Source organism: Schistocerca serialis, chromosome 7 (assembly GCF_023864345.2).
Source record: "Schistocerca serialis cubense isolate TAMUIC-IGC-003099 chromosome 7, iqSchSeri2.2, whole genome shotgun sequence".
NCBI lineage: Eukaryota > Metazoa > Arthropoda > Insecta > Orthoptera > Acrididae > Schistocerca > Schistocerca serialis.
In genome coordinates, this window is record NC_064644.1 from 317,678,991 (window position 1) to 317,751,079 (window position 72,089).

The window sequence follows — 72,089 nt, forward strand, 5'->3', positions numbered from 1 at the left end:
TTCAAATAAAAGGTTTTATGTTCGAGTGTAACTGACAGTCGCTCATTTTGGCCAATTTCCACAACCTAAACTACCTGTCCTGTCCTGCGGGTTTATCAGGGTGTCTCAAAATCTTTCGGCATTTCCGCTGCTGCTACGAAGATACTGAAGACCAAGTCCAGTTTTCCATAAAAACATTTCTTGATTTGCTCATTCAAATTTTAATCAGCAAAATTCACACGTCTTTGAAGTAATGAGACTGACTTCCATTCTTTTACTTTTTTTGTGTTGACACATTCGCATGAGCATTCCACAATTTCTCTACCGGTTTAGGCCAGCCGGTGGTCATCATGAGACCAGCAATAGAAGAACCGACAGCATAGATAATAACTTTATAATCTATAAAATCTGTCAGGTAATGAAAGAGGAAGCGAAGATGTATATTTGTAAAAGGCACGCACTTCATATACTGCTGAATATACAGAGTGAGTAGTAGATCCATGCACGACCAACTCATCGTCTGAATTCCCCTCCGCCTCCTTTCTTACAACTCGATACGCACGGTGCCTGCCTTAAGGCTTCATCGACTGCTACCTACACCCTCAGGCTTCTCACTTTTAGTACTAAGCTTCTACAGGCCTGGGGTTCTTACATAATGCACAGCGATATACATAAACCTACGTCGTGAATGAGTCTGTCGCTTAATAAATGAGTATCAAAATCCCTTTAGTAATTGCCAAGATTAGTCATAACAACAGACACATAAACATGATGGAATACTTTAATTTTTAATACGTGTAGATACAATGATTGATTATACCTATATACTGACAAAGCCCACTGTCTACCCGAATCCTGTAACGGTGCTTTTAAACACTCATGGTTGTGTGGAGAAATACGAAAATAAAATAATAAATTAAGCAATTGCAGGCCAAATTCTCTTACGGAGGCTCCGTTTAACTTTTCTTTCTTAGGGGAAAGCTGTACAAGTTAAAATGTTGAAAGAAATTGCACATGAAAAACCGGTAAAATATCAGTTATGTAGGGTGGTGCAAATAAAAGTGGTCCGGACGAGTGGTTACCATTTGTGGCAGCATTAACAACGAGGAAAAGACCTACTGTTACTTCTAGCAGGATGGAGCAACTGCATATACAGTGGGTCGAACCTTGGAGTGCATTTACACAGTCTTTATGCACGACATAGTTATTAGCAGAGGTCAGTCTGGTCGCGGGCCCAAATGGCCACCCAGGTCACCTGATCTGCCAGACTACTTTTTATGGGTGTACCGCAACAAAACTCACAGTCTTCAAGAGTTGCAGCAGATAATTTCGGAGAAGACTGCATCAGTCCCAACAGTCCAAATTAGATCCGCCTTCAGAAACTTGTTGATTAGGGTCCAAAAGTTTCAAGAGATAAATAGTGCTCACTCTCTACAGCTCCTATAGTCAGGTTAATACTGTATTTTCTTTATCCCGCTGTGTTACTTTGTACCCTGAAACTTTCCTCACGGAACCACTTTAATTTGCCCCACGCTGTAGTTTTTGTAGCACTTGATATTTTCGGCAGTGACCAGCCGAATAACATTCTTCTGTGTGAACGTTGCATATTGTACCTCAGGGAGCTATTATTCAGGCCAACTATGTTTCATTGCTGCTCCCTAGAAACTCGGTCCGACCGCAATTTTTGTGTAACAGTTGATCGTAAAACGTTTACTGCAATCGGTAATTCCAGGAACCCTCCACAAAATCGCCCCCTGTATGGAAAACGTGGAAGTTCCAACGAACTCCTTCTTAACGCTTCAATTAGCCCTGAAGTATTAAAAAAATGGAGGAAATAATTTGAAGAAATAATTGTTTTGTGACTACCGAATATCTTTTTAGAACACAAGAAGTTAGCTTGAAGTTTGACAGAAGATGTGATTGTTGTAGTTTTGTCAGCGGTTAAAAGATTTCTTAAATTTATGAAGACGTGCAATTGAGAAAACATTATTTTTTATATTCCGTTTCTGAACCTTAAGGACATCCCTACGGCGAGCCTTTCACTGAATCAGAAACGTCTAAGCATACTTGACAGACAACACAGTGATTTCCTGGTTGCCAACGGCACGTTTCAGGTCATCGCTTGCGTAAATTTTAAAGATTTACAAGTCTATTTTGGATGTGTAGACCGAGTATAACATGAGCGTCAGTTCGTCGGTTTTGGTTGATGTTATGAAAGGACAGACTGCTTTTCGAGGTGGTCGTTTTGATTTTACGTTTACTGTTACTGATAATCCAGTCTGTTAATGCTGGTTGACTGTTGCAATAATTCGTTTTGATACTACTACTAAGTCTACTGCAACGCCCTGGGAGCAGATACATCCTCGTGATGTTCTCGGTTATCGGACGTTCATGGTCACTATGTCTCAAGTTCGTAGTGTTGGAGAAACATCGACAAATTCCTTTATTGATAAACCATTGTGTGTTACGACTTGTAGGTCTTGTAGACTTTCGTATGATGATAATATTTGTGTCTTTGTGCGTGGTAGAGGTGTTAATATGTGATGTAAAATAGTTGGCGATATGACTGGCGAACAGACAAGCTTTGGAGAAACATCAACAAATTCCTTTATTGATAAACCATTGTGTGTTACGACTCGTAGTTTTGTAAACTTTCGTATGATGATAATATTTGTGTCTTTGTGCTTGGTAGAGGTGTTAATATGTAATGTAAAATAGTTGGCGATATGACTGGCGAGCAGCCAAGCTATTAATAGCCACTGAGTCGCCCAGAGGTGCCTCACACAGAGAGCATCCCAGAGTGGCCCTGAGAGCCACAACACTAAGAAGAATCGCTTCTCGGCTTTTGTCAAGATCGATGCGTAGATGTTTATTATTTTTTATTTTTTTTTGAAAAAGGATGCGGTTCTATGCCTAGCGTTCAGAGGATGTACCACCACTTTGTTACATACTATTGTGTACAATCATATCGCCAACTATTTTATTTTTCATATCAACACCTACCTCTACCACGCACAAAGACACAAATATTATCATCATGAGAAAGTTTACAAAACCTACGAGTCGTAACACACAATGGTTTATCAATGAAGAAATTTGGCGATGTTTCTCCAACACCACGAACTTGAGACATAGTGCCCACGAACGTCCGATAACCGTGAACATCACGAGTAGGTATGGGCTCCTAAGACGTTGCAGTAGACTTAGTACTAGTATCAACAGTACCAATACGAATTATTGCAACAGTAAACCAACATTGACCGACTGGATTATCAGTAACAGAAAATGTAAAATAAACCCGACCTCCTCGAAAAAGAGTCTTTCCTTTCAAAACATCAACCAAAACGGACGAACTGGCGTTCATGCTATACTGGGTCTCCACATCCAAAATAGACTTGTAAATCGTAGGCCTCCATCGGAAGACACGATGTACCCTGCAACGGGGCATGCTGCCGACTGTGCGTCAGCTACCGGAATTTGACACATAGTGACCATGAACGTCCGATAACCGAGAACAACACGAGGAGGTATGTGCTCCAAACATGTTGCAGTAGACTTAGTAGTAGTATCAATACGAATTATTGCAACAGTCAACCAACATTGACCGACTTGATTATCAGTTATAGAAAATGTAAAATCAAAACAACCTCCTCGAAAACAGTCTGTCCTTTCAAAACATCCGTAGCTGACGCACAGTCGGCAGCATGCCACGTCGCAGGGTACATCGTGTCTTCCGATGGAGGCCTACGATTTACAAGTCATTTTGGATGTGGAGACCCAGTATAACATGAACGGCAGTTCGTCCGTTTTGGTTGATGTTTTGAAAGGAAAGACTCTTTTTCGAGGAGGTCGTGTTTATTTTACATTTTCTGTTACTGATAATCCAGTCGGTCAATGTTGGTTTACTGTTGCAATAATTTGTATTGATACTACTACTAAGTCTACCGCAACGTCTTAGGAACAGATACCTGCTTGTGATGTTCTGGGTTATCGGACGTTCATGGTCACTGTGTCTCAAGTTCGTGGTGTTGGAGAAACATCGACAAATTTCTCTATTGATAAACCATTGTGTGTCACGACTCGTAGGTCTTGCAAACTTTCTCATGATGATAATATTTGCATAAATGTAAAATAGTTGGCGATGTGACTGTATATAATAGTATGCAATAAAGTGGTGCTGCATCCTCTGAAGGCTAGGCATAGAGCCGTATCCTTTCCTTTACCAAATGTGGAGTCATATTTTTTACGTGGATTTTCATTCTTAGTAACAGTTTTGACTAGGCATCATTTCGAGTGTGTGGGATTTATTCCATACTCAGGCGAAAAATAAAATTTCTCTGTTAACAATGGTGCTAACTTATCCGCAACATTTTTGATGACGGAATGTTGCGATTGCCTGTTATTTCAGAATTGATTCTCATGAGTTCTGGGTATTGCAAGTTTTATTTCGTGCTACTATTTTTACATGGCTTAACAGAATGGGTTCCAGAGATCATTTGTAAATGCCAGTAACCGATCTTAGTTTCGTCGTGAAGAGCCATTTTTAGAAGTAGTAGGGCACAGCATCCAAGTGCAACCATACGATTTCGGCGAAGAACTAAGAGGCGGAAACATATATACTTAAAATATCGTCCCGGCAGTTGTGGCCGAGCAGATCTAGGCGCTTCAGTCCGGAACCGCGATGCTGCTACGGTCGCAGATTCGAATCCTGCGCCTGATCCCGGCGGAGGTTCGAGTTCTCTCTCGGGCGTGGGTGTGTGTGTTTGTCCTTAGGTTTATTTAGGTTCAGTAGTGTGTAAGCTTAAGGACTGATGACCTTAGCATCTACATCTGCACCCATACTCCGCAAGCCAACGGGCGGTGTGTGGCGGAGGATACTTTGAGTACCTCTATCGGTTCTCCCTACTATTCCAGTCTCGTATTGTTCCTGGAAAGAAAGATTGTCGGTATGCCTCCGTGTGGGCTCTAATCTCTCTGATTTTATCCTCATGGTCTTTTCGCGAGAAATACGTAGGAGGGAGCAATATACTACTTGACTACTCGGTGAAGGTATGTTCTCCAAACTTCAACAAAAGCCCGTACCGAGATACTGAGCGTCTCTCTTGCAGAGTCTTCCACTGGAGTTTATCTATCATCTCCGTAACACTTTCGCGATAACTGAATGATCCTGTAACGAAGCGCACTGCTCTCCGTTGGATCTTCTCTCTGTCTTCTATCGACCCTATCTGGTACGGATCCCATACTGGTGAGCAGTATTCAAGTAGTGGGCGAACAAGTGTACCGTAACCTGCTTCCTTAGTTTTCTGACTGCATTTTCTTAGGATTCTTCCAATGAATCTCAGCCTGGCATCTGCTTCACCGACGATCAACTGTATATGATCATTCTGTTTTAAATCGCTCCTAATGCCTACTCCCAGATAATTTATGGCATTAATTGCATTCAGTTCCTGACCTGCTATATTGTAGCTAAATGATAAAGGATCTTTCTTTCTATGTATTCGCAGCACATTACACTTGTCTACATTGAGATTCATTTGCAATTCCCTGCACCATGCGTCATTTCCTTGCATATCCTCCTGCATTTCACTACAATTTTCTATTGAAACTTCCTGGCAGCTTAAAAACTGTGGGCAGGAGCGAGACTCGAACTCAGGACCTTTGCCTTTGGCGGGCAAGTGCTCTACCAACTGAGCTACCCAAGCACGACTCACGCCCCGTCCTCACAGCTTTACTTCTGCCAATACCTCGTCTCCTACCTTCCAAACTTTACAGAAGCTCTCCTGCGAACCTTGGAGAACTAGCACTCCTGAAAGAAAGGATATTGCGGAGACATGGCTTAGCCACAGCCTGGGGGATGTTTAATCTGCCAGGAAGTTTCATATCAGCGCACACTCCGCTGCAGAGTGAAAGATCTCATTCTGGAAACAATTTTCCATTATTACATCCTCTCGGTTGTTCGGAAGACTTCTCTCCATTGAGAATGTTTCTTATCTGTTAAGTCCCATAAGATTTCACACACATTTGAACATGTTTTTTCGAATCCTGCCTCGGGCATGGATGTGTGTGCTGTCCTTAGGTTTGTTAGGTTTAAATAGTTCTAAGTCTAGGGGATTGATGACCCGAGATGTTAAGTCCCATAGTGCTCAGAGCCATTTGAATAATTTCTTTTTTTTAATTTCATATCGTGTTCTGAAATTGGATTAATGCATCCTTTGTGACACAGCTATACCATAATAGGGTTTCATTTAAAAATAATACGTTATATACTAAATGGGTTGTAGCTTCGTAAAAACGACATATACAGTAATCTAGTTTGGAACGGCAGTGGATACATACTTATAACACCGCTGAAAAGCTGTCTGATGAGGATGACTACGTTAGTCAGCGAAATATTGTGAGCAAAAGTATCGTCGGCTTGGCTGCACACATGAAAAATATGCTGTAACCCGTAACATATATAACGTTTGATACTAAATATATCGAATTTTATTCTGATTACGCACATAATTTCAAGAAAGTGTTTCAGATATACTTGTATTACGTGTGCGAGAATTTGTAAGGAATGGACTTTATCCGGAAATTTTTTTCTTTCGTTGTTTCTTTTGCCTAACATCTATAATAAAAGAGAATCGCGCTCCAGTATTAGAGCTGCTAGCGGTAACACTGCATCCGCATGAAGAATGCACGAGGGTAGCGTTGGTCTACGTGACTCGCTATGCACGCGCTTGCGAAGGGACGCGGCTGCAGTTCCCTCAGTCGGTATCACGCAGCTTCGGCGAGTTAGATACATCAGCTGCGTGGTCACGGCCGCGAGGTTAAGGAAACATTGGCTATGCACAGCTTCATCACAACGTAGCGGCGCTAATAGACCTGCCAAGCTTTCGAATGTTTTTAGTACTAGAATTTGCTTGTAGCTACCAACTTTCTATGATTTCTGTGGTGAAAGTGTGTACTGTATACCTGAGATTTACCAAGTGTTACCATAGCGACATGGTACGATCATCTGTAACGAAAATTAAAGTGATAACCGAATACTGAACGTTAATGGAGGACATTGCTCTACCAGTGGAACCGTAAATTTGCCTGAAATAACACTTGATGAAGTAATGCTTACTTTCAGTCTACTGCTAAAATCGCACTGACATTGAACTATATATTTTGAACAGAAAATTAAGAAGATTTTAGTTGAGCAGCGCGGCAACAGACTGTGTTTGTCAATTTTGTTTTGAATTAAAGGCAACTTAATCCATTTACACTGTAGGCTGTGATGAGTGAATCAAGCAAATGAACTAACAAGGCTCGTTACAGCCAATTATGTGACCTGCAATGAAAACGAATGGAAAGAGAAAGAAAACGTAAAACGTAGTGGTTGAGAGATGTGTATTATTCCAATAAATTTATATCTGTATAATTATACTAATAAGAATATCATTTAAGGAAATTTATATGCCAAAAAGTGATTACTAACATAAATAAGGAATAACATATGATTACAAGATACTCTCTTTGTGTACTTCTTGTATTGAATGCTGTAAGAGTACTTGCTCCCTTGGCTCAGTGCATTTTCTGTTTGGTAAATAACTTACTAACGGCTTGTCCAGAAACGTGTGTCGGTGACTTAAGTTCCAGACTAGATAACTTAAGGTTTGAAACTTCCTGGCAGATTAAAACTGTGTGCCCGACCAAGACTCGAACTCGGGACCTTTGCCTTTCGCGGGCAAATGCTCTACCAACTGAGCTACCGAAGCACGGCTCACGCCCGGTACTCACAGCTTTACTTCTACCAGTACCTCGTCTCCTACCTTCCAAACTTTACAGAAGCTCTGATTACAGTTTTAATCTGCCAGGAAGTTTCATATCAGCGCACACTCCGCTGCAGAGTGAAAATCTCATTCTGGAAACTAAATGTTTGGTTATCGTTCCATTGTCTGTCCTAAGACTCTCTCTGTTACTTATGGCTTCTTTGACCTATAACAATGGCGAGAATGCAAAGCCAACCGCACTTCAGAGTGCAGGCGCGGGGCTTTTGATTCGGCCGACACATGCTGCAGGCCACGCTATCGGGCGATGACAGGAGCCGTTTCGTCACGAAGACACAGCAGCCAGGTGCCGTAGCAGCAGCTTCCAGTGCGGGAATTTAAGCTGACAGTCACACACACGCTACGCCGCCGTCGTCTGGATCAGCAGATGCAACTGTATCCATCGACGAAAGTAAGTCAATTCCAAACTTGCCTGTGCACCAATGCATGCCCCAGTGTGATTCACTCCTCTGTCCCAAACCATAACTGTCATTCATCCTGGCGCATTGTGACCCCTGAGGTCATGGCGTCGTAACAGCGTGTCTCCTTGATATAACTGCACGGTACATTCGTGATTATAGTGCTTTAAGATGAGTTAATCAAGCAACAATCCCTCGGCTTCTAACGATAACACCCACAGACTATTAATCTGAAGTCTCCTAAAACGTTTTTTAATACTGGTGTACGTCCGAAGTCATCCGAAAATGCTTTAAGATCAAATTTGAGTGAGCTTATAAATATTGAATAGTTTTTGCATCTCCCATGCGTTTATACAGTTAACTAGAGCTACGAGAGATTAAAAGACAAAAAATATTTAATAGTATTACAGCACACTGGCAACATTTGTATCGGATGGGTGTCAAGAGAAGATTCAAAGATAATTTGCCTTTCTACGGCAAGTGCAATTGTTGTAGTAGTGTTTCACCAAAATTTAAAAAAAAAATTCTTCACCTATATTGCTGTCCATGACCCAGTGAGTCTTACATCAAATTACTGACACGTGGTAACTGAAGGAGTGATGGAGCATTGGATCACGAGTTTCGAATAATATTACGATGTAAAAAGAAAATTTTATTAGAAATGTGATTGTAGAAGCGAAGCCTACATGGAATCACAACAAATTGTTTGACAATGTAACGTTCTTTCAATTAATAAAGAGAAAACTTTACGATTACATTGAACGAAGGTATGAACTGTGGAATCGATACTGAACTGGAATAATCGCGTAGCGTGTTGTAACTGCAAGTGGTGTACTTACTCTGTGTTATTGTTAGCAAAACTTAATACGGATCGATTGGGCAATGCAATTCTCAACACAAATAAAGAAATACAGTCATTGCTAAATACATTCACCCCTTAAGCACTGAACCATAAGGTCCTGTTCAAAGCTAATGGACCCTGTGCACATAGCAAATAAATTAAATTGTCTAACCTCTAGAGCAGCAGCGGTGGAACGCGATATATTCTGGTGTCTCACGAAGAATATAAATATGCTAGCTACAGGCTCAGCGATGTGCAATGCTGGCTCTAATACTTTGAAATGCACGTGAAATGGTTTTTGTTGATAAATGAAAACATTTAAGAAAAGCCTACTTCTTCGATAAATGTATGACCTGGACAGGGAGGCGGTAATGGTTGTGGTGAATGACTAACACAGATTTTTTTTTTTTTTTTGGCAAAATTGTATTGCAAGTTAAGGTTGTCTTTCCCAAAACGTCTGTCAACTGAAGTTACACTATACGATCAAAGTATGCGGACACCTGGTTGAAAATGACTTACAAGTTCGAGGCACCCTCCATCGGTAATGCTAGAATTCTATATGGTGTTGCCCCACCCTTAGCCTTCATGACAGCTTCCACTCTCGCAGGCGTGGGTTTAATGAGGTGCTGGAGGGTTTCTTGGGGAATGGCGGCACATTCTTCACCGAGTACTGCACTGGGGAGAGGTATCAATCGGTGAGGCCTGGCACAAAGTCGGCCTTAGAAAACATCCCAAAGGTGTTCTATAGGATTCGGAATAGGACGCTGTGCAGACCAGTCTATCACCGGGATATTATTGTCGTATAACCACTCCACCACATGTCGTGCATTATGAACAGGTGCCTGAAAGTAATGAAAGACACAATTGCCATCCCGGAATTGCTCTTCAACAGTGGGATGTAAGAAGGTGCTTAAAACATCAATGTAACCTTGTGCTTTGATAGTGCCACGCAAAACAACAAGGGGTGGAAGTCCCCTCCATGAAAAATACGACCGCACAATAACAACACCGCCTCCGAATTTTACTGTTGGCACTACACACGCTGCCAGGTGACGTTCAAATGGTTCAAATGGCTCTGAGCACTATGGGACTTAACAGCTATGGTCATCAGTCCCCTAGAACTTAGAACTACTTAAACCTAACTAACCTAAGGACATCACACAACACCCAGTCATCACGAGGCAGAGAGGTGACATTCACCGGGCATTCCCCATACCTACACCCTTCATCCGATCGCCACATTGTGTACCGTGATTCGTCACTCCACACAACGTTTTTACACTGTTCAGTGGTCCCATGTTTACGCACCTTACACCAAGCGAGTCGTGATGTGTGGCTTATGAGCACCCGCTTGACCATGAAATCCAAGTTTTCTCACCTCCCACCTAACTGTCATAGTACTTCCAGTGGATCCTGATGCAGCCTGGAATTTCTGTGTGATGGTGTGGTTAGGTGTCAGTCTATTAGATATTACGATGCTCTTCAATTGTCGGCGGTCTCTGTTAGTTAACGGACGAAGTCGGCCTGTACGCTTTTGTACTGTACGTGAACCTTCATATTTCCACTTCACTATCACATCGGAAACAGTGGACCTACGGATGTTTAGGAGCGTAGAAATCTCGCGTACAGACGTATGACCCAAGTGACATCCGATCACCTGACCACGTCCGAAGTCCATGAGTCCCGTGGAGATCTCCATTCTGCTCTCTCACGATGTCTAATGATTACTGAGGTAGCTGATATGGAGTACCTGGCAGTAGGTGGCACCACAATGCACCTAATATGAAATCGTATGGTTTTGGATGTGTCCGGATACTTCTGATCACATAGTGTACACTACTCTCAACAGGGTCACAAACAATGAGACTTAAACATCAAGTGTTATCTAACTTCTTTAATCCTACATAAATGCAAATCATAATTTTAAATATAGCTCTGTTAACAAATCTTCGTAACACTATAATGTCAAATGTCTAACTAGCGCCTTTATCAAAACGGTTTACGTACATTGTTGTAGATTTTGAGGAGTTTCGGCGGCGTAAAAAATTGTTTGTGTGACGACTGGTTTACATTCACGCGCTCTTTGTAGTCTGCTCATATTATTGTGAGTTTGAGAAGTAGGTGTCTGTTGCTGTTGCATGTTAGGAATGTTAGTTTGAAACTGATTACAAGCAGAAAAATTTCTGATATTGGTTACTTCCTGATATAAACTGTTATCTTTCCTTTTTAGTCAACAGTTACGTGCACCAAGCTGATTTAATATTTGCTGCACGGACGGTATTCCTGAGACTGAGTAAACGGAATGGGAGCTGTGTAGTCTGATTTTTTTTCAGTTTGCTTTTCAAATGTTTCTAATCGTGCTGATAGCTCATCACTACTTTCCGTAATGGTAAGAGTGTGTGTGGAATTGTTCGAATCTAAAGCGTCAACTTGCTTCTGAAGTTTGCGTGTAGTTTTGTTCATCTTTTTCAAATCTGCGTTAATTTTGTCAGGGTCCTGCACCAGCTCTATTTGTTCAAGACGGGTGCTTAACGACTCAGTGTCATCTGTACGCTTTTTTTCAACTTTTTGGGTTCGTGTAACACCAGTGCATTCCAAATCAGCATCTGTCTGTATTTTGTTCTGTGAATCTTTTGCTCTGTTAACCTCGTCTGTAACGGAAATTATACAAGCGTCAACATGGGTTGTAAAACTAGTGAGCAACTACTTTTCCACTTCCTGTCTTTGTATTGCTAAAGGCTGTAAAAACTGATTGTTTTCCTCTGTGTGTTTACCGAGAAATGCCTTGTATCGATTTTCTGAAGTATCTGTGTCAACTTTAAGACGTGCATTTATCGAGTGTCTTATTGGTCTATTATTTCACGAAGTGATTGTATTTCATCTGTGAGCTTTTTATGTGTTTCACTACATTGGTGTCTTGAAGCATTCTCTCAAAGGTTTGGTACTGTCTGCGCATTGCTTGGCTGTGGCTTCAATTTTATCGCAGAGACGTTTCTCACTGACCTTAATGTCTGTATCTACCTGTTTGAAACTGTTATCAGTCGTTTCTGTGCACGATTTAAGCTCGTCACGGACGGTGAAAAGTTGTTCCCTCAACGGAATGCTGGTGTCAACTGGTATTTCTCATCTCCTGTCGTATGATGGAAAAGTGTTCATCATTTTTATTAAACTATTCATTGAACTGAATGGTGGTATCAACTTGTATTTCTCGTGTGATTGAAAATTGTTCATTGAACATAGCTTCCATATTATCTTGAACTGACGTAGCGGGTGTCAACTGTGTTGTACTTTGTAGTATGGAGACATCATCTATAAAGCGTTTATCATAAGAGTAAATCCGATGTAAACATTGCACTATGTATTCTTCCGCGTTTGCTGGAACCTCATTGGATTTCCGTTTCACGTGGGACTGCAGCCAAGCTTTCACGAGTACTGTCAAGTGCGACAGTAAGGGTACGTTTTGTGCCCTGCGTTTCGGGCACATCGACTTAGCGATAACACGGGACAACAGCTTCACCGGCGCATCTCACTTGGATAGCACTGGCAGGTCTGCCGGCACAGCTAGCCTGCACTGACGTGGCCAGCTGCAATTCACATGTAAAAAGAGACGAGCAGAGGAGCAGTACAGCTGCGCATGTCATTTTATTTTTAATCAGAATGAAATAATACCCTGCAAATCTCTCACAATAAGCTCTTTAGACGACTAGACGAAAACCGCAACACCTTATCGTTTCCATCTAACGTACTATTTTAACTAAAAACAAGAATGATGAAAATTACTGACTTAACCACAGGGTAATTTTTCTGCATAAGCCGTGTGTAGTTCGCCGTCTAGTTAAATATTGAAGCCACTAAATGTATTGCTTACAGTCAGTCGTCTGGTAATCTCTTAGCTCCTTCCTTATCCGAATCCGGAAAATACATTTCAGTTCGGGAAGTGTCGTCTGCTGCGTGTATAACGAGCTTATCAACAACAGAACACACGAAGCCAAGCAGGTGCAGCATTTTCTCATCTTCTTTTATGACGCGCCGGTCTATATCCCGACGGCGTTCGGCAGTGACGTGTGAACAAGCTGCTTGTGTTAGTCCCAGTACGTCTAGCAGCTTAACGGTCTTGTTACTTCTCGGGCCAAATCCCGCAACTTGGCTCCAGATCAGTTCTGGTGGGTTGATATTGTAATGGTACAGTAGCAAATGTAAAAATGCAGTATTTGTGGCCGGCAGGTGTGGCCGTGCCGTTCTAAGCGCGTCAGTTTGGATCCGCGTGACCGCTACGGTCGCAGGTTCGAATCCTGCCTCGGGCATGGATGTGTGTGATGTCCTTAGGTTAGTTAGGTTTAAGTAGTTCTAAGTTCTAGGGGACTGATGACCTCAGTAGTTAAGTCCCATAGTGCTCAGAGCCATTTGAACCATTTTTTGCAGTATTTGTATGATGGGTTCAATTGTGTGAAAATGAATGTTTTTCATGTTTCTACGATACGTATCTACCTCTGTGGTATAAAACGATGGACATAGTTAAAGAGGATTTGGTTTTTCATTTTTGCCTTAAGAAATTAAATTGTTATCATTTCTTACTTTAAACAACTTGTGTGTTCATAAAAAATCGATAATTAAGAATTTGTATTTGAAATGGAAACAGGAATTTCGCGTCCAATATCTAATTAGAAACAAGAAGACGTGCATTATTCATAAAAACGAAGATGAGTTTTATAATTACGAGATGTAGGTATTTCAAATTGAACGAGAAAAAAATAGTTACGGAAAGACTAGAACCAACCTACGAATAAACGCGTTTGGTTCTTTTTCCATTAGTTACCAACTGCGCTACAAATTCAATGTGTATACATTCATCAAGTGCATTGTATAAAAGAGTGGAAGCCGATTATTTCCGTAAATTTGTGGAAGACTTTAAGAACAGCCTATTTCTCGGCACTTTTCAACCGTGTTCCAAGTGCGTGATTCACTACGGAACAGAAAGCAGCCTCAGCGATTTTCATACTGCGCATGAACAGCTCCACAATGAGAGCAGAACGCTGCAAAGGCTGTGACTGTACACGATTTTTGAAGTAAAAATTACGTAGTTACAGCGTGATTAGGAAAAAGCTGATTGCTATTAGTACATTTGAATATCCTTGAGCTTGATTTAAGGTAACTTACTAATAAGATATCTAATACATAAGTAGGACCTAATTCCAAGAGCGTAGCAACACCAGTGTACGTGTTCTACGGCTTCTGACCAATCATCGCGTTTGCGTTTGTTTACATCAACGGATTATACAACAATGGACGTCTCGTTTGTTGCGTTATCTGCATTATTATGGTTTACGGAATCTGACGGATATTTAAAAACATGTTGAGTACTTTGCACTACTGTGTCAAAAAAATGGTTCAAATGGCTCTGAGCACTATGCGACTTAACTTCGGAGGTCATCAGTCGCCTAGAACTTAGAACTAATTAACCCTGCTGTTCTGTTCGGGTCTATATGACCCGAAACGAATATGAACGTTATTTTACATTATGTAAATACCAATATATATTTATGAAACTTTGTGACTTTGTCTGAAAATGGATGAGCAGCATGTGTTTTAAAAGGTTTTAAAAAAGTTTAAGAAGTTTGGGCTTCAACTGTAATAGTTGCATATGTAATGTTCGGGTCATAATGACCCGACACAAATATGTTTAGTGTAACTCGTATTTATTTCTAAAATCTGGAAATGGCGAAAATTATTTTTGTTGTGTTGTGTGGGAATAGTGACTGCATCATTCCAACTTACTCTCAACAATCACCTAAAGCTCCATGCGTTCACAACAATGGGCTTGTTTGTTGCTTTCCCCAGGAAATAATAATTGGCAGTTCTCAATAATTGGAATGCTTTGTTTCTGCCCAGTTTGACTTGTGACACCATGGCGATGAGACCATTGAATGATCGTGAGTTGGAAGAAATAGTAAATGCCTCACCAGATGAAGGATCACTTTCTGAGTTTGAAGATCACATCAGCAATGCATCTGAAAGCGAGTGTTCCGATGACAGTTACGACAGTCCACAGCCCATACAAAATAGTGTAGAGACTTTTCTTTCTAAAAATGGGAATATAGAATGGCAGTTGCATCCACCAGCACAACATGGTCGCCTACCAGCTTCGAACATCATCAAGAGTACCCCAGGAGTTACCAGGTATGCAGTCAGCAGAATATCTGATGTAAAATGTTCATTTGAAGCAGTATTTCACACAGCGCTTCAAAATGAAATAATAGAGATGACAAATATTGAAGGGCAGCGAGTTTATGGTGAACAGTGGACAGATATTGATGGTTCTGTTTTCCATGCATACTTAGGACTCTTACTCCTAGCGGGTGTATATCGATCTCATGGGGAGTCTACAAAAAGTTTGTGGGATAAAGATACTGGGCGAAACATATTTCGAGCAACCATGTCTCATGAAACATTCTGTAAGATATCACGTGTCCTGCGATTTGACAAGAAATCTACTAGAGAGGAAAGACGACGTACTGACAAACTTGCCGCAATTCGTAGTATTTGGGAGAAGTGGGTAGAGGTCCTTCCTAAACTGTATAATCCAGGAGAAAATGTTACTGTTGACGAGCAGTTAGTAGCATTTAGAGGTCGCTGTCCATTCAAGCAGTATATCCCAAGTAAACCGGCAAAATATGGGATCAAAATATGGACCATGTGTGACAGCAAAACTTCATACGTACTGAAAGCCCAAATTTATACAGGAAAGGTGAGTGGAGCGGCACCAGAAAGAAATCAGGGAATGAGGGTGGTATCTGATCTCACTTCTGAGTTACGTGGTCAGAATATCACGTGTGACAACTTTTTTACGTCGTACAATTTGGGGCAGCTGCTTCTGAAAAGGAAATTGACTATGTTGGGAACTATACGGAAAAATAAGCCGGAGCTTCCACACAAAATGACCAACAAGGAGGTACACAGCTCTTCATTTTACTTCACAAATGACACTACTGTGGTTAATTATATTCCTAAGAGACACAAGAATGTTGTACTTATGAGCACTCTCCACCATGATGCGGAAATCAGTGACAGGGCTGATAAGAAGCCAAAAATGATTTTGGACTATAATTCAACCAAAGGTGCTGTAGACACGCTTGATCAGTTATTAGGTACATATACATGCAAACGAAAAAGTAATAGGTGGCCAATGATAGTTTTCTACAATATTCTTGATGTTTCTGCTTATAATGCATACGTTTTGTGGATTTCGGTTGACCCTAATTGGAATGCAAGCAAATTGACTAGAAGGAGAATATTCTTGGAGGAACTTGGAAAGTCACTGATAAAAGAACATATTGCATCAAGAACGCATTTCCCAAGAACAGAAGATTCTTTGAGAATGGTCACAAGCATCCAAAACCCGAATGATGTGGGTGGTGTGTCAGAATCGGTAACAACAAGAAAATCTACAAAACGTGCACGCTGTAAGTTCTGTCCATCAAGTAATGACAATAAAACAAACATGGTGTGTGGAAAATGTAGTAAACATATTTGCAAGAAACATGTAACCTACTTGTGTCCACAGTGCAAGCAGTAAGAAAAGAACTGTAGTATTTTATAAGATGATTGTATTGAAAATTCTGTTGTTTCAAATTTATGTGAATACTTGTGCCTAAACTACAATCAGTAAGAAGAGAGGATTCTAAAGTTGTAGTGCTTTCTATGTTGGAATGTAATAAAAAAACTGTAGTGTGTTCTGTACTGTAGTGTGCTCTAAGATGAATATCTGTAATGACAACTGTCTGTTGTTAGAAAATGTCAATACTTACGTCTAAACTGTCAACAATAAGAATAGAAGTATGGAAAAACTGTAGTGCTTTCTAAGTTGAATGCCTGTAATGGAAACTGTCTGTTGTTTCAAATTTATGTGCATATTTAAATGAAAAATATCCCTCAATAAAGTTGTATGCATTGTTATTATTATTATTATTACCATTATTATTATTATTATTATTATTATTATTATTACTAACAAGGTACTGGAATAGAACAACAATGTCGATAGCTAAAACTGTACCAAAATTTATGTTTCTAAAGCATTTTGATATGTCGGGTCATATTGACCCGAACAGTATATATGTCAAGTAAAAGTGAACAGAACAGCAGGGTTAAACCTAACTAACCTAAGGACATCACACACATCCATGCCCGAGGCAGGATTCGAACCTGCAACCGTAGCAGTCCCGCGGATCCGGACTGAGCGCCTAGAACCGCTAGACCACCGCGGCCGGCACTACTGTGTCCTCTGACATAATGTTGACATTCTGATTGACTGTACAAGAATTGGGAAGTTCATTGACAAATTTTGGTAAAGAATCGTGTTGTGACTTTGCTCGTTAGCAATATCTACATCAGTGTCTTCCGCTATGCCGGAATCTACAGTCTGAGCAGATGGTAAATTAGGTGAAATCATACTGTCAGGGAACCGTACCTTACTCTGGGAGACGGAACTCACGTTTTCTGTGATGCTTTGAAACTGTTGCACCGCAGAGTGGTCACTGTCATCCTCAACAGTGTTATCAAAAATTGGAAAATTGTCTATTTCGCTATCTCTTATTCTCAGATTACGCGCCGCAGCCTTGACACTTTCGAGCGGCATCGTATCAAATACAGAGTGCAAATCCAAAGGAAAAAAATTAAAATCTTAACTCAATTAAAAAAAAGCAAGGCGGAGCATAAGAATGCCGATGGAGTGTGGAATTTTTTTTTACGACTTAAGAAACTGCGTGGCGCCAAAAAATCTAACTGCTATTATTGACACAGAGTGGTTGAGAGAACAGAATATATATACATGACTATTTTAATATCAAAAGATTTCACAAAGCGAACGACTGGCAGAACTGTCGCCAAGTGTGACGGTCTTTAAAAAACGTGAAATAATAAAATAAAACTTACGATTACGTTCAATCAGAGTCTGAACCATGGAATGGATACTGAACTCGAATCATCGTGCAGAGAGTTGGAACTACAAGTGTTGTACTTACTCTGTGTTCTTGTTAGCAAAACTTAATACGAATCGATTGGGCAATGCAACTCCCAATACCAATAAAGACATACAGTCACTGCAAAATACATTCAGCCCTTTATGCACTGAATGCTAAGGCACTGTTCAAAACTAATTACTGTGATCCCTTTGCGCATAACAAATAAATTAAATTGTCTAACCTCTAGAGCAGCAACGTTGGAGCTCCTTTCAAACTATGATGTTTCCCCATTTCTTTCTGAAGAATATTGTGAGTTGAAAGTGATACATCGTTCAGGAGATACAACACCCTGATATGCTCTTTGGATATGTAGAATGTATTTTCTTTAGAGTCATAATAACGAATCTTCGACGATCACATAAAACTTCTGGTAAGAAGTTTGGAAAGATAAGAGTTGTGAGCAGGTATGGAAAAACTTTGTATCCCCAAGAGTGCGTAGGAATTTCATTTGCAACAACTAGATTTGACAGACTTTGCTGTCATTTTCAGGCGTTAAAAATTTTCTGTTACAATAAAATGTGTTCATTTTGAGCTGGAACCGCACGACATATTGTTATGTTGGTGAATAAAATTTTGCACATTACACAAATGTTTGTCATTAAAAATCAAAAACCACCTTGGCCATATCCATATCTGTACTGTTCACACATGATTATTATATCGTAAAGATGAGAGGATAACAAAATTATTTATGACAAATGTTTGTATAAAGTGCTACATTTTATCCTGTGCCAAGACAACTTGATATGTGGATCCTACTAAAAACGAATGAGTCTTATAAAAAAAGTAAAGTTTGCTGTAAATAATGATTGTGTGTTCCTGGCCTCAGAAATTTTTTACCAAGTAATACAGGTCGCTCCTTTCGATTTCTCACCATGAGGAAACTCAAATTGTTCTGAAACCTAATTTAAAAGAAACAAAAAGTACACCGATTTTAATAAATGAGAAATAATACAGCAATAAATAGTCTGAATTTCCAATTTACGTATTATTATGGTCACTTTTAATTCACCGAGGATCAATAAGTGTTTTTACATGTGTAAGTGATATTGTTTCGAATAATACTTGACGTTAATTAATAACGAATAATAATTTATATCTCTATTTGTTATTCGTCATTTGCACAAATTTCACCTAACTCTGGTGGTAATAATTTTTGTTATTCATGAATAACGAATAAGAATTTATATACGTATATCGCCCAACTTTGGTTGTAAGCAAAGCGCATCGGGCATGCGTGCACTGCAGATTCGCAGCCTATGCGCTAGTGACTGCAGGCAGGTGAAATCCGCGTGGCTGCCAGAAAGCGCTCACGCAGCCGTGTCAGATTCTTGGCCTGTGTAAATGCGATCACGCGGCTGTCAGTAGCATCTGTAATCTCCAACAACTGCCACCAACGTTCACGTAGCGTGTTCGCGCTCTCATTGGCATATCGCACGCACGTGCAGGCCAACTGGCTAAAGCCGTCGGCACACGGACCGTGCTGTCGAACGTCAACGTTGAGCGTGCTAAGTTCAACGAGCTGCTGAACGCTCAGGAACGATTCGACTTGTGCATACGGTGCGTGGGCCCCAACGTGGTACACGCGATCGCAACGCTCTCCGGCGGCAGTTGCGGGAAGTTTCTAGTTCGTGAATCACACTGTTTACTAATCAGGTGCGCATAAAATTCCCAAGTTAGCTGTATTAAAACGCACATTTCCTCCATTGTCCTCTAAAAGGAAAGTACCATGTCCAATAATAAAGGACACAGGCTTATAAAAGTTCCATTCCAAACAGTGCGATACAAATTTGCAATACTTCTTCACATAAGATAAACATTATTTCATCATTCCCACATTTTAGTAAAACTCTAAGGTCAGTCTTACTTGATTACTGTTCCTATACAGTAGCAGAAGCTTTGCAACACGTGAATTACGAAGCGTAAAAGAAAAATGTGCAAAATAGCTTTACACAAGTAGCGCAAGGTGTCCTGTGGATCAAGGAAGTCGTACACCCAAAGAAAGGTGAACTTATATTTACATAACATCAAAAATTATAGTATATACTCACATTAAACTAATAATAAAGCAACAGAAACTAATAAAAACGCAAATGTTAGGAAAAAAATTTTTACGTACTGGCGAGTCGCGAACACCGCCCAAACATAAACATTTCACGCATTGGTAACGCAACTTTTTTTTACATGCCTCTGAACATTTTATTAGAAAAATAAAAGGAGAAAGCAAAGGGTATAATACTTTATTATATTTTATTTGTTGCTCATTTTGTTCTTATTGTGTATTTATTTGGATACGAACGCAGGTCTCCTGCTCACTTTTTTTATATTTTTATTTTTTATTTTTTTAAATTTATATAGATATCATTGTGCGAACAGTCATAGTTAATCAAGCCTGGAAAACTAAAACAGAATGAAGACACCATCGAAGATAGTAAACATAAATAACATGAAAATAAAGCTACCACTTCGTAGTTAGGCTTCCCAGCGACTGCGCCCACTGATAAAGATTGTTCAATATATGATCGTTTGCAGTTCGTTCTGACCTCATCTGCCACTGCCTGGAACATTACAGCTACACGGCGGGCTGTGAAAGGCACTCAATAGGTAGCTTGCGAAGCATTGTCGATATCTGGTATGCCCGGAAACAGCATGATGTCTTTCTTGCAAATAGAGCCAGAAGTCAAGGAAATTCTTGTGTCCGTCACGACAGAGGTAATGGACCGCATGTCCACGTATCCAGGTGACGGAGTTTTTTTTCTTTTTTTTCCTTTTTTTAATGGGCCTCCTTCCTCCCCTATAGCCCTACCTTTTCCTCTCCCAAAATGCCGCCATCCTCTAGTGTCGACGCAGCACATAAAGCAGGGTGCTGTTAGTAGCAAGACTTATTGCCATAAACCGAAAATAAAAGCGGAGGCATACTCTGCTATGCCTCAGGGGGCGACGACACACTACTCAGAAATACACCTCTCTCTGCAGGTGTGAAGCAAGTGATGAGTTTAGAAACAAAAAAGGAAGAAAGAAATAAAGACAGAAATGAAGGCAAATTAAAAACAGGGATGGCAGCACACGCAAATGAAAACGAAACTGGCGAGATAATCCCATCGCCCATAGAATTAACGAAGTTATAATCCTCTAAGATGGATTACGTGTTTTCTAATTTTCCAATATTTTTTCATACAAGGTTCACACAATTCCCATGTTACCAATTGTCATATTATCAGTATCATAGAACAGTCTACTCTAGTGATGCCCAGAAGGACAATGTCAAATCTTGGGTATAGGCAAGTCAAGGGTAGTTTGAAAGTCTGAGTGACAAAGATCCAGGGGTAAGCTCAGGCAATTCCAGGACGAGGTGCCTTAGTCAACCCGGAACACCTTTTGATAACCAGGAACCATTGCAACTTTCAGAAATCTTGCAAAATTAGTGGTATATTTCCGGTCAGATTCCGCAAGGCGATGCTGGCTTCACAGGTAGTCCATGAAAGAGACAGCATCGGTGAGGGAAAGGTCATAGATCGTGAAAATGGAGTGGCCCAAGAGCCACACCATTGCGTTACGTCGTGTTCGGGGGTTGGTCTGAATATCAGGGGTAAGGAACCAGTCGATTGACACATTGTCTGGTGTCGTCCCACCGATCAGCGCTAGTAACACACGTGCAAGGTCCCACACTTCTGTGACGTGACGGCATAAGAGACGATGCTCTCTGGTGTCTGCGTCACCACATCGGCCGCAAGCAGCCGAGTGCCGTAGGCGGATGGCCGCCAGGCGATGATTAGTGGGTATTAAATTGTTTACGACACGATACCATAGCGCTGAAACTTCCGTGGGAAGGGCTGGGTTGTTGATATTAGCCCAAGCTTGGTGCCAGATGACCGACGGTCGTCTGTCCTCTAATTTATGTGGTGTGGGCTGGCCTCGAAGTGCCTGGTAAAGGCGCTTCGACGTGCGTGCCTTGTCAGTGGCCACTGTTAGGACGTAACTTTGAGTCAGGTAATAGTCCTTGACTGTCGTCATCCGGAACGGAATATGTGTCAAACGTACTGGTGCACGCGCCGATTGTGGGCGATAACGGTCGAAAAGAACCGCTGTTGTCCCACCTGGGTCAGTTTCACGCAAAGTGGCGATACGCTGAATCAGGAGGGCCGCACATTTGCGGGGAAAGTCAATGAGTCCAAGGCCACCATCGACCTTTGGTAGTGTACAAGTCTGTGCATCAACTTTGAACAGTGCATGCCGCCACAAGAGCCAATATGCTCTTTGTGAGATGGCTCTGCCGGTTTGTTTCGGTAGCGTAAGGAGTTGTGCTACATACCATGCCCGTGATAGGATGTAAGCATTAATCAGTTGGATTCGTTGATGGAGGTCGAGTCGTCGATCAGCGTGACTCACGCAAAGTCCTCTGATGCGCGTGAGAAGCCTCCTCCACGTGAGTGTTAACATGCGCTGCGGACAGGCAGTCACCTCAAGGCCCAAGATAAGTTGTTCCCCCACAACTCGGTCCATGGGCGTTCGCTGGTCAATGATCGTGGTCCTAGCGGGATGAGCACCGTTTTGTTGGAATTTAACGTGGCACCGGATGCTCGTTCATAAACGTTGAGGACTCGGCGAACTGAATCGATGTCCCCAGCGTTTGCGACGAACACACCGACATCATCCGCGTACGCCGCACTGCGGAAGGTGACGCCTGGGAGAGCGACACCATCGACCATCCGTCCGATGTCACGCAGCTTGGGGTCCAGCGCTAAAGCGAACAAATACATTGACAAGGGACCCCTTGTCGAACTGATCGTCTGATGGGAATTGGTCGTGATCGGCAGCCGTTCACAACCATTGTGGAATTTGCTCCATCCAAGAAGTGCCGGATGATTCTTATGAAGCGCTCCCCAAAACCCATCCGCGACATAACGGCCAGCAGGTAAGGGTGGGAGACCCTGTCAAAGGTACCGGCGAATTCTAGGTAAAGAATTGCAGCCGGGGTTCGAGTGTCGGCGGTGAGTAAGACAGCATCACGGTATACAGAAGCGGCGGTGAAGATGGTTCGATTCGAAACGTCACATGACTGTGCGGGGCAAAGTACCTTATTCATTACCTGTTTAAGACGAGAGGCCACGCTTCGTGCCACCAACTTATAATCAGTGTTAAGAACGGTGATAGGACGCAGGTCTTTAGCTCGACAGTGACCTGTGACCTTTGGAATAAGGGCAATACGTCCAGCTAGAAATTCGGCAGGTAGTTCGCAACCAGCAAAAATCTCCTCGCACATTTTGCAGAAGCGGTCTCCTAACAGGTCCCAAAATTGTTGGTAGAATTCATAAGGGAGACCGTCGGGGCCAGGTGATTTTTGTCCCGGACAGGCACGGAGGACAGCTGTGAGGTCAGCGAGTGTGAGTGGCTCGGTTAAACCGTCGCGGTCTCGATGATCGAATGAAGTTGAGACCCCATCGATAAGTGATCGTTGGGCGGCGACGTCTACCGCAACATCCTGGAAGAGGTGCGTGTAATGGTCTGTTAGGTCTTTGAGAAATTCACGATGGTCTGTGAGGCGCGTACCATCGTCTGTTTTAAGGCGTAGGATGGTGTTCTTCTTTGCATGATTTCTTTCAGAGGGAAGGTGATAGATGGATGGCCTCTCACCCTCAATCAGGGATGCGGAGCGGCACTTCACCACCATCCCCTCGGCCTTCTCCCGAGAGAAGCGAAGGATTGTCGCTTTAATTTTGTTGAGGCGCATGCGTAGCTGGTCATACCTGTCAGCAGGAAGGGTTAGTGCATCGTTTAGACATTGTTGATAGAAGTCTAATGTGCTACGCTTCCAGTGTGCGACTTCGCGACTATGTTGCTGGATAACATGTCGCAGCCGCGGCTTCGCACCGCGGAGCCACCAAACTACAGTGGTAGGGTACTTCGGTGCAGCAGCGATGCAATCCCGCCATGTTTTCGTGACAAGAGTGCGTAGCTTGGGCGTTGGGTGATGAAGTGTATTCATCTTCCAATAGGTGCCCCGAGGAACCGGGGTTGGGCCCGTGATATGCAAGGAGCAAGAGTATGCACAGTGGTCACTAAAGGCCACAGGAATGACTTGGACGGCAGAAAGGGCAGGAAGCAAATCAGCAGAGACATAAACACGGTCAATACGGCTTGCTCCAGTGGCGTAGATGTGAGTAAATTGTGTGTAGGCGGGATGAAAGTGGCGCCACGTATCATTAAGGCTAGCCGCCTGGAGGAGTGAAGCGAGTGCTTCACACCTCATGGGCGTTGGGACCTGATCAGCGTCGGCTACCACACAGTTAAAATCTCCGCCAAACACGATAAGACGACGAGCTGTCAAGAAAGGGGTGATATCTGACGTAAAAAGTGTTGTCCTGTCATGCCTGTGATTAGCTCCTGAAGGAGCATAGATGTTAATAAAAAGTACATCCCGAATGATACACGGAAGAACGCGACCATTGGGTAGTTTTGTAACATCGGATGGAGTTAACTCTGATCTGTATAGCAAAGCAGTGCCCCGCCTGGCGTCAGGGTCGCTGTTATATAGTGCCTCATAACCAACCAGGTCAGAGAGAAAGGGGGCACAAACCTCCTGGAGAAAAAACCACGTCAAATGCACCAAGGCGCAGAAAGCCCTTCAGAGAGCGTAGTTTTACTGGGTTGGAGATGGAGTTGATATTTACTGTTAAAAGGGAGAGGGCTCCCGGCTGACGGTCAATTGCAGGCATGAGAAAGCAACACAGAGAAAGTAACGTCAGATGAGGTCATGGTGGTATGTTATCAGGTGCGTAAATATCGAAACTGTAACCCTGCTGCTTCACCCCGGATGTTAAACACAAATACCAGACAGCTCATGTGGGAACGAGCCCACTCAATCACGCATTTCGTCGTCTTCGTCGTCAGCCCAGTTCAGTCTTCCCCCATCGGCGGGATAGTCCGAACCAGGCGGCGCAGACGGCTCAGTCGCAGCGGTATGTGAGAGGGCGCGAGTGCGCTGCAGCGGCTGTTCGCTACCCTGTTCATTTTTACGTTTTCCGCATACCGTCCGAGCGGTCAGCGGAAAAAGAGCGGGTAACTGATAAGGCCTGAGATTCAGCCTCACTGCTGCTCTCAGGAGGGGGACGTATCACGCCCTCCTCCCCCACCTGCTGTTCTTGGCTCGCCTTCTTGCGCCTGTGACGACGCCGGGGGGACTTAGCGTCCACATGGTCATCTGCCGGTGGGGGTGGGGCAGGAAGAATAACCTCCATCTGTTCAACAGTGGCAACATCACTGACCACAGCAGGCGCACTAGGCGCCACCGGCGGTACTGCCACTACGAGCGTCTGGTCCGAGACAATCTCAATAGAACTGTCAACAGATGCAGTAGGTACCGATTTCACCTCTCCTGACGTACCCGGGGTCGTAAGTTCTCTCAGCGGTTCGGTGGGCAGCACCCGTCACTATCTCGCTCAGAAGAGGCACAAGGTTGTCACCTTCAGTGCGTTCCCGCGGCAGTTGCACAGGGCGCCTGCGCGGGCTTTCCACGCGTAGATGCTCCGTAGATTGACAGAGGGAGCATGTCTGTGGTTGCCCTATATAGGTAACCTGTGCCCTTGTACTGGCAATATTTAAGTATGACGGTATGTGCTGGCGGAGGTCCATACGAACACTACGGACTCCGCTGTTGCCCTGGAAACGGTAGGCACTGCCCTATTTTTCATTCGTGATGCTAAGCACCTTGCCATACCGCGACAGGACACGGCCGATTACTTCATTGGGACACTCAGGGGGTACGTTAAATACCCGCACAGTCTGTATCCCAAAGCCAGATGGCACTATATTCACTGTTCCGACTGTTCCATCGAAGTAGCGGAACGGATCTTCGCCCGCGAGTGCCAGGCCATACTTCTCGTACTTCTCTTGGTCGAGAAATTTCACGAATAACGAGAATAAGACAAAATCTAGTTGAAAGGTGTCGACGTCATTTTCCGATACTTTCAGATCACCAAATATCCATTCCTGTATTTCAAAGGCCGTTGGCCGTCTCGCTGCTCTGTAGAATACGCGTTGAATGCTGTTCGACCGGTTTGACATATTCACCGCAAAAATATCAACGCTGGAAAAACCAAGAACAAACGAAAACGACCACGACCACGACCACGAAACGCGACCCGCTACAGAGCACAACGGACCACTCCGACCGCGGGGTGCTTCTTAGCCAAAAGGCCGAGAAGCGATCTTGGTTGGTTCGAGTCTTGGGGTAAAATGTTCGGAAACAATTACGTGCGTGCAGATATATGCTCCGGCCCAACTCGCAAGAGATAAGCCAGCATCTGCCGCACTAGGTGCAAAACCGGTTCCGCCTCTCCACAGCTGAGGCGGTGATCATCAGAATCTACTGTATTACAACCCACACAATTGGGAGATTCTCCCATGTGGATACTGTAGAGACGTTCTTGCGTCACCAGCTTCCCATTAACGACTACGTACCATTGGGAAACAACATGGGAATCAAGCATGGCATCTTGTACAGTCTTCCACACCACGCCCCACCGTACGTCAGGATATTTTAGTTCGACCATATTTAGGGAGCGGCGTTGCAGCATGTCATGATATAGGCGTCGAATTGTGGCCATATGCGGTGCCGTGAGCGCTACACTGCAATAACTTTGTTCTAAATAGAAACGTCCTATATAAATGAGGGGCGCTGGGATGTCCTGTAGTAGCACCTGCGCTCTTAGTGAAGCAGGTCGTAGGGCCGTCAGAAGCAGACTCGTGCGGCTCGTAGGACAACGGCGCAACAGACACAAATGTGAGCTAACATAGAGGGCAATGACCCTATCGTGGACGTTAACTAGGCCGACACCACCATTTTCCTTGGGGAGGGTAAGAGATAGGTATCTGATCTTCAGTAACTTACCAGCGGTGACGAAGTATCCCAGCGCTGCCATTATGCTACGAGCCAAGGGTTTCGGAATGGGTAACGTTTGGGCTACATGCGGTATGCGGAACGCGAATTATACGTTGGCATAATACGCCCGCTGAACGATGTTGAGGGATCGCAAGCGCTGATTTGCAGTTCCGGCCCTAATTTGGTTAAGAAGGCGTCGATAATGGCGCGTCGTCGCGCGTCGCATGTCGTTCATGAAATCTAAGCCCAAGCAGCGGACAGTATCACTGAAGCGTAAGGGGGCAATGTGTTCCTGCGGTAGCCAAATCCAGATGCTCAACGTTGATTTGGCTACCAGAAGCTGTACCGTAGGTTGCAATCCAGTCCAAAGCCGCGGCCCTATCATCAGCTCCACGTATGGCATTCATCAAATCATCCGCATATGCGGTGCAGCGATAGATGGAGCCGCCGAACTGTATCCAAGTGAGCCTGTCTCGGAGACCACACAACAAAGGTTCTAAGGCCAATGCAAATAACAATGTTGATAATGGACATCCCTGTCGTACTGATCGGCGGATCAGCATGGCTGTCGTCAGTCTTCCATTAACAAGACCTCGAGAAGTAGCCCCATGCAGAAGGCGTGTGAACACTGTGATAAAGGGGTCGGGGTATTCCATGCGCCGTAGAACGGCGGTGAGGAAAGTGTTGCCCACACGGTCAAAAGCCTGGCTAAAGTCGATAGACGCCAGGGCTGCCAGCAAACGTCTCACCCGTGCAAGGGAGATGTGATCTCTGTAACAACATAACGCAGTTCTGATCTTGTTGGGTCCCCCCAAGGACGTCTGATCGCTGGACAGGACGTGCAATAGTGTGCCGCGAATACGTTCTGATAGCAGCCTCGAAAAGATCTTGAAGTCGCTGTTCAATAACGTCAAGGGGCGATAATCGCGGACATGATTCCGTCCCTTCAGCTTATGGATGGGACAATCAGTCCTTCCAAGAACGGTGCAGGCAACGGCATACCCGGAGATATCAATTGCTCACAAATTTCAACCCAACACGGTACCAGCAGTTGTTTAAATGCTCGATAGAACTCTAATGGTAATCCATCGATTCCTGGTGATTTATGGGGAGCACCTTTACCGGTGGCGTCGAGCACTTCCTCTTCTGTCACTTCTCCCAGTAAAGTCGGGACCATGTCTGGCGGAACTGTACCGTGTACATGTGCTGAAACGGTGTCTACCGACGCCATATCAGGGAGCAGTGCTGAATAAAGTTGAGCGTAATGCCCATACAAGGCTTCTGCTATATCTGCTTGTTCTGCCACGTATCGTCCGTCGTCCGTTATCATGTCGGTTACCAGTGCCCTACGGCGCCTCCTGCGTTCTAGGAGCACGTGGTGCATAGATGGCCTTTCTGATTGTATCATGTCTGGAGCACGTGACCGTATAACAGCGCCCTGTAAATGATGGCGTGATAAGGAGACGAGCTGCGCTTTCGCGCGGTTGACTATGATCTGCCTGTCAGGTGAGGGCTCCATAGCAAGACATTCCCGTAGGACGGTGTAATAAAAGGTTTCCGTGCTCCTCCTCCATGCCGCCACTTCCCGGCCGTAAGCCATGATGGTGCGCCTAGGAGTAGGCTTCGCGCGTTCAATCCACCAACTGAAGGTCGATCGGTAACGACCACGACGCTGTAAGGACGCGTTCCACGACTCATCGATAGCACCTTTGCTTGCTGGCTCGTCCAGATGGGTGACGATCAGTTTCCAGGGGGGCCTATTGCGCCACATACGTGCGGGTTGGAGGGCAATGGTGCAAATACAGGCTGTGTGGTCTATAATGCAGTGGGCCAGAGCTCTGCTCCTCTCGTCACCGTCGAAAGGGTGTTTGTGACGTGAATCCTGTCCAACCGACGTGATGAATGACTCGTTTAATGGGTGTAACCAGGAGCTGGGCCATGGATGTGGCGCCACGTGTCAATCAGGTTGAGGTCACGCACTAGCATTTCGAATTCCGCACACGAGACGTGATGTGGCTGCTGATCAGACAGAGATAATGTACAGTTAAAATCTCCTCCGATCACCATATCGTCTATGCGGCCCATAAATAGACGCGTAATATCTTCCGAAAAAAACGCGGGCCCGATCTCTCCGTCTCCCTGATCCTGAAGGGACATATACATTGATGAGTCGTACACCGTTGACAGTTACTGCCATGGCTCTTGCACTCGGTAAGTACAGTACGTCCGTAGCCGTCAAGCCCTCCCGTAGCAGGTCAGCCACACCACAATCGGTAGAAGAGGCGTGGGAGATGTGGGCGGTATATCCGCAGAAGTCAGGGAAACTAGCAACACATACTTCCTGTAAGAAGGCCACGTCGATGTCCGCCGCATCAAGCATGCGTTGTAGCATTGTCAGTTTGTGTGGTGCCATTGATATTGATTGTGGCAAGGCGAAAGGTGTGCTGCCTAGCCTCTTCACCTAGGGTAGACGCCATGGTAATCAAAGCTAACCGTAAGAGATGCTGGGCCCACTGAACCCGTTACAAATTATGAGTCGTTCACGCTAGAAGTGGCATCCCCAATGCCACCCCCTCCCCTGTCACCCGTGCCCTCTCCAGGAAGTTCCTCAACACCGTCCGACCACAGTGGGTGCAACACAATGCTGTGTAGCTGACCGGCACCTAAATCTCTCTCACGTACGTCGTCTTTGGTAGAGGTAGACGGAGCGCATTCCATCGAAGCGAGCTGCCACATCTGTGGTGCAAGAAGTAACTGGGCACTCGTAGTATGGGCAAGTGAACCGTCTACACAACTTAGAACCTCAGCAGGCGCAGCATCCATACCGTCTGATGAGATGTCACATTCTTGACCGGCTGTGTGTAGGAGGCAATCGTCAGAAGGGGTCCGCCGACGTCGCTTGCGTCGTCGAGGTGAACGTTGCTTTCGAACGTGGACGTCCGTATCCGAATGTGGGAGGCAATCCAGCGTCGTGGCACCATCCGCTAGGAAAGCCGTGGTCGGGACAATGTTCGCGTCCACGTCCATCGCGTTCTGAATGTTATGTTGCGTCTGGATTCCGTGGGACTGTTGCTGCTGTTGTTGCTGTGGAGGGGGCGACATATAGGTTGGCATCGGGGGTCCTTCCTTTTCCTCCCTTGGTACTTCTGACGTCGATGGATGTGTCCGATCGCCCGTTTCGTCCTTATCTATGGTGCGCATCGTCGTCTGAGCATACGTCCCCGTCGGGAAAACGGAGTCTCCCACTGGTATCTGCGTAATTCTACGTTGTAAGCAGTTCTATCGAACATGGGCTACCTGCCCACATCCGGAACAGGTACGCAGTTGATCGTCGTACATGATGATTGCACGACAGCCACCGATGTTCATATAGGACGGCACATGTTTCTTGAGCTCAAGTTTAATTTGGCGCACACCATTGTAGACCTTATACGTCGAGAAAGTTGCCACTTTTCAGCAGCGTGGCTGATAACATTGCCATATGGTGGGAAGGCGTCCTTGACAACTTCCTCTGGGACCTCGAAGGGGAGCTCAAAAACCCTTACAGTCCTTAGGCCCATGCCTGCATCATCCACCGTCACTGTACCGATATGCCCGTCAGAATGTTTGAATCTGAGTGAGTTCGAGTATTTAGACACCACTGTCGCGCAGACCTCTGCACTGGTCATTTTAACGTAAACCACGCTCGCCGTTATAGAAAAACGTTTTCCGACGACAGTCGCCGGATCTAAACGTAGACCGTCGCGTATGAACTGTTCTATTTCATAGGCTCGATGACGTGCGTCATCTGGTTGGAAAGTAATTTTGATCGCATCGTGGCGCTATGTGCGTGCCATAGTCGCACTGAACTGGGAACAAATACAACTCGCGCCGCGGGAAGGTAAACACAAGCAAGCGCTCACGGTAGCGCACGGTGGGGCGCAACGGACGTCCTCGCTCCACCGCAGCCGAAAGCAGACTGCTAAACCAACGTTTTGTAGTTTGCTACTATTCCTAGAATCTTACCAATCTTACCACTTGTAGAAAGCCTTAATCGTGACTATGTTACTAACTGAAATTTAATTATAACAAATTGTACGAAGAACAATGCGTTTTGGGTGCATCCTCAGTGCATTGCTGCCTTCAAATAGCATACTCTCATAATACGCAAGTTACAATAATTCTTTTACCACGAATATGATGTTTCTCATTATTTTACAGCAACGGATCACACAGTTTTCCAGTGTTTCTCAATTTGCTGGTGCTCAGAAACTGCATATATACGTGTAGGCTTGACATGAATGCCAATATGGCGCCTCACAACTTTGTGCTGAAGGAAGATGGCGTGCATGTGACGTAGGTGGCGTAGTGCCATCTATTGGTCAACGCTCAGACGCACGCTCAGAATATGTGAAATGCTAGATATTGCTCTGCACTTTCTGAAAGACTCCCGAACGTGCTATTCCACGCTATGACGTCAGAAACTCGGCACGCTGAACGTTCGGATGCACGGTCCGTGAGCCGACGGCTTAAGGCACGCACTCTTCGGACTGTAGTGCGCACCTGAATCATGTCACATCGTAAAATGCATAAGTATTTGGGGGTGAACGAAAAGGACTAAAATGTCATGAAACTATTAGACAAAGTCGTTATCATAAAAGCCTCATGACAGATTGTTTGGAAGGGCTCTGGGAAAATGCGATGCATTTATAACGGGAACGCTCACAGGACGCTAGTGCAACCAGTTATGTGGTCTTAATACAGAGTCCTTATCAACTAAGCATGTCAGGAGACACCGATGGAATTCACATCCATACTACTAGGACCGTAACGTATCGACAGAGCTCGTTTGGCAAATGTAAACGATCGTACGGCAGTTAGGATGCCACCAAACAGTATTTCCGGTTGTATTCATGAGATTTAGAGAAGCGTACAGGGTTGTGTAACCAGTCTCTTTATCTTTGCTTATTATTTGAAAGGAAAAGGAAACAAAGCCGACCGCGGTGACTGAGCGGTTTTAGGCGATCCAGTCCGGAAACGCGCTGCTGCTACGGTCGCAGGTTCGAATCCTGCCTCGGGAATGCATGTGTGCGATGGCCTTAAGTTTAAGTAGTTCTAAGTCTAGGTGACTGATGACTTCAGATGTTGAGTCCCATAGTGCTCATAGCCATTTGAAGGAAACAAGTCCGCAGCTCGTGGTCATGCGGTAGCGTTCTCTCTTCCCGCGCCCGGGATCCCGGTTTCGATTCCCGGCGGGGTCAGGGATTTCCTCTGCGTCGTGATGACTGGGTGTTGTGTGATATCCTTAGGTTAGTTAGGTTTAAGTAGTTCTACGTTCCAGGGGACTGATGACCATAGATGTTAAGTCCCATAGTGCTCAGACCCACTTGAACCATTTGAAGAAAACAAAATCGATATTATAGGTGCATCGTATCCTCAACCGTGTACTCCACAGTAGCTTGGGGAGTCTTTGCGTAGTCATACATTCATAAATAGCACCTGTGGCACTACCCTACTTGCCATTAAAATTGCTACACTACGAAGATGACGTGCTACAGACGCGAAATTTAGCCAACAGGAAGAAGATGCTGTTATACGCAAATGATTAGCTTTTCAGAGCATTCACACAAGGTTGGCGCCGGTGGCGGCACCTACAACGTGCTGACAATAGGAAAGTTTCCAACCGATTTCTCATACACAAACAGCAGTTGACCGGCGTTGCCTGGTGAAACGTTGTTGTGATGCCTTGTGTAAGGAGGAGATATGCGTATCATCACGTTTCCGACTTTGATAAAGGTCGAATCGTAGCCTATCGCTATTGCGGTTTATCGTATCGAGACATTGCTGCTCGCGTTGGTCGAGATCCAATGGATGTTAGCAGAATATGGAATCGGTGGGTTCAGGAGGGTAATACGGAACCCCGTGCTGGATCCAAACGGCCTCGCATCACGCAGTCGAGATGAGGGGCATCTTATCCGCAGGGCTGTAACGGATCGAGCAGCCACGTCTCGATCCCTGAGTAAACAGATGGGGACGTTTGCAAGACAACGACCATCTGCACGAACAGTTCGATGACGTTTGCAGCACCATGGAATATCAGCTCGGAGACCATGGCTGCGGTTACCCTTGACGCTACATCACAGACAGAAGCGCCTGCGATGGTGTATTCAACGACGATCCTGGGTGCACGAATGGCAAAGCGTCATTTTTTTTTGGATGAATCCAGGTGTTGTTTACAGCATCATGATGGTCGCTATCCGTGTCTGGCGACATCGCGGTGAACGCAGAATGGAAGCGTGCATTCGTCATCGCCATACTGGCATATCACCCGGCGTGATGGTATGGGGTGCCATTGGTTACATGTCTCGGTCACCTCTTGTTCGCATTGACGGAACTTTGATCAATGGACGCTACATTTCAGATGTGTTACGATCCGTGGCTCTACCCTTCATTCGATCCCTGCGAAACACTACATTTCAACAGGATAATGCACGACCGCATGTTGCAGGTCCTGTACGGGCCTTTCTGGATACAGAAAATGTTCGACTGCTGTCCTGGCCAGCTATTCTCCAGACCTCTCACTAACTGAAAACGTCTGGTCAATGGTGGCCGAGCAACTGGCTCGTCACAATATGCCAGTCACTACTCTTGATGAACTGTGGTATCGTGTTGAAGCTGCATGGGCAGCTGTACCTGTACACGCCATCTGAGTTCTGTTTGACTCAATGCCCACGCGTATCAAGGCCGTTATTACGGCCAGAGGTGGTTGTTCTGGGTACTGCTTTCTTAGAATCTATGCACCCAAATTGCGTGAAAATATAATCTCATGTCATTACTAGTATAATATGTTTGTCCAATGAATACCCGTTTATCATCTGTATTTCTTCTTGGTGTAGCAATTTTATTGGCCAGTCGTGTAATACAGTTAGTACGATGTGTTTCATTAACGTATTTTATACTTTGTTCTATTTCCCTGTGAACATAAGCAGCAGGTAACCTTGATCCCAAGTTAACGACCCCCTCTAAGGCAAACGAGTTGTTGTCTTATCTTACGAGCTTAACTTTTATTTTGTGTATCTATATTCTGTGTTTGTTATTCCCATCTTATTCTCTCACTCTTTGAATGAGAAACAGAATGCATTTGTGTGGATGGTTTGAATTCGCAACATTCGTGGGTCTTTTGCCAACTTGTACCACGTAATGATTAGTTCAGGGGGGTGGTCTAAATCGACTGTGCTGGAGGGAATTATGATAACGTTAACTGTCTCGGGTGATCCCTCTTACCATTTCTGCTATCTCCCACCCTCGCAGTCAATCGTAAACACCGAGATAACGCGCCAGTATACACTTGACAGCACTAGGTCCGTGGTCGCGCATTCTGTGATAGGGGAGATGTGTCCTTTAGACACTCTGTAATGAGTTGAATCATGTTTTGGAATTGTTCTCAAGCTCACCATAGTGATCGCATCAGTTTTCTGTATGACAGAATGCAAATTTTGAGGTTTATCTGTCAAGCAATTTATCATTGTTAGGAATTATCGCGTTGTGTGTGGGAGATGCTTTGTTTCGTTACAAACTGTTACCACATTGGCATGTAGCACAAAGGGACTATGTACTTCCGAGTCAGTATTCAACGGACTCGGAGTGAGCGCTTCATTTCACCTTGCAACTTTCATAGCCGTGGTGAAAGCGGAATCATTTCTTTTTATTTAATGGTAATGGGCTGTAAAGGTCATTCTACTTATGGCTTTGTTCAGTAGTTTCACTGGTGTTCCCATGATTGCGTCTGAGCCTTCAGCTCTCGTGATTAAGAGTCTGTCCTGGTATTTTCTGTGCTTACTCCACAAGTGCATGCTATCCTTCCGTGGCACATTTTTTTCTAAAGTAAGCGAGATTTCCTTTCATCCACGCTGCCTTGCCTTAGTCCATCAGACGAAACACGAGTTGCTTTTCTGTGTGTAATACTAGAATAAATAATTCATTTAGACACTATGCGATCTTATTCTGATGAATAGCTAAGTGTCTCAGTGATTGCTTTTAGTTTTGGAATTATCTAATTTAACGTATTTTGAGTGACTAATCCATCAGACCAGCCACGGCTAATGCATGAACCGATGTTTCCTCTGAAGAGCAAGCGACCATAACTCCCTAACAAAAAACTTCATGTTCAAGGTATTTACTTGGGAAATAGTAAATTCAACAGAATTTTTGTGATCTCGCATCAGTTTATAGGTGGCGAAAGTCACACACTCTCTCTTTCTCTCCCTCTCTCTCCCCGGCTCTCTGTAGTGGGTAATAGATTATGTAATTATTTCTTGTAGGATACCTTCCTTCTTACTGCGTGTGCGGTAGGATTTGAGTGTGTTTTGTGCGGTTAATTTCCACTCCCGTTTTGTCTCCACTCCCGATGACCTTTCTTTGCACCATTTGTTATTACGGCCGCTACCCACTTGTTAGCCGTTTGCTGTATTAATCTATTATGATTCGTTGTGTTTATCTGCCACAAGCTATTTTTATGTTTCGAGTAGGAGACTTTGAACTGCAATCTCCCTTTTGTGTTGTGTAAGATCTGTTTTTGCCTTTGTCACAATAAACTTCTACGCTAAATGTACTGCAATTCTGATGTACACTTTTCAGTTCTCTCCATTCCATTGTCCAAACTTTCTTCTTCATATAGTAATGTAGTATGTTAGACATAATTTTGCGACGATTCATACCCTCATCCGGCCGACATCCTTCCATATTCCTCCGATGGGACCGATGAGCTCGCTGTTTTGCCCCCTCTCCAAATCAACCAACCAACTTCATTTTTAACGGAATATACATAGGAATTCACTTCTCTCCCCTCCTACGGATTAACTAAAAGAGGTTTAAAGATCACAGCAACAAATAACTTACCTTTTGACCTATCATTTAACCGGCCGTTGTGGCCGAGCGGTTCTAGGTGCTTCAGTCGGGTATCGCGCAACCGCAACGGTCGCAGGTTCGAATCCTGCCTCGGGCATTGATGTGTGTGATGTCCTTAGGTTAGTTACGTTTAAGTAGTTCTAAGTTCTAGGGGACTGATGACCACAGCTGTTAGGTTCCATAGTGCTCAGAGCCATTTGAACCATTTTCAACCTATCATTTCCCAGGGTTATTTAACACGGCACACAGAACAATGATCTTTCAGTACGAGAAATATTCATGTCACGAGTGAATGCCTTAAAGAGACACCCTAAATAATTGAGAGACTCCAAGAAATGGTATACAGTCTCAACACTCCCAAACATCAACAAAGCGGTTCCTCGTGTTCGGAGTTGCTCCGCTCTTCGCTGCTACGTCTGACGTGCCGAAGCAATTAGCGGTGTTTGCTCGGTGGGCCACCACAACGCCGAGGCGCCGGCGCGTCCAGAGATAAGCCGGGCACGCCTCTGTCCCCAGTAATGGCCGACGGCGGCGCACAGCACGAGCACCAACAGGCAGGTCCGCCCTCGCCCACGATAAGAGTCGTCCAGCCCTCCCCCTCTCAAGCACGTCGTCAGCGGTCTCAGCACTCCACCCGGGTATCCTCTGCTTTCGTGACAACCAAAATTCGTTCAAAAGGCCGATAGCTGCTCTGCCCTTGAGGAGGTATGCAAAGATGGGAAGCACAGTGAATACGTCAAAAATGTGGTCAAGTGTTCCGTGGTATGATTTACATAAAAGAAAGAAAGAAAATATTTTAGAGAAACATTTGACGCGCCTTTGAATTATGCTCGAAGTCATGTACAGCGTATGGGACACATACCGGGAATGCGCATTCTCTCTCCTAATATTAGAAAGTCTCCGAAAAATTTTTGAGCCTGAAGAGTTGTTGAAACTTTTTCCACCTTGGGGAACAGCTGACAGAAACATGTCGAGGCCGCACGACAGCAGACTGCATAGTCTATGCAATCCGTCTGCCAGCTATCCACCAGTACTCATTAAAATTCTAAGTAGAACTTTGAAGTTCTCGGTCGACACCTCGTTTGCTGTCCATGATTTCGAGCATCATTCAAAGGCGTGTCTAAGTTTTCTCTGTATTGTTTCATTTCTTACTTTCATTTCTTTGTTTCCTTTGGTGCGTGCTCAATATACAGATTGAGACTTTCTAATATTAGGAGAGAGAATGCGCATTCCCTGTATGTGCCCCATACGCTGTACATGACTTCGAGCATAATTCAAAGGCGCGTCAAATGTTTCTCTAAAATATTTTCTTTCTTTCTTTTATGTAAATCATACCACGGAACTTTCTCTGAAATTTTTGTTTCTATTTTCAAGTATTATTTGGGAAGCGTATCCCTTTTGGCATCTCATTTGCCTTCCTAGTGTCTTTTGTTCCCGATATGTCTTAAATTTAGTACCTGACTCGAAGGAAGATTCCTTGATAAATATTACACTAACGACATTAAAGCAACTTTCCGTGCGCCAAATAGCTAGGCCTTGAAAAGATGAAATCCTTGACATTTGTTATATGTAGCTAGCAGCAGCTACTCATGAACTATTAAAATTTTCGCTTGGACAGTAAGTTTTTTTAATTACCTCGATTATTATCAAACAATAAAATATGTATTCGAAAACCTAGACATTAGCCTGCTATGTTGACGCCGCCTTTGTCCATTTCCCGCTCTTCATTTGACTGTGAGAAAGAGGGCCAAATTTTTCCCCTGATTCAGTAATTAAGTTTTCACTTGAACCAAATGAAAATCAAACCTACGTTCCTAGCATTTGTAGACTTATAGAAAGCTTTTGACAATGTTGACTGGAATACTCTCTTTCAAATTCTGAACGTGGTTGGGGTCAAGTACAGGGAGCACAAGGCTATTTACAATTTGTACAGAAACCAGATAGCAGTTATAAGAGTCGAGGAGCATGAATGGAAAGCAGTGCTTGGGAAGGGAGTGAGACAGGGTTGTATCCTATCCACGATGTTATTCAATCTGTATATTGAGCACGCACCGAAGGAAACAAAAGAAAAATTAGGAGTAGGAATTAAATTCCTTGGAGAAGAAATAAAAACATTGAAGTTAGCCGATGGCGTTGTAATTCTGAACGGAACGGACATTGTCTTGAAAGGATGATATAAGATGAACATCAACAAAAGCAAAACGTGGATATTGGAATGTAGTGGAATTAAAATCCATGGGTAATGCTGAGAGAATTAGAATAGGAAATGAGACACTTATAGTAGTAGATGAGTTTTGCTATTTGTGGAGCAAAAGTAACTGATAATGGTCGAAGTAGAGAGGATATAAAATGTAGACCGGCAATGGCAAGGAAAGCGTTTCTTAAGAAGAGAAATTTGTTGAGAACGAGTATAGATTTAAGTGTCAGGAAGTCTTTTCTGAAAATATTTGTCTGAAGTGTAGCCATGTATGGAAGTGAAACATGGACGATAAATAGTTTCGACAAGAAGAGAATAGAAGCTTTCGAAATGTGGTGCTACAGAAGAATGCTGAGGATTAGATGGGTAGATCACATAACTAATGGGGAGAAGAGAAATATGTGACACAACTTGGCTAGAAAAAGGATCGGTTGGTAGGACATGTTCTGAGGCAACAAGATATCGCCAACGTGGCATTGGAGGGCAGCGTGGAAGGTAAAAATCGTAGAGCGAGACCAAGAGATGTATACAGCAAGTAGATTCAGAAGGATGTAGGCTGCAGTAGGTACTGAGAGATGAAGAAGCTTGCACAGGATAGAGTAGCATGGAGAGCTGCATCAAACCAGTCCCAGGACTGAAGACAACAACAACAACAGTTTATCGACTGCTGAATTAGTAAATTGTATGGCTGAAAACATTATTTTTTGTTGAATCATTTATGTGTGACTTCGCAATCGAACGGAGCTATTGAAATAAAGTTCCAAGAAAAATACGGAGAAAATATTTGGGATTATCTACATTTTTTTTTTTTTTTTTTTTTTATAGATTGCTCTGAGCACTATGCGACTCAACTGCTGAGGTCATCAGTCGCCTAGAACTTAGAACTAATTAAACCTAACTAACCTAAGGACAGCACACAACACCCAGCCATCACGAGGCATAGAAAATCCCTGACCCCGCCGGGAATCGAACCCGGGAACCCGGGCGTGGGAAGCGAGAACGCTACCGCGATTATCTACAGTTTATATTCATAAAAAATGCATATATTAAAAATATAAAGTTTATGTGTGTCGCCAGTTTCCCCAGTACCTATACCGAAACTCGTTTATAAATTGTTCGTTTCTCTCTTGCTGCAAAATTATCTAGAGGCATGTTCTCTTTCACATGAAACGATACATCAGTGGATTTTTCAAAGTTCAACGGCTCACTTCCAGTTCCTTTACGAGAATCCAACACACATTCGAGACGAAATTTTCTGTTAATTTCCTTTTTTCCACACTGTGTACTGCATATAGCTCATGATATGGGAACCATCTGTTCTGTTAACGCGTTGGTAATTGCTGGAAGAAGTGTTAGTTTACTTCATTTTGACGCCTTGTTTCTAGAAGAGTTCTTTCGACAACAAATCATTACACTTCCCGTATTAGTGATCATAAGTTATATCCAGATCGAGAATCATATTCACATTTGCGAATACTGATAAACTTTGGCTGCGATATACATTGCTGACAATGAAATTTTGTGAACGGGCCGAGACTTGAAAACGGATCTTTCACTTGACCTGAGCGGTGGTCTTTTACCGCCTCTTTTTTTCAGTTTGGTTCGTTATTGTTCGTTGCATTTGGTCTGGGCAGACATCACATGACAGCCGTTCCAGTTCATCGTCGATTTTTTTATTCATTATTTTTTATTACACAGGGTGGCCAGCCCTCTGACCGAACAGGCTGAGCTACTGTGCCGGCATCTCCATCACCCGAGCACGAATCCCAGACCGACCCAAACTACCGTATGTCGCGGCATATGTGGAGGTATGAATTACATGCAGATTACATTATAACAACACAGGCATTGCTAAATAGTACTGCCAGGTCGACAGTACTGTGTTTCACGTAGTATACTGCGCCCAAAACGAGGTATGGGAGCACAAGAAAGCGATAACACTTCGACGGGAATATATAATTCTCGTAAGAGGAAGTGCAATTATGCCTTAACCGGAAACTAGTTAAGGATACGGAGAAAAAGGACATGGAGATGCTTTCGTTCAAACGGCGATAGGTAAATGGACAATTAAATATTAATAATACAGCAAAGAAGAAACGTTTAATGGGTTATTGTGGGTCAAAATGGTATCTCATGAAGACAGCGTTGAAGAAAATACAATTGCATTTTACGAATTTATGAATGTGGCTTAGGAATATAAACTAATACCAGGGCCACGTACATATAGCGAACACTACATAGCATTCCACTAAAGCATGTATGGTCCAACTAGCAGCAGAAGTCCGATACAGCTTGGTACAGCACGAGATTCGAAACACTGCATCATGAATTCCCTACTTTTCCATGCTGTATGTCTGTGCAGAGTAGACTACAATTTTCACGAGTCCCTGCGATTGAAGTTTGATCTTGCACCACGCGATCCATATAACAAGGTTACATTGTGCGAGTTATGCCACTGGAACATGAGCTAACACTAACATGACAAACGGTTCGCTGTCTGTACCATAACAGCCAACCAAAAGAGGATGTGTGTTCTCCAAAACACCAGATATGTTTCTCTGTTAATATGTCATTGAAGGATGATCATCCACGCATGACTGCCACTAATAATATATCAAAAACCTCTTACGTTTCGTTATTAACGATGCAATAACTTAGGAAAGGTAAGAGATTTTCTTCTAAGCACCATATGCCCATTTTGTAAGAATGACAGTAATTGAAATCGAGAAGCCAGACTCGACTGACATTTGTTGCAAAAGCTACAGAAAATAACTTTTTCGCTCGTACGTCTCAGATGATTGAGACATTATGAGCTTCATATCTGCTCCCCTTTTTATTTATTTCTCATTTCCTCCGTTCAATGTTCAGGAGACTCCTTGCAAGAGTTGTCTTACGGCTTTTCGGTTCTCACTATTTTGGTGGAGTAAATACTGAAAGCTGTACCACCGACGTACATATTATTCACTGTACTGACATGATAGGCCTATATCGATATTTATTTCAACAGCCGTTAGCACTGATTTTAACACAAAAATTTGTCTATGTGATGCACAAAATTTATGAAGACTTAAGGGTTGTGAGTAATGCGCGTTGCTAAGTTTTACAATTTCATTCACAAGATGTAGACGGTCATTTGTGTAGTGTCCACCTCAAAGCTACATGGTTCGTTTTTCTGATTAATGTATTACGTTTCTTCTATGTCACTGGTTGGAATATTTGTGTATATATTGTACATTACAGTCGAGGATGATATGTCTAGTGATGGAGATCAATTACAGTACCAACCATTGTACCGTGCCCTCGGCATTCATTCACATACCTTCTGTAAATAATTCAGAAAATTCCTTTTCTCCATCTTTTCTTCCATAACCTGTAAAACACTAGTTTCTTCTGGATCTCTTTCTTTCGTCGCACCACGAATGATTTCTCACGCATTGTTCGGATTTACGCTCGCAATGTTGTACATTTTTTCACATATTTGATTTTCCTCCACACCTATAGAACATTCAACAAGTGTTGGAATGCTTATACAGTTTTCTTAAATTTTGCTTTATTGAACCACTGAATTCTTCACTGATGAAACCTTGTGTCTGTGTAACCGTTGGAAGACAGGTGTGTTAAACGTCTCGGTTGATTACGTGAGTTATCCTCCATGATACTAATAAGGCTTGACGTGGTCAAGAATGTGGAAAAGCATTCTTAATTTTCAATATTATCGTTTCCATTTCTGTTTGTCTGAAATGATATGAAGAAGTGAGAAGTTGTGACTCTCACTGCCTCTAGCGACGAGAAGACAGCTAGACTGCTTCCGCAAGGGCGTTACCCACTCGTCCACGGTACATCGTCGGCTGGCGACAGCAACATGATACAATGCAGAGACTGCATCGCCGCACGTGTCAGAACAGCGCCCTCCAAGTACCTCGGCGGTATCACTCGGCGCAGCTTCCGGGAAATTAAGATTCCCTACGAGCACCAGCTAAAAGGTGCAGTGTCCTTCTTGGAGCAGTTTTCTATGTTTATTCCACTGGATTAATTAATTCCAATGTTGGAGAGAAAGACTACCACCTCCAATAAGAGCGACCCCAGTAAAAAAGGGGTAGCAATGAGATTGCACTGAATTTTAAAATGCCTGGTAAACGGAGACTGACGGTAGTAGTGCGAAACATTTGAAGAAGATCGGTAGTTCGAGAGAAACAGATATTGAGGTATTCAGATAGAAAATTAGTTGTTTAGATGATCAGTAAGTAGAAATATTTTTTTAGATGAATTGTTGGATAACTTTTCCATAATACAGTGGAATAGGGGTAATGCGAAGATAAGATGTAGTACCTCTGGTTACTCCGACGTTAATGATGCTTTATGATCCCACTGGTATTTAGCCATAACCGTTTCCAGGACGAACTTTCACTCTGCAGTGGAGTGTGTGCGACTATGAATTTTCCTGGCAGATTAAAAACGTGTACCTATCTCAGACTCAGAAAGACTGACCTCGGCGACCTATAATCATCACTGAAATCAGCACAGTGAGGCAAGGAGAGCTGACAGGTGTGACAAATCGTAACAAACACGTTCATGTACTCATAAGCCAACTTATCATGGGCGGGGTCTCGGTTCCTATAAATGACGCAGTTTTCTGGGCACAAGGCACAATCTGCTGTGCTGCCGTGCTGCTATCATCGAGAACGACAATCTAATGAGCTTCAGTGAAATCACGACGAGATATTCAATGATGGCCAGCCTGCTACCTGCTTGCCATCTTCACATCGATCTGCGAGGTAAGTCCGCCCATTCTCCTGACCAATTCGTGAGCATCTGCGGCAGTCTTCGTCGATGCATGGTGGTTAGCCATGAAGTCTCTGCGCAGAAACCAGCATCCAGGACCACGGCCGGCGAACACCACCTGAGAAAAGTACAGCGCGATTATCGTGAGCGTCGAGGTGGTAACCATACTACGTCCAGCAGGATGGGCCTAGTTCGCCTGCCACTGCCGCCATCACTGCACGCAGCATAGTCACTAACCTGCGGCAGCACTCCTTGGCACATGTCTCCATAATCAGCTGCCACCAGCAGTTCTGAAGACGCTAAACATCCGTAGACTTTGCACGACCAGTAAACGTATTCACCGATAACACTCGATCGCTGACGCTTCCGGGTCTGCACTGGATGATTCATCCCACTCGACTTCCTGATTACAACATGGCCTCACAGGTCATAACAGTTTCGGCAACTTAGCTTTTGTTGTCATGTCATGTAGCGCCTGTTGACAGACCCGCCAGGGTAGCAGAGAGCGCTAACGTGCTGCTTCCTGGCCTCGGGTAGGGGTGCCGGCCCCAGATCGGGTCCGCCCGGTGGACTGCGACGAGGACCCGTGTGTCGGCCAGCCTGGATGTGGTTTTTAGGCGGTTTTTCACATTTCGCTAGGTGAATACCGGGCTGGTCCCATGTACACCGCAGTTACACGACTCGCATGAATTTGAAACACGTTTGCACTTTTCCATGGATTACACTGGACGCAGACAGTTGGGGTACACACATTCCGTCCTGGGGGTGGTACGGGGTGGCGACAGAAAGGGCAGCCAGCCACCCCTTAGAATTAACATTCCAAATCCAGTTAATCATAAGAGCAGACACCGTAAGTTGGGATTAATGCTTAGAAAGAGAGAGAGTGTGTGCCTGTTGATAACGAGGTATGTTGACCACGAAAGCTTTCACTGATTCCTAACATCAACAGTGCTCGTATCTCGCAAAATATGGTCATTTGTGACTTCGTATGTTATAACACGACTAAAAAGGATATTTTTAAAATTTAGGGCACTGATCGGTATGACATTCTGAGGAATGACAGGTAAGAAAATCGGCCCTTTCAAAGAGAGAAATAACTGAAAATCTAAACGTGACTAGCCTAATCATGACCTAGTTCTACTCCTCCTGAATACAAGGACAGTACCTTATCAGCACTTCTTCATTCGTTGCTTGGGTTTGTGGCATTATAAACGATGCAACTGTCGAAAGAGACGTGTGGTATCTCATATCATAGACTGTAGAACACATGTAACTTAGGATGCGTAACACAACGATTATAGTGACACAGGTTACTAAAGACTGAATAAGTTTGTCTCACGTCCGAAAAATGTAAGACCCTTTAGGGACCGTGAATGTTAACGTTCATTCTAAGGGTACAGATACCTATCTCGGTCTGGAGGTTGCAGAGAGAGTGTCGACAATTTTGCTTTTATATCGAGTGCTATGAAGTCAGTGTGACTTCATTTGTCCTCATCATATGAAGGACAGCATTTTTGTGGGAAATACTGTCAGAATAATTGGAGTTGTAGATAGGGCACATGTTAGCAGGCACACGGTAAGGAATTTTACGGAATTGGTATATGAACCATTTGTGTGAGTTCGCTCTCCAAACTGTCCCATCGATCAGATCCGATTGCTTACTAAAATACAGACAACCTAAATACTCGAGTTGGCTAAATAAAAAGGAATGACGTTTTTATTGGGAATTGTAAAATCGGTATACAAGAGATATGTTATGTTAAAATATACGAATACATATCCTAGGCCAATATCGCTAAAACGCCTTTACTCATTACTGGTTTCAGCTCACTGACGATTCATCTTCAGGTCAGTAAATATTAATCGTTAATTCAGTGTTTACCAGCCACAAATCATTACACATCGTCAAAAACTGTTGAGGTGAATCAGCCTAGTTGTCATGTACACATTTTCAATAGGAGTGACTCACACCATGCTAATGAAGAAGTATTTTCAGACGTCAAAGCCTATCCTGTAAACCGGATCCTCTGTGTTGTACCCAAGCATAAATTTTCCTTTATTTGTAATCTTGAAAGCATCATACTTGATCAAACTTAAAGGTACGAATACGTATTCCAATTGCTCGAGGATAGTAAAGGAGATGTAGGGAAACATCAGGTCCCACACCGCATTCACAACAGCGGAAGAAGTATGTATATGGCGACTGAAATGTATAAAGTGTGCCTAAAGTAAAAGGAGACTACGGCTGTGGGTAAGGGAAATTTAATTAAAATATTATAATTGCAGTTAATGTGGAACAACTATATACAATTGCCATTGACGTTGATACATCGTTTCCAGAGAATGGGAAGGGAATGAAGAGCTTCATTGTAAAAGCTCCTAGGTTGCTGATGGATCCAGGTTTCCACGGTGTCCGGCACTACCTTGTCAATGGTGAAATACAGACGTTTGAGAGAAATTTTTAAGGGACAAAGATACGCTAGTCACATGGGGGGGGGGGGGGGGGGGGGGTATCAGGGCTGTGCTGAAATGCTGCCCAGCGTTAACTGTTGCATCCTGTGGTAGCCGGTCGATGAAAAGAAGAAACGAAGCTGAGTATCTTGTTTATGGCCTACAGGGGAGATGGAGCTTCTTTTTGGACAAGAAGACACTGCCACTCTAAGCTCATTCGTTTGGAGGCAGGTCCAAACTAGTGACACGGCGTTTCATGATAAGCTAGTCTAAGCAGTAAACTCTATTCGTTGCCCCGCGTATCTCAACAGATGCGTCAGGTAAACACTCGTTCTCGACGACTTCTGATTCTGTGAAATATGAGTGGGCACACACTGTGGACGAAATTTGCTGTAACGAAGCTTCTCGTAAATTAAGCTTATCGGCAGTTGGAGGAGGAGGATATTGGTGTTTAACGTCCCGTCGACAACGAGGTCATTAGAGACGGATCGGCAGTTGAGCAGCAATGTCACGTGTAGTTTTTCTTTCGATTTGTCCGCATGAGCTACTCCACAGTCAAAGTAGTGACGCCAGTGATGACAAAGTGCACCTGCCGGGGGCGTCGCAAGTCCTTGGTGTTCATGTCCGGCCGCATGACGCCGTCACCACCGCAATATTGTACGCGATGCGACGCTGATCTACGTACGTCTCTTTCATTCTGCGATAAATTTGTGAAGCATTTTCCCTTTCTGCATGAAGAAACTGGATAACCAGTTTTTGTGTTAATCGGGAGAACCCTCTCACGCAACAAACTTCAGAAAGAAATCTCCGCCGACCGCGGTGGCCGTGCGGTTCTAGGCGCTTCACTCCGGAACCGCGTGACTGCTACGGTCGCAGGTTCGAATCCTGCCTCGGGCAAGGACGTGTGTGATGTCCTTAGGTTAGTTAGGTTTATGTAGTTCTAAGTTCTAGGGGACTGATGACCTCAGCTGTAAGTCCCATAGTGCTCAGAGCCATTTTTTTTGAAGAAATCTCCAGAAATGAGAAAATTTCTCCGGAGCCTTTTATTCCGCTTGTACTACTATGCCATTAATCGGCAAACACAAAACCACCTGGATTACATAAAAAGCTGCTACGACGAAGATCTCGTCTTTAATTGGGCATAACGTATACTATACATAAACGAATTACGATTGGTTAGGCAGAAAAAGCAAATAAATATTTTAGACTGATAAAAGTGTGCAACATTTGATGATGGGGCTTCGCATTTCAATGCAGAAATAGTTAAAAATTTTGGTATCTATTCTATCTTCAGCAACTGTAGTTGTATATGTCGAAATAATCACCAACCACTTGCACAAAAGAAATTTAATATTTTAGATGTTTTCGGGTACTAAGTGCCAATCTTCAGAAGGCTATACCTATCGCAAATAATGCGATCTTTTAGTAGGAAGTTTATTGTCGTTTTGTACTGGGACACTTTTCGCTAGAGGCCATAGTTTTCGATTTAATCAAGAAAAACTTACGTAAGAGATCTTCACACCATCACACTAATCCCCCACCTGTGAAGATTTCTACTATGTTGTTTGTGGCACCACCTCATACCATTGTACAAATATTTGCGACAGCATGTATTACTTCCCACGTTTGACCTTTCGTCTTCATTGACTGGACCTATGACGTCGCTGGATTAGGTGACACTTACAAGTTGTAAAATTGATGTTTTCATAAATTTTACCTAACAGATTTATGAATAAACACTTATCTTGTCTTGTGACAGCCAGAGCGAGAGCACCAGCAGCAGCGAGTACTGTTTGTATAAAGCGTTTATTTTGCATTTTGTTTACGACCTTCCACTAAGGAAGGGATTCTATTTGTGTTTATCTGCTCTGCATAGTAACTAACAGTTCTTGATAAAACTTTACGTAGTTTTCGTGTTAGATTTCTTAGTGTTTTCTTGATCGTTTAGAACAGAAAGCGCCCTAAAACCGTCTTTTGTTTGTTTCGCGGCCGTTAGCCACTAGTCACTTGAATCAGCAGTTGTCTTGTGACAGCCAGAGCGAGAGCACCAGCAGCAGCGAGTACTGTTTGTATAAAGCGTTTATTTTGCATTTTGTTTACGACCTTCCACTAAGGAAGGGATTCTATTTGTGTTTATCTGCTCTGCATAGTAACTAACAGTTCTTGATAAAACTTTACGTAGTTTTCGTGTTAGATTTCTTAGTGTTTTCTTGATCGTTTAGAACAGAAAGCGCCCTAAAACCGTCTTTTGTTTGTTTCGCGGCCGTTAGCCACTAGTCACTTGAATCAGCAGTTGTCTTGTGACAGCCAGAGCGAGAGCACCAGCAGCAGCGAGTACTGTTTGTATAAAGCGTTTTTGTACTTATTTGCTGCGCTTAGCTTTTAAATAGCTTTTCTGGGAAAACCTAGCGTAGTTTTCGCGTCTCGTATTTCAGTGAGTGTTTCTTGATTATCAGAGTAGCTCATCAGAAGATTATCTTGGGAATTATCTTACCGTATAGAGTAGGGTAAACATAGTCATGTGTAGGGACTGTGGTTGTTGTGAGCGGACGCAAGGAGAATTGGCCACTCTTCGGGGGCAGGTGGAGGCTTTGTCTGTTAGGCTCATCGAGCTCGAGGCGCAGGCGTCGGCTCGTAGTGGCGTTGGGGCAACTGTGGTGAGACCTATGCCTACTTCGGTGGCCTTGGAATCACATGGAACCCCTGATGTCGCTGCGTCTTCCGGCAGTGAGCATCTTACCGGTCAGCCATCACTCCAGGGTGAATGGCGGACAGTGGTGGGCTCGCGCGTGCCTGGCCGAAAGGCGAAAGTGGGATCTGGCCGCGTGGCAGCTGCCTTACCCCTTTCCAACAGGTACGGGGTGCTTCCTAGTGGTGATGACATCGTTTCCGAGCCACCACAGGATGCCTCGCCTGTTGGGCCAGTGGCCGATTCTCCGGCAAGGTCCCGACAGTCACAGAGGGCGGGCCTATTAGTTATAGGGAGCTCTAACGTTAGGCGGGTTATGGAGCCCCTCAGGAAAATAGCGGGTAGGTCGGGGAAGAATGCCAGTGTGCACTCGGTGTGCTTGCCGGGGGGTCTCGTCCGTAATGTGGAGGAGGCCCTTCCGGCAGCTATTGAACGCACTGGGTGTGACCGGCTGCAGATAGTAGCACATGTCGGAACGAATGACGCCTGCCGCTTGGGTTCTGAGGCCATCCTTGGTTCCTTCCGGCGGCTGGCTGATTTGGTGAAGACAACCAGCATCGCACGCGGAGTGCAAGCTGAGCTTAATATCTGCAGCATAGTGCCCAGAGTCGATCGCGGTCCTCTGGTTTGGAGCCGTGTGGAGGGTCTAAACCAGAGGCTCAGACGACTCTGCGACTATAATGGTTGCAAATTCATCGACCTCCGTTATTGGGTGGAGAACAGTAGGGCCCCCCTAGACAGGTCAGGCGTGCACTACACACCGGAAGCAGCTACTAGGGTAGCAGAGTACGTGTGGCGTGCACACGGGGGTTTTTTAGGTTAGAGGGACCCCCCCTTGGGTGAAACGATAAAATACCTGACGGCTTACCAGAGAGGACATTATCATCGTTGATAAAGAACGTCCGTCCTCAGAGACCAAAAACAGGAAAAGTTAACGTAATATTGGTAAACTGCAGGAGTATCCAGGGCAAAGTTCCTGAATTAGTATCTCTTATTGAAGGAAATAGTGCACATATAGTATTAGGGACGGAAAGTTGGTTAAAACCGGAAGTGAACAGTAACGAAATCCTAGACACAGAATGGAATATATACCGCAAGGATAGGAAAAACGCCAATGGTGGAGGAGTATTTATAGCAGTACAGAATTCAATAATATCCAGTGAAGTTATTAGCGAATGCGAATGTGAAATAATCTGGGTTAAGTTAAGTATCAAAGGTGGGTCAAATATGATAGTCGGATGCTTCTATAGACCACCTGCATCAGCAACCGTAGTAGTTGAGCGCCTCAGAGAGAACCTGCAGAACGTCGTGAAGAAGTTTCGTGATCATACTATTGTAATAGGGGGAGACTTCAATCTACCAGGTATAGAATGGGATAGTCACACAATCAGAACTGGAGCCAGGGACAGAGACTCTTGTGACATTATCCTGACTGCCTTGTCCGAGAATTACTTCGAGCAGATAGTTAGAGAACCAACTCGTGAAGCTAACGTTTTAGACCTCATAGCAACAAATAGACCGGAACTTTTCGACTCCGTGAATGTAGAAGAGGGTATCAGTGATCATAAGTCAGTGGTTGCATCAATGACTACAAGTGTAATAAGAAATGCCAAGAAAGGAAGGAAAATATATTTGCTTAACAAGAGTGATAGGGCACAAATCGCAGAATATCTGAGTGACCACCATCAAACGTTCATTTCTGAGGAAGAGGATGTGGAATAAAAATGGAAAAAATTCAGAAACATCGTCCAGTACGCCTTAGATAAGTTCGTACCGACTAAGGTCCAAAGCGAGGGGAAAGATCCACCGTGGTATAACAATCATGTACGAAAGGTACTACGGAAACAAAGAAAGCTTCATCATAGGTTTAAGAGTAGTCGAATCATAGCTGATAAGGAAAAGCTGAACGAAGCGAAAAAGAGCGTAAAGAGAGCAATGAGGGAAGCATTCAACGAATTCGAACATAAAACATTGGCAAACAATCTAAACAAGAACCCTAAAAAGTTTTGTTCATATGTAAAATCGGTAAGCGGATCTAAATCCCCTATTCAGTCACTCGTTGACCACGATGGCACCGAAACAGAGAACGACCGAAGAAAGGCAGAAATACTGAATTCAGTGTTCCGAAACTGTTTCACTGCGGAAAATCGTAACACGGTCCCTGACTTCAGCCGTCGCACAGACGCCAAAATGAAAAAATATTGAAATAAACGATATCGGAATTGAAAAACAACTGCTATCACTTAGTAGCGGAAAAGCATCCGGACCAGACGAGATACCCTTAAGATTCTACAGTGATTATGCTAAAGAACTTGCCCCCTTTCTATCAGCAATTTATCGTAGATCGCTGGAAGAACGTAAAGTACCTAGCGGCTGGAAGAAAGCGCAGGTCGTTCCCATTTTCAAGAAGGGTCATAAATCAGATGCGAATAATTATAGGCGTATTTCGCTTACGTCAATCAGTTGTAGAATAATGGAACATGTTTTGTGTTCTCGTATTATGACGTTCTTAGATAATACAAATCTCCTTCATCATAACCAACATGGATTCCGCAAACAGAGATCATGTGAAACTCAGCTCGCCCTATTTGCCCAAGAAATTCACAGTGCCGTAGACACTGGCGAGCAGATTGATGCCGTACTCCTGGACTTCAGGAAGGCATTTGATACGGTTCCGCACTTACGATTAGTGAAAAAAATACGAGCTTACGGAATATCGGACCAGGTTTGTGATTGGATTCAGGATTTCCTAGAAGAAAGAACACAACATGTCATTCTTAACGGTTCAAATTCTGCAGATGTAGAGGTAATTTCGGGAGTACCGCAGGGAAGCGTGATAGGACCTTTATTGTTTACAATATACATAAATGACTTAGTTGACAACATCGGTAGCTCCGTGAGGCTATTTGCAGATGACACGGTTGTCTACAAGAAAGTAGCAACATCAGAAGACTCGTACGTACTCCAGGCGGACCTGCAGAGGATTAATGCATGGTGCGACAGCTGGCAGCTTTCCCTAAACGTAGATAAATGTAATATAATGCGCATACATAGGGGCAGAAATCCATTCCAGTACGATTATGCCATAGGTGGTAAATCATTGGAAGCGGTAACGACCGTAAAATACTTAGGAGTTACTATCCGGAGCGATCTGAAGTGGAATGATCACATAAAACAAATAGTGGGAAAAGCAGGCGCCAGGTTGAGATTCATAGGAAGAATTCTAAGAAAATGTGACTCATCGACGAAAGAAGTAGCTTACAAAACGCTTGTTCGTCCGATTCTTGAGTATTGCTCATCAGTATGGGACCCTTACCAGGTTGGATTAATAGAAGAGATAGACATGATCCAGCGAAAAGCAGCGCGATTCGTCATGGGGACATTTAGTCAGCGCGAGAGCGTTACGGAGATGCTGAACAAGCTCCAGTGGCGGACACTTCAAGAAAGGCGTTACGCAATACGGAGAGGTTTATTATCGAAATTACGAGAGAGCACATTCCGGGAAGAGATGGGCAACATATTACTACCGCCCACATATATCTCGCGTAATGATCACAACGAAAAGATCCGAGAAATTAGAGCAAATACGGAGACTTACAAGCAGTCGTTCTTCCCACGCACAATTCGTGAATGGAACAGGGAAGGGGGGATCAGATAGTGGTACAATAAGTACCCTCCGCCACACACCGTAAGGTGGCTCTCGGAGTATAGATGTAGATGTAGATATCTTTGTATTCGTCAAGCCTTCTAATTAAGACACTACTGTGGTTGTAATTATTTGGTTTGGATCGAATTGTGTAAGCAATTAGTCTTAGCGTAAAGTCATACTTCGGTTATTACCCTCACGGGTACTTTAAAAATAATAGTGCTAACAAGGTAACCGACTATTCTTGTAGCATAATAGTCCAATCAACAGAAAAAAAACAGTATCGGCAACAGTACGTGTAGTTGAAAATTTTTATACGGCGGTAGGAGAAAGTGCGTCGAGCAGCATACTAGAGATCCAACTGCCGAAAGATGAGTGTGGGATGAAAGTGCATTTGAAGGTCATTTTTATACGTTTACCTTGAGTAGCTCGAAGACAGTGGCCTCCAGTGGAAACGTACGCCAGTAAAACGTTTAACTGCATTGAATTTCCTACGAGAAGGTCCTGCTCATTTTTATCTGTGCGACTAATAGTTTGCGCGCCGCGAGTGAGATAATATGCAAATCTCGCGCGTGGCTCATGAATGCCAGAAATAACGTTACGGGTTGCATAACACGATAGCCGTTGGGGCTGCTGAGTGTATATTTTGCGCCTCTTACAAGATATAGCTCTATAGCTGACGAGAATGAGAACTCTGAGTAATAATAAACTACACTGTAACATGACATCAAGTTACGTAGCCTGTACGCGGTTGCAACAGGCCGCGGGCAGGTTCATCGATTGTGAAACTTCCAAAGGTAATTTACAGCGCAGGCAACGTGAACGTCACTATGTATGTTAGAACTCAGAGCGCCCGAGCTATCAGTACGTCACCTTCGCAAACGTGACGCTTGGTGATTAATCCAGGTTGGTAGATACTGACTACGGCACGCGGACATTACGTGTCCGCTGTTTCATAGCAATGGCTGAAGTAAGAGTAACTGATATTTAAAAACTATATCCCAGCAAGATGACAGTAAGGTATCGTGGTTAACACATTTTTTTATTCCGACACTTCACGGACATTTCTAAGATACATTGTTCGCTTTTACATGCGGGTTTTCAGAGGTCCAAATTATCTGTTCGGTCGTAAACGCCACACATAATAGCAAACATATCCTTACACCCATTATGATAATTGTATAGGATGTTTGAAATAAAACGTTCGCTACTTGATCCAGTCTGACGCAAAACTATTGATTGTATGGGCTTACAAATTTTTATAGGAATGATGTTCACACTGTGTGCAGCACGATTTGCGTTTTTAGTGGTATTAGTGTCATGACTTGCCATTAGGTGCCAGTTCTGGCATGGCGACGCATGGGTGAAACACAAGAACCTGTTTACAATACAGCTGTAGACAGTCAACACAGGCCTGGAGAAAGTGAGCGGGACAGTACTCGTAAATGGCTCTGAGCACTATGGGACTTAACTGCTCAGTTCACCAGTCCCCTATAACTTAGAACTACTTAAACCTAACTAAAGACATGACACACATCCATGCCCGAGGCAGGATTCGAACCTGCGACCATAGCGGTCTCGCAGTTCCGGACTGAAGCCCCTAGAACCGCTCGGCCACACCGGCCGGCAGTACTCGTAAAGATGTTTTATCCAAACGAATGATTTATTGCTGCAGATCGTCACGAGTATCGATGCATTACTCATGAGGTCACTCATTTATTCCTTAACACATTGGAGGAATCGAACCATTGGCCAGTCTTTCTAAAATGAGGCACACGAAGATACCCGATCGGAACCTGTATGATTTCTAATCCTGGGATTACCAGAAGGATGAGGTTTATCAACAGGGCCTGTAACACACGTTGGTGGTTGAAGATGAGCATGGCGAGAGAGATAGCCAACGTCCCACAGGAGACGTTTTGTCAACAGTAAAACAATCTCTAGCGCGATTCTAGACTGTCGTGAATGCAGAAGGTCGTTACACTGAGCCACGTTTGTAGATAGGAACGTAAACATGGTACGCAATTAACAAATGTTACCCTCTCATGTGGAAATTAAACTGTATTACTTTCAATGGTTTATTCATTATTTTGCTTCCACTTGTCCATATTAATGTTTCCGCGAAGTTTCACGGTCCTACGCTTACTCGTTTATCATGGGGGTCGTTTCAGCTAGCGTAAGTTAAGTTATAACCACCCTCTATATGGAAACAAAATCATCATTTCCAAGTACGGCAAAATCCATAATTATATACTGACGAAAATTATACTAAAATGATTAAAAATAAGAAAAAAATACTTTTGCGCATAACTATCACAATCTTATTTGTTTCACTTACTTACCTCAAGAACTCGTAGAAAATTGATATGTAAATTTCAGCACTTATTAATTAATAATCTGACCACTAAGGATAAACCATACTTCAATTTAATAAAGCTTCTGTAAGTTTTGTTTTATGGTTGTACTGAAATTTCGGGTGTCACACTGTGCCTCTCACCAGAAACTATATTAATATTTGAAAGTCCTTGTTGAAATGTCATGCCAAGGAGTAATTTACTTATTATCTACAGTGTTTCATCATATTGTTGTTTACTTAAACATGTCCCTAAGGTAGTCTCAGGCGTTAGTCGCACCCTAGATCTTTATGTGTTACTTATAGATTTCCACGAAGTTCCGGTTTCTTCATACCCAAATATGTTTTTGAGATATTTTTTGATTATTTTACCCAAAACCTTGCTGAGATGTTAAAAATTTTTGTTGATTTATTCTTCCTATCTCAGCCATTAATTACAAGATGGTCAGTATGTTATTTGAAATGCTGTTGAACGTGTACGCGTTTATCTTTAGCACGAATTTAAGAAGCTGGAACTGTAAAGACATAGTAGGTTTATTTCAAGGCCGTTAATTGTAGATAGCGGCCCATCAAAAGGATTATATTTTGACCTATTTCAATTAGTGGTAACGGTACTATTCCAAAAGACCAAAATGTAGTGTTGTAATCTTACCAGATCTTGATTACATAAAGTTTACAAGGAGAGACCGAACTCCACTGAGAAAATTTCGACGGTGGTGTAGATATATTTTTAAATACAGCATGCTCCCATTAATGAGGGTTAATGCGGACTCGAAACAATGGATAACAGAAAAACATGGACCATTCTAAATACACATGCTTTTGCTGGATACTGTTATTTACTGTACCATCAAAACACATGAAACTTCTTTGTTTTATACTTAAATTGAGTACTGAGTTACTGAAACTTCTACGTTTTTAATTAAATTGCTAAAATAGCTGAACCTTCTTAGTGCTGCTGAGCGAAACTGAACCTTCTTAAACTACTGAGTGCAACTGAACCTACAGTGTCTTTGCTTGAGTTTGTCATTGCAACACTGACGTGCAGAATTTTCCCTGACAAATACAACTCAAACTCATCCTATCCATTTATGACCCAAAATATACAAACGCAACGCAATCTGGCTAATTAACACAAACACAATGGGCCTGAACTAGAAGAAATCCTAAGAATAACCTAAACTCTTTCATGACTCACCTCACAGAAAATCTTCATTACACTACAGCAGTAACAGCAAGCAGCAACTACAGCCAGCTAAGTAAAAAGATTGTAATTACTACGAGCTCTAACTACTGAGAGGCATGTGTTTAGCAAAGGAAAGATTTTGTTGCACAGTAAACAATGTATTTTAGCAGATTTTACCTTAATCATGTGACATCCAGTTCCAAAATTATATAATCGTCTATAATTCCATTATCCAAACATTACCAGACACATCAATCACCATTTTACAATCCATTTCCAACGACACTAAATCTCCGTAAAGGACACACGTCCACCACTCGCGGTAACATTTCCAACCTCCAACACTGCTAACGATTAACTTCTAACAGCGAGTCCGTCCAACCACAGAGTCTCTTAGCGAGGGTGCAGCGCACTGTCAGTGACATTAATGCTATCTACAGCGCTGCTAACATACAAAGATATATACAGGCTACTTACACACACTATCTGTCAATTGTGAAAGCCCACTGTGTTAGATGTTACTCGCCAGGATCTGCTTATTCACAAAGATACACTCACAGCACGCTGTATTTCACATCAATTTCTTTCAGTTCATTTTCAGGAAATAATGCTAAATCTTTTTTGTCTTCCGTTCATTTTTTTTAATGATGCTTCTCATTCTCAGGACAATAAGTAAGTCATTATAATCACAAGAATTTTGCCTGCATGCAAGCACATTTCACTGTCTCGTTGAGGGTGTGGGTGTGCCTACTTGTGCGGTAACTGGTTTTTTTCGATCTCTCCATCTTCGCGCTCTCACTCTCTCTCTCTCTACTGAACACACTTTGTTCGCCGCGTCTGTGTCCTTAACTGCGAAAATCTTGATTCAATAGCATATCTCTTTAACTAGTTATGAGTCTTTGCATGATCCAAGTTTTCATGTCTAGAATTAGCATTCTAAACGGAAACATTCTTTTTAATTTCAGCGCAATAGACCAGGCTTTACTTTACAGTCTTTTTCAGGAGCCTTATACGCGGATAATCCGAAATCTGGATTATGTGTACCCAGACAACCGTCAAATTTCTGTAATGTATTTAGGCATAACTGGCACTTGGTTCTCAGTGGTATGTTACAGAGTAAAATGTACTAGCGGAAAAATGCTCCCATCGGATCACGCAAAAGTGAATATGATCCCGTTTATCAAAAAACTGACTGAAAAGTGGGGTACTAGCTGCCTCTTTCTACCTTACTCAACACCTTTAAAAATTTTGGCTGTTCTTGATATATAGCTCACTTCTCGCTCCCACAAGCTGCGTAACGGTTACTAGCACACACTCAGAAGTCAATCGCTGTAAGTCGCTCTTAGAAATCCACTCCCACATCCCAACTCTCCTCTTTGTGACTCTCTAGCTGCCACTGTCCCCTGTCTCACGGCCACAGTCTCCTTCGTTCTGTTCTATCAATACTGTCTCCTCTCACTGTCGATTTCTCTCTCTTTCTCTCTCTTACTGACACTATCTCTTACTCTCCTTCCAGCTGCTCCTGTCTCCTCTTACTAACACTCCCTCTGTATCTTCTTCGCTGTCATTGTCATAGACTCTGTCTCATTATTCCTAGCTGCCATCCACTTTCGCCTTCTCTTTGTTCCCCTCCCACTGACGCCATCTGCTTCACTCTTTTACTGGACCCTTTCCATCACTTTCAACTTTGTTCCATTGTCTTCTTCGCTCTTCCTATACAACCACTGTCAACTACTTTCCAGTGTATATTACTTTTCTATGTCTTTGCCAGTGGCACCATCTTCTTCTCTCCCAGCATTAAAAGTGCGATTACGTTCGTAAGTAAAAATGTTCTGAACATTTGCGAAGGTGCAGAGGTAGAATGAGGCAGTTAGTACCCCACTTTCAGTCAATCTTTCAATAAACGGGACCATATACGCCACCTTTTGCTTCCATAAGAGCATTTTCCCGCTGGTTCACTTCTTTCCCCTGCCACAACAGAGCTTGTCGCTTGTATCCAAACGACTTTACGGGTCTGTAAATTTTCGATACTTCACTTATATGAAACTGAAATAATGCAGATCTGTATAACTTTGCATCTCATTCATCATTTTATGTACTTCAGTACTACAACATAGGCCTCCCAAACGCCTTCTGATGATGACAGAGACACTTGACAGCATATTTCTCAGTGCTATGTCCCTTAATAAACTACGTCTCCGTCTTTTCCCGGATGTTGCGTGCCTACTGTACCATGTTTTTAGGTGTACAGGTATGGTGAATATGAACCTCTATATTTCGGAAACGGATAAATATGACAAGAAACTTTTCAAGATTGTTCGACTTCTGGATCTTTGTAAAAAAAAAATATAAAAATTTCACCGTTTGCTATGCATAGCCGTCTTGGAATCCACGGCTCGGTTTTGGTACCCCAAAACCACGAACCGCGGAAAGAAATGTGCCTCCATAACCGTAGAGACTCATAACACCAAAAGAACTTACCGAATTGCTCCTCTTGCCTAATCTGGAGTACGTGCGTAACAAACTTTGGCCCAGTACTGTAGGATGGTTATAGTAAGACGATCCCTCTGTTGCGTGTACAAGTGGTCCCTAGCCAAAGGGCTATTCAAAACAGTTGACCCTGCTTTTTATGACAAATAGGGCGCGAGATAAGAGCCCCGAAAAATCTCCTTTTTCTACGCATTAGGTAATACATGCTGCTGCATGCGCACCTAAGAATTATTCAGGTTGCTACCATCATTACCATTGTTTCTTGGGAAGTACCTTCAAAGGCAGCGAACTAGACGGCAGCAGTCAATCACCATATCGCACAACTCAGTTCACAGAGTAGTGAAGCTACCCTTGGACCCTGGTCCAACAGACAGCCGCTGTGGCTGCGAAGTTCTAGGCTGTTCAGTCCGAAGCCGCGCTGCTGCTACGGTCGCAGGTTCAAATCCTGCCTCGGGCATGGATGTTTGTGTTGTCCTTAGGTTAGTTATGTTTAAGTAGTTCTAAGTCTAGGGGACTGATGAACTCAGATGTTAAGCCCCTTAGTGCTTGGAGCCATTTGATTTCGTGGTCCAATAGCTTATACTGGGGTATGGTTGTCGTCACAGCGAGAACAGCCTAGGGTCGTGTCGCTCTGCTCTCCCACTGCATTCAGCGAGCCTATTGCATTCAGTGGATATTGGCCCACGCTTCACCAGTAAACCTGTCAATACAGCTGTCTTTTTTTTTTTTTTTAATGAGTAACAACGACGGTAGAACATACTCAAGACAGACCAGATAGTACCGAATTTAAGTTTGAGCGCAAAAAGTGAAGTGGGCCATACTGTCGTCTACAGCAGGAACAATGAACGAATAAGATAAGGCTGTTTGTTATCAACACGAACATCTCACTGCATCCACATCTCCACTTTTCAGATATTTTCCGTAATACCTTGATAAAAGAGGATAAGAATTCGATCGAAATGTAAATGCTCCACAACGAACAACCACACAGCACAGATCCTTGATATCAAAATACTCAGAAAACATCCCTGAATAACCTCTGAAATTTTATCATTGGACTTCAATTTAACCCTGCGTATTTTCGATTTGAGTTAATTTGGTCATTCGTCAAGTCAATATTAAAAAAATTAAAACGGTGCTTATAGTGTGCTATCGACTCAGGATAATCACAAAAACACTTGAATGCATATCGAGATAACTAACAGTAAAAGAGGCGGGCGGTAAGAGGGGTAAGAAGAGGCCGTGATTCCCCTTTCACGAGAGACAAGACTTATGATTCGTCGTGCTACGCGGTCCTACTGCCGTCGCTGTGACACGGAACGTGTGCTGGCAGCCAAATGAGTACGGATGGCCACGTGCGTAATTAACCGCGTGACGTTCATTGTGACGGACGGCCTCGCGTTTCTCGTACGGTGGCACGTGGCCGTGCTCTTCCAGTCCTCTAGACAAATCGTATGGTTTTAGATACACCTATAGGCAAAGTAAACCTTTATATAGGTACGGTTCCTTCGATTCTCATTTCTTCCTGCTAAGGTATTATAGGGTGTAACATTAAACATTATAGCATATAGCATTAAACACACATTACATGTATTTAAAGGACGTGTACCCTATACTTGGAAAAGTGTGATGACTTTCCCCAGGTTTGGAAAACATTTCGAATTACAATTCCGGATCTACGGGAGGGAACCGCGAAGTGGATGCTGAGTACCAGAAAATGTTGGAAAAATCAACAAAATGTTAACAAGCAACGAGTCGAAAAGTGAAAAGTGGAACGACAGAAGTTTTGCTGTAGAAGGAAAGCCAGGAAACATGCTAAGGAAAATCAAAGGCTGACTATATAGTAGGGATCAGTGCAGTTGAAGTTACAGATATCACGTCCGACAAATACAGAGTTATATCAAATCTTTGAGTAACTTTTTTTAGAGGAGTAGGATTCGTAATGAATGGGACGGAAAGGAAAAGTGAGGTACAGTGAACAAATTCGTGTCGTCGAAATGAAACCCAAATGAGGAAAATCATAGTCCAGCAGTGTATGCCACCATCGTAACTTGAAATTTAAAAAAAGAAGGGGAGCGAGGGAATCGAGCGGGTAACTCTGCTAAAAGGATTGGTGAGGGAGGCGTGCCAAGGTAATCCGTGTGGTTGCGTGAACCTCTGTGCCAATGTGGCGCAATAGGTAACCTATCTACCTAGTAAGCAGGAGGCCCAGGTTCGATTCCTGCGATTCGTACAAATTTTCACTCCACGCTTCAGTCTGCATACCTAAAATAATTATAATAGAAGGAATACATGACAGAGTTACGAGAGAATATGGGTGAGCAATATAAATGACTCTTCTGCAGTTTTGCAAAGAATTACAGCTAGTTACAAAAATCAACCTGTTCTATACATATCAAAAAAGTTTTGCATCACCGCGGTTCCCAGAACTCCTGAAAGACGTTGACTGTGGATATTGTATCATAGACACAGTCTGTTTGACTGTTCAGAAGTGTCACTAACCCCACCCACAGATATAAACAACCATGCATGAGCAGCGCCTATTAGACGGAAGGGGTCCGACGGCCGATGAGTTACACTCATTCCACTTGGGAGAAGGTACACGGCTCGTGTTGACCTTAGTTCAACCTTGTCTACACGGTCAATACCGCTGTTCGATCGCATCCGCATTGTTTCTTTGAGCCAGGAAGGGCTCTCAACAACGTAAGTGTCCAGGAGTTTCGGAGTGAACCAAAGCGATGTTGTTCTGACATGGAGGGGATACAGAGAGACAGGAACTGTTTATGACATGACTCGCTTAGGCCTCTCTAGGGCTGTTACTGCAGTGGATGACCGTACCAATGGATTATGGCTCGGAGGAACCCTGACAACAACGCCACCATGTTGAATAAATCATTCCATGCAGACACAGGACGTCGTGTTACGATTTAAACCGTGCACAGTGGGCTGAATGATGCGTAACTGCACTCCATGGTGAGGTCCATCTTAGCAATCACGACACCATGTAGCGCGGTACAGATGGATGCTATAACATGCCGAATATACCATTCAGGATTGGCATCACGTTCTCTTCACCAGTGAGTCTCACGTATGCCTTCAACCAGACAATCGTCGGAGACGCATTTGGAAGCCACCTAGTCAGGTTGAACGATTTAGACAGACTGTCCAGCAAGTGCAACAAGGTGCAGGTTCCCTGCTGTTTTGGGGTGGCTTACGTGGGGCCGACGTACGCCGCTGGTTGTCATGGAAGGCGCCATAACGGCTGTACGATAAGTGAATGCCATCTTCCGACGGATAGTGCAACAATATCGGCCACATATTGGCGAGGCATTCTTCTTCATGGATGACAATTCGCGCCCCCATCGCGCACATCTTGTGAATGACTTCCTTCAGGATAACGTCATCATTCGACTGGAGTGTCTAGCATATTCTCCAGACATGAACTCTATCGAACATGCCTGGGATTGACCGAAGAGGGCTGTTTATGGACTACGTGACCCACCAGCCGCTCTGAGGGATCTACACCGAATCGCCGTTGAGGAGTGGGACAATCTGAACCGACCGTGGCTTGATGAACTCGTGGGCAGTATGCCACGACAAATACAGGAATGCATCATTGCAAGAGGACGTGATACTATGTATTAGTGGTACCTGTGTACATCAATACGGACCACCATCTCTGAAGATGTCACTGTTTGGTGGTACAACATGCAACTTGTTGTTTCCATGAGTAATAAAAAGAGCGGAAATTATGTTTATGGTGATCGTTATTCCAATTTTCTGTACAGGTGCAGGGAGTCTCGGAACCGAGGTGATGCAAATCTTTTTTTGATCTCAGTATGTTATGAGAAGGAGGTATACTTTGAAAAGGCCAGGAACCAAGTTTCGAAGGCAAATTTTTAATGTATGGTAGGGTGCATAAAATGTACTCAGATGATAATTTAATAATCATTAAGGGAAAAAGTAAAATAAATGGTAAGTATAGCTGTCTTCAGCTTTTCGGACTATTTGAACATCACAGTTCTTCGTTACGAATGGTCTCTATGAAAAGGGAGATATACCTTCTCTTCCGTCGGTCGTTGTGGCCAACCGGTTCCAGGTGCCTCAGTCCAGAACCGCGCTGCTGCTACTGTCGCAGGTTCGAATCCTGCCTTAGGCATGGATGTGTGTGTCCTTAGGTTAGTTAGGTTTCAGTAGTTCTAAGTCCAGGGGACTGATGACCTCAGATGTTAAGTCCCATAGTGCTTAGAGCCATTTGAACTTCCTCAAATCATTTAAGTAGTTTATTAATTTCTAGGAGACAATATTAAGTTTTACGTGAATTCAGAATCATTCTGCAGCTGGTCGTCTTTTATACTATAAAGTCGCTGAGAGGTGAAAGAAGATTATGTGACAGAAAAGGTCCTAGAACCGATGTAACCCTGGAACATCAAATATGTGGTCTGGCATAAGACCCAATTCTCCCTCTACTCTATTTTTATTTTATTTTAAAAGTTTTGGACCTTCTAAGTCAGTAAAAATGTAATGGACGTTTTCGACTAATTGAAAACTTTAATCTTTGACCTTAACTTCTTCCCCCAACCCCTCACCCTTCTCATTCTCCTCCCCAATTCCTGAGCCTTGCTTCTCTTCCACCCTTCCATGTTCCTACGTTATACTGCTTGCTTGGAAACAGCTCTGTCAGAGATCTTTTAAGTTAACTGTGTTGTACATATTTCGGAAGGGGAGGTGGAGGAAAAGGCAAGATTTGTTGCAAAATACACACTGCATTTATGCACGTTCTCTTATAAGTTATTTAAAGTTAAATCAGTATTTTGGCCTCGCAGATTGCAAGTACCAGTACACTGACACTGGTTTTCACTTTTTTTAAATGTAAGATCACATTAATTGCTTAGACATAATTGTTGATCGTTTCTGTAGTGACATTGTCTTGATAACCAATTAAGGTTAGCAATGCAGTATGTTTCCGTCAAGAACTCCTTTTGTTAACCATTTTCCATTTGTTAAATCAACAGTTTTCACTACGTACTTGTCACACACATCGTTGTAACTTAATTTGTTTAAGGCTGTACACAATAGCTCAAACATTTTTGTGCATGTTGGTAGAGTTCCTTATGAGCACTATTTGTAGCTTGATAGATATTGAAAGCGTACTCCACTTCCCACCACAAGTTCATGAGCATGACAAATGTGGCCTCTATTGCGGCGTAAATCCGTTGTCTCAAATCTACCAGATCCCTAACCCTTGTTCTGTAAACCCCTAGGCCGGCCGGAGTGGCCGAGCGGTTAAAGGCGCTACAGTCTGGAACCGCATGACCGCTACGGTCGCAGGTTCGAATCCTGCCTCGGGCATGGATGTGTGTGATGTCCTTAGGTTAGTTAGGTTTAAGTAGTTCTACGTTCTAGGGGACTTATGACCACAGCAGTTGAGTCCCATAGCGCTCAGAGCCATTTTTTTGTAAACCCCTATGCAGTAAAATCCAGCTGAGTCAGATCCGGACACGGATGCGGACAGGCCATGGGACCCCCCCTCACTCACCCGTTTCCGATATAACGCTCAGGAAACGTCTCAAGGAGAAATGTGGCAACATCCTCATGATAATGGAGGCACCACCCTTCGGGAAAATGTCATCGAGATTCTTCTGTGGAACTGCATAGTTCGGTAAAATATCGGGATACTCGGGGGGTTCAATAAGTAATGCAACCTTGTTTCCTCTGTCAATTTCGGCTGAAAAATTTTGATTTTGATACGGGGCATTGTGGAATATTCCCACGTCAATGGTTTCATGAAGTTTCGATCGGTTGCAGCGCTGTACGTAGCCTACAAAATGGTATCTGTAACACTTGTGCGTTCCAAGCAGAGCTGTCACTGAATTTCTTTTGCCGGAAAACCAGAGCGTCTCAGGAATTAATACGCATTTGCAGAATGTCTACGGAAACCTGGTAGTGCACAAAAGCACGATAAGTCGTTGGGCGAGGTGTCTTATCATCGCAACAAGGTCGAACAAACCTGTCCGATCAACCACGTGGCCGGCCGGCTTCACACAGTTGTGACTCCGGCAACTTTGGAACGTGCGGACCTTCTCCCTCGAAGTAATCGACCGATCACCAACAAACACAGCTGAGGTTTACTGATACAGCAAGACGTTGGCTCCGACATCGACCTGTAGAGTGATAAAATGCAGACGTACAGACCCTCCCAGTAGCGTACGATCGTCGCCCTGAACGGATCGTATGCTGTAAAATAGTGTTTTGTAGCGGAAAAGGTGAAGAATAATACAGTATATTGGAATCCTGAATAAAAACTATCTGCTTTCAGGATCCTTCTCCATGCCCGCTCGCGACCATCCCCCCCCCCCCTTCCACTCCTGCCCACCACAAAAATCTGCCCTTTCCCCGACACGAATGCGCTATGCAACTCAGAGCTGTTCATGGTGAGGATTACATTTTCGAGAACGTCTCCACTGATTGTGAGTTTGTCCAACAACATAAAATGCCAGGTTCTTTCATTATTAGGATTTTTTATTTACAGCTCTAGCCAGAGCTTCATTTGTAACGGTACGCGCCAGTGTGCTGTACCAGTACCTCCGGCACAAAATAGATTTCAAATAACGTTTCTTCGTTGCGAAATTTTTACATCAGCGACACGTTTCACCTTTTTGGGTCATCACGAGGCTGTATAAAAGTAGCTGGATGTGTAACCCATCCACCATTAAACCATATAAAATTTAAACTGGACCCAACGATAAAGTTATAAGACGTCTAAATTTCAGAGGAACACCTCCCGCAAGAGCACAGTACCGGAACCTCTTTTCTACGCAAATCATGCCCTGCCTCTAGCCCAGTCACCATGCTTTTATGAAGCAGATCTTTGTGAGGAGAGAGAAAAGGTGGGACATGTTTCAAAAAATAATATAAACGGAGTAAACAACTAGCATCAGAATGAAATTTCCCTCCAGAGTCGGCGCGGTAACTCCGCTTCTTTCTTTTAATTTCCCTAGGGCGTTATTAGGTGCAGCTTGACGTAGTGCTCCTCACTCTGGTGAAATTTGCGGATACTTTGCTGTCCCTGGATCTCTCGCTTTACTCACACGACAGTGCTACTTCCGACTATACCTGTGAAATGCCACTGACAGTGCTTCAGATATGATCTGCAGATAAAACTGTGATCATATATTATATAGAGCGATTAAGCTGTCACAACCGATGCCACTTTATGCAACCCGTAACGTGTAAAAACCACCCCGAAAGACTCATATTCTCTCGCTGCCTTCGCTCAAATTAATAGTACTACAGAAAAAATAACTGGACCTTCTTGTAGGATATTTAATCGTTGGAGACAACATGTTTTCGAATTATTCAAGAAAACCAGCAAACTTGACCGTCAAATGATCCTTCATTAGTGCAGTCATCCCTCACAAGTCATGAAGTCTAGTAGGTTGTTTGCCGGCAGGAGTGGCCGAGCGGTTCTAGGCGCTACAATATGGAATCGCGAGACCGCTACAGTCGCAGGTTCGAATCCTGCCTCGGGCATAGATGTGTGTGATGTCTTTAGGTTAGGTAGGTTTAAGTGTAAGTAGGCTGTTTAGGTTATTTTATTGGTAACGCCACGTAGCGCTCTGTATGAAAATCACTGGCTGTGATGTGTGCAGTCTGTGGCTGGTTTGCATAGTTGTTGGCTTTTGTAATGTTGGGCAGCTGGATGTTAACAGCGCGTAGCATTGCGCAGTTGGAGGTGACCCGATAGCAGTGATAGGTGTGGGGAGAGAGATGGCGGAATTTTGAGAGCGGATGATCTAGACTTGTGTCCATCAGGGACAGTAAATTTGTAACACTGGATGTCATGAACTGATATATATATATATATATATATATATATATATATATATATATATATATATATAATGACTTTTGAACACTATTAAGGTAAATACATTGTTTCTTCTGTATCAAAATCTTTCATTTGCTAACTATGCCTATCAGTAGTTAGTGACTTCAGTAGTTTGAATCTTTTATTTAGTTGGCAGTATTAGCGCTCGCTGTATTGCAGTACTTCGAGTAATGAAGATTTTTGTGAGGTAAGTGATTCATGAAAGGTGTATGTTATTGTTAGTCTCGGCCATTCTTTCGTAGGGCTTATTAAAAGTCAGATTGCGTTGCGCTAAAAATACTGTGTGTCAGTTTAGTGATGATCAGAATAAGTAAATAGAGAAATGTGTGAGTACGTTCAGTTCTGCTCAGCTGTTAGAAAATCATTAACGTAAGGGATTTACCAGCACAATCATTCATAAATCTTTCAAGGGGACGTTTCATATGTCGACCCTTAGCCGAGGATACCTCACTGGAATCTTCCGATTTTTTCTTGTAGTTTGTGCAATTAGTGTAGCTATTGTTTATTGCTAGTGCGTAATTATAGAGAGAATTTCCTTTGTAGTTGTAGTTTTTCATTGTTGTACAGTAACACAGTTGTGGCATGCATGTAGATTTGCACCAAGTATTTCGCAGCTGCACTAGCAATTAACGTGTTATTGTTTTCAGTGCTATGTTAATGTGTTTTTTTTACTTTCCTCTTCAAATTGTGCATTTCTGTATTATGGTGTGAAATATTGCGACAATAATGGCGCGTGAAGAACGTAATACTAGGCTCCAAAGTAAACTGAGAAATGACAGTGAAGACGAAAGCAGTGTATTAGCGCCACCGAGTAATGAATTAACTAATGTTCGAAGTAGTAGTTTAGTAAATGTGCATAGGGTAGCAAATAATGATGTAAACAGTGAAACAATTAGTGAACAGGGAAACATTATCGATCGATCGGTCGGCAATAGCTCGCCTCAGGAATCCGAAATGACAGGACACAATTTTGCAAATACTGTAGATTCAGGTTTTGCGTCCTCACCGTTTCCGCAAATAGGTCAAGACACATTTTCTGCTTTTCAAAATGCGAATACTGCCGGTTCAAATGCACTGCTGAATAGCACAGAGGAACATGTTTCAGACACCAGTGCAGTGTTATTACAGTTAATGGAACAAATGGGACAAAGGCTACAAAAGTTAGTCACAACGCTTGAGCAAAATCAAAAACAGTCACAGCAACAAATGGAACAAAATCGGAAGCAAATTAAAGAAACACTGCAACAAACACGTGAAGATTTAACTACTGAGTTACGTAACATCGAATCGAAATGTACAAAAGTCTGTAATGACGTAAGAACACAAATTTGTGAGCATTTTCAACCTATGGCTTCGCGGTATGCAAATGCATTACAGAATCACGAAGCAGCCATAAAAGAACTGCAAACTATTGTTCATGAAAATCACGAGACCTTGTGGGCTAAAATTGACTCAGTTGCATGTACCGGTTCTGTTACGCAACTCGCAAAAACCCAGGAAAACTTAAAGGACACAGTAGATACTCTGAAAATTGCTTCAGAAAGACACGTGGAGGAAATTAGTTCATTATCAGCGAAAGTAGTCGAACTTTCGGATCAGCTAAATAATTTATCTATGAAGGTAGATGATACTCTGAATAACACAAGACCGGTAGTCTTTAATGACACGGAAGAGTATGAACAAATTAGAAAATTCAAGCAAAATCAGAATCAAATCAATACACAGTACAAAAGAGAAACCCGGGAAGTACAAGATCAGTTAGCACAAGTAATACAAGAATTACATATACTCTCGCGCTCCAATACGGAAAGAGGGACATAGAAATACGGAACAGCCACAAAATAATAACACAGGGCACTTCGGAAATTATGAAAGAAATTGGCAAAGTACACCGAATTTTGAGATGGAACCGCCGAAACAACGTAACAATGACCAACATGCGACTCGCCGACATGATGATTTTGACTATAAGCTGTTTATTACTACACGTAAGTTCAAAACATTTAAGAAATCTGGCAACGACATAGATCCACAAGTATGGCTTTATCAGCTCTCTCATTGTTTTCCTCCCAACTGGTCATTAGAGCATAGATTAGAATTTATGTGTGGCTATTCAGAGAATGAACCAGCTGTAAGAATGCGATCGGTCATTCACGATTGTCACAGTGGAGGAGAATTTTATCATGCCTTCCTCTCAGCATATTGGTCTTACGCTACACAAGACCGAGTAAAACATAGCTTCATAATGATGAAACATTTCGAACAATCTGAATTTTCCAGTCTTGTCAAATATTTCGAATACATGTTACATAAGAACCAGTATCTTTCAAACCCATACAGCCCCCCAGAACTAATGCGCATTTGCTTAATCATATTGCCTGAACATTAACGACATATTATTTTGGCAGGACGTTGCAAGGACGACATTGAACCTTTTCAAGGACTCTTACAAGAATTGGAAATTGAAACTGACAATCGCGGAACGCAAAAACAGAACACAACAATTACAGGTCACATGCGTCACAATTCTGCAATGAAAGAAATAATAACTGGACACGACAAGGCTATTCTTACAACGCAAATCGTGAACAAAACAGACACCACCCATATGACAACCACCGGCAGATTAATAATTACAAAGAAAGATCGCATTTCTGTAGTAATGAATATGACAGAGACAATCATAGAAACAGACAATATGGCAACCAGAACTATTATTATCACGGGAGACAGAAAAACTTCAGACGCAACGGTCCACCATGCAGTGATAATTCAGGGAGAAATTCTCCACCACTTAACCGACAAGAATGAAACTACAGGAACTACCGACATGACGACAGACGATATAATCATAACGACAGACCTGAATCTCATCAGAACTGGCGGGATTCAAACAGGGCAGGGCCTTCTCGTCAAGGTGAATTTGAAGAAGTTAGGTCTCGTAATCCTAATAATGATCCGCGCCGACAGAGAAACAGACAATGACTCGCACTGCAGGCAGCCACGTGTGCCGGGTGGCTCAGAGAAAAATAACATGGACGCTAACCTTGAGAAAAATTTGTGCATTCTTTAGCGATGTACCATATACCACATGATAATTCCGTTGAAGCTGGAGCTCTGCATAGCAGGAAGAGTAAAGGCTTGCACCACATTTCACATTTGAAAGATAATCTGCATTTTAACTTTGTCTTTGCCATAAAATTTTTCACTTGACTATACTAGTATGCTTTGTCAGACTTAGAAACTGTTAACATGCAATAATGTTTGAAGTTAAATATCCAGTCAAGAACCAAGAAAACTTATTTAGACAGTAATTACGAAAGCATTGTTATAGTGAACAGACGACACACTGTTATTGTGTGTGCTTGTTAGTTGCACGATACTTAGAACATATACTGCTAATGAGATTTTATTGCAACATTTTGGTTTACTTGAAAATACATTCTGGATTTAAAGTACTTTCTGAGAGATACCAGATGACACAGTGGTTAGTTTATTTTACAGCTACACGATTATATCACGACGCTACTAATGTGTGACACAATTAACATTGTTACTTTTGGGGTGTATCAGTTTTATCTCTGCACAGTTTTTTTGAATTCTTCTGGAAAGGAAAACATGTTTTAGTAGTGACTTTTGTCGTATAGCTACAATGAGGCAGCCATTTTTGTAGCAGAACAATACATTACAGTGTAGTATTTTCTCGATCACGGTACTATACGTAATAACTGCGATATCTATATGCATAGCAATTCACTTTGTTTATTACGAGGTAAGTACATTGACTTCTACAGAACTTTGCTTATGGACGACGATAATTACGACACTTGGCACATTTCTACCCTTAAGTAATGACAGAGATTATCTTACAGCAAGACACACAGTTTAGCGCTACAGTACACGTATTTGAGTGATTGATTTTGTCCTTAAAGCATTTATGGTTAAAGATTTTTGAATTACAATGATACAAAGGTTTTCCGTGATACATTTCATTCCACTGCTGTAATCTGTAACACCGAGGGTATAATTACATTAATCCTCAGGGGGGTGCACGCATACCTTGTGTACCATGTGTTTGGCAAGCACAAGGAGCACTAGCTAATATGGTATTTGCTTATGCAACTTTACGCATTGGTGCCATATTTCTCTGACTCCCCCTGCGGGTCCGGGGTAAGAATAGGCCCGAGGTATTCCTGCCTGTCGTAAGAGGCGACTAAAAGGAGTTTCAACCGTTTCAGCCTTCTATGCGATGGTCCCCCTTGGGGTTTGACCTCCATTTTTCAAAATTCTACAGACGTACGAGCCTTTTGGGGAAGGACACCTTACATGGTGTACCACTGGTCCTAAGTGCACTAAGACCTTGGCACTCAGCATTGCACCGGCGTTGTCACCATACCCATTATTCCTCAAATTGGGCCTAAACGCCTGATGGGTTGTCCAAGTTACGCCCATAGTGCATCTCCATCTGCACCAGCGATCATGATGGACTTTCCATGGCACCAGAAATCCAGCACGGTAGCCAGCCCGTTGTGGTGGGGTCGTCATGTACCCTCTAGGTTGTAGCCCCCTGACAACACAGGGATCGTACTGCCGATACCTGAGCTGCACCCTCCCCACGTTGGCCAAGGAGTAGATGCCCGTCTCCTTGGGGCATCAGGACTCCCGGCAATGGTCATCCTGCCAGGTGGCCCTCGCTGCGGCTGGGTGGCGCCCGTGGGGAGAGCCCCTGGTCGGAGTGGGTGGTATCGGGGCGGACGTTTCGCACATGAAACGTCAACACGTATCAGGTCGCTCTGCGGCCGAGTCTTCCAAAAGAAAAGGTACCGTTTCTAGTTCTGGTTCTCCTGCCCTTTCCCCCTTGGCCACTCCATGGGAGGAGGGACAGGCCCGCCGGCTTGGGGCGAAGTACTTCCCCCGCTATTTGGTCTGTTCTCGAACAGATGGGGGGATGTTCGCCACCTCCAAGCCCATGTTCTTTGTTCAGCACATTGAGGACGTCTTCGGGGAAATCGAGGCTCTCAGCAAGATGCGATCAGGGTCCGTTCTTATCAAGACCACCTCTGCCACACAGTCGGCGGCACTCCAGGCGTGCGACCGCCTAGGGGACATCCCAGTATCCATTGTCCCACATCTGGCACTAAATAGGACGCAGGGGGTTATTTTTCATCGTGACCTCCTGCTACAATCTGATGAGGAGCTCAGGGCCAACCTGGAGCGCCGCAGCGTGCATTTCGTCCGGCGAGTCCAGCGCGGCCCCAAAGACCGTCGCATCGACACCGGGGCCTTTATCCTCGCCTTCGAGGGGGACGTTCTCCCGGAGAAGGTAAAGGTGATGTGCTACCGGTGCGACGTGCGACCTTACGTCCCGCCTCCTATGCGCTGTTTTAGGTGTTTGCGCTTTGGGCACATGTCGTCCCGGTGTGAGGCTGAGCCCCTTTGTGGCGACTGTGGACGTCCTCTTCGTGAGGAACATACTTGCACCCCACCACCTCGGTGCCCTAATTGTCCTGGCGTCCACTCGCCTAGATCCCCAGGGCTCTGCCTCCGCCTCCCAAATCCCTCCCTTCCAAATCCTCCTCCCCCGCGGCCCCCACCCCCCCTGCCCCAGGGGCCACCCTTCCTCCTCCTCCTCCCCCCACGCCACCTGAGAAGCGATCCTCTTCTCAGGCGTCCATCGGGGAAACGTTCCGGACCCCAGCTTCCGAGGTCCGGCGTTCCAAAACGGACCCCGTGCGTGAGGACCTTCTTCGGGTCCAGCCCACCATCCCTGTGCCTCCTCGGCCTTCCAAGAAGGCCTCCAAGAAGAAGTCTCTATCCCCCTCTCCACCCCGGCGCGTTTCATCTGACGCTTCATCCGTGAGTCGCTACTCCCGGCCGTCCTCAGTTTCGCCGGGACGCTCTGCTGCCAGGCGTTCCGCCGGCCTTTTGTCGGCAAATGATGCGGCCCCTCCTACACAATCAGGGACAGCGGCCGCAGCTGGCGACGAGTCGATGGAACCGGATCCGCCTGCCGTCAGTTGTAGCGTTGTTGCCTCGCAACCTGGCCCTCCGCGGCCATCGAGGTGACCAGCTCTTCCCCGTCTCGTTCCCCCAACTTTTTGACTAGCAATGGCGTTGTTTCATTGGAACATAAGAGGTATTCGATCTAATCGGGAGGAATTACAACTGCTCCTCTGCCTGCACTGTCCGCTCGTCCTTGGTCTCCAGGAAACCAAGTTGCGCCCGATTGACCGTATTGCCTTTTCCCACTATACCTCGGAGCGGTATGACCTCACCCCTGTGGACGGTATCCCAGCTCATGGTGGGGTCATGTTGCTCGTTCGGGACGATGTCTATTACCATCCCATCCCATTGACCACCCCACTCCAAGCAATAGCTATCCGCATTACTCTTTCTGCTTTTACTTTTTCAGTTTGTACCGTCTACACTCCACCGTCATCTGCTGTTAGTCGGGCTGACATGATGCACCTGATCGATCAGCTTCCCCCGCCGTTCTTATTGTTTGGCGACTTCAATGCCCATCATCCCCTTTGGGGCTCTCCTGCATCCTGTCAAAGAGGATCACTCTTGGCGGATGTC